The 72089-nt window shown below is 43.8% G+C and overlaps 1 long non-coding RNA gene across 1 annotated transcript; it reads left to right on the forward strand.

Moving 5' to 3' along the window:
• The first annotated feature begins 17536 nt into the window (after positions 1 to 17536).
• LOC144791132 (uncharacterized) lies at positions 17537 to 18555 on the forward strand. Its single transcript, XR_013602306.1, has 4 exons — positions 17537 to 17648; positions 18004 to 18173; positions 18273 to 18368; positions 18472 to 18555. It is a non-coding gene; the product is annotated as an uncharacterized LOC144791132 (long non-coding RNA).
• The last annotated feature ends 53534 nt before the right edge of the window (positions 18556 to 72089 follow it).

The raw sequence follows: 72089 nt of genomic DNA on the forward strand, positions 1-72089 counted from the left end.
TACATGAGCAATGCATAATGGGAAATGTAGTCAGCTAATGTAGGAACATTTGTCAGTGCACATTAATCTGCAAGGCACTTGAAAAAAGAATCAGAGTAATGAAAGTGACATGTGCAATGCTTTTATTTTAGTGACTGTAAGACATTTGCACTCAGTTCACAAATGCTTCTTTATACCTAGGGGCAACATCAGGCAGTGCAGGCAGTGGAGCATCAGCTGCACAAGCGACAGCTCCAGCGACGGCGCCGAGTGTGGTGGCAGGGCCAAGCACCATGGATGCCTCGCAGGAGGAGGGGGACAGCAGTGCCATGGTCAATGAGGACGACCCTGTACATGCCCTCGTTTTTCCCCACTCCCCCCAACTATCACAATCCCCCCCACTGGTGTTCTCAGCTGAGAACTCCCCCTCACGGTCCCAGCCAGCACCTGCCACATCACCAGCCAGGAGGAGTATTGTGGCCCCATTGACAATCATGGAGGGAGCTGCGGGTCAGGCACCAGCACCCACACCAGCGACACCTGTAGCACAGCAGCCCACCCAGCAGGCCAGCACCAATCGCCACCCACGCACTCCCAGCAGTGCATGTCCATCAGGAGAGGGCACAGTGTTCCAAGGCCTTGAGGGGAGCATGGTGCGAATCCAGCGCCTGCAGGCAAAATCCATCGTGGCATGCCACCGCCAATTGCGTGCACACAACCTGCAAATGGTAGAAATGGCAAAGGGCTTTGGTGAGTTGGTGGCAAGCAACAAGGAGGTGGCACAAACAAACAGAGACATTGCCACAGGAATGGGACGCATGACAACCGCCATCACACAGCTTTGTGCCAAGATGGAACATAATGAGCACACAAGGCGCAGGGATGCCCGTGTCCAAAACAGGGCAATTAACCGGCTTGTCGCCGCAACGTCCCTGCTATGTCGCCGAGGGGTAAATTTGGAAGAGAGCCTGACACAACACACTGCGGAGGTGACCAGGGGCATGGCCAGGATCACCAGTGCCATGGAGGCCCTCATCCTATCTAATACAGTGGTCAATCCTGCCCTAGACGTGGCCGAGGCTGGGGACAGCAGCAGCCGCAGCAGCCCGGCTAGCGCTGTGTCAGAGCCGCGCAGGAGCAGCAGGCGCTCCGCAGAGGCAGCAGGCCATGCTGAAGGGGGTGATCAGCATCCCAGTGGCACTGTGAAGCGCTTCAGAAAATGACTCTGCCAGTGTGGGTGAGGCAACCCGGGGCATTTCCAGTCCCCACATACAATTTCATATTTTCACTTGTTGCACATCAGTGCTTGAACGTTCTTCCAACATTAAAAAAAAATGTTTTCACATCCATAACCTGTGTGTTCATCTGTACTCACTCAGAAATAGTTGTCTGTTATTTCCTCCCATCTGTATCTGCCATCACTTGGTGTTGACACTCCAGCAGGTTGGGTTTGTGGCACAGCAATGTCGTCGTCATGGTCCTCGTAGTCTGACAACTCTACCTCAGTGCCCTTCTTGACCGCAAGGTTGTGCAACATTGCACAGACAGCAATCATCTTGCAGCAGGTGATGGGGGTATACTGCCTTGCACCTCCACTCTTGTGCAAGCATCTGAACCTGCTTTTCCAGATGCCAAAGGTCCGTTCTACCACATTCCTTGTGCTTTTGTGGGCCCGGTTATACCTCCTTTGGCTGGGTGTTGAGGGGTTGAGGTAGGGGGTGAGTATGAATGAGCGGAGAGCATATGCACTGTCGCCTAGAAGAAAAAAGGGGTAACGTTACTCACATGCATACATGTACTTCACACTGCTATTTTTGTTATGGGGGTCTGACAATGTGTCTCACCTAGGAGGTATCCTTCACCAAATTCCCCTGCCGTCAGCCGTGCATGGATGCCGCTGCTTTGGAAGATGTAGGAGTCGTGGGTACTCCCTGGGAATTTTGCAACCAGGTCTGTGATGACGCACTTAGCATTACAAATCACCTGCACATTTATGGTGTGCGTTGACTTCCGGTTACGGTATATGTATTCTGTGTCAGCAGGGGGGCAAATCGGAATGTGCGTGCCATCAATGCAGCCAATGATGTGGGGGAATCTTGCCATCTGGTAAAAGTCTGCTTTAGTTTGTACCAGTTCCGCATGGGTTGCAGGGAAGGAAATGTATTGGTCCATCCTCTGTATCATGGCGTCAAGGAATCTGTGGAAAAACCTTGACAGGCTGCTCTGGGTCACCACTCCTGCCACAGCAACTACACTTTGATAGCTGCCAGACGCAAGCAGGTGTAGGCTGCATAGCACCTGCACTTGTGTTGGGATTGCGTGTGCCCTTGGGGTGGGGTGGTCCAGCAGTAGTTGGAGGTCCCTGATGAGGTCAATGATGGTGTCTGGGGCCAACCTGTATCTCTGTAGGATCTCTGCTTCTGTGAGCATGCACAGGGTCACCCTCTGTCTGTAGACCTGCTCCTGTCTCAGCCATTCCCTCTCTCCTTCCTCCTGTAGCCGTAGCCGTCTTGCAATGACATAAAATGCCGCCATAGTGCAAGAAGAATTGCATTTTGGGTCCGTTTTTATAGGTTGCACCTGGTTACCACCTGATTCCAATCCATGGTAAATACAGACTCTTAAATACCGATTTTTAGGCAAATTCGGTATTTCAGAGCTTACCTACATCTCACTCTTCATTTTTCACACTTCTTATTTACAGAATCGGCATTTTACCGATTCGGTAACTTTACCGATTCGGTAGAATTACCAAATCGGTATATTTACCGATTCTGTATGTTGGCGAATCGGTAAAATTACCGATTCTGTGTTTTTTCCGAATCTGTATTTTAACGATTCAGTATAATTACCGATTCTGTATATTTACCGATTCTGTATGTTAGCGATTTGGCAAAATTACCGATTCTGTGTTTTTTCCGAATCAATATTTTAACGATCGATTTAATTACCGATTCGGTAATTTACCGATTATGACGGATTTCGGACTCCTACATTCCGATGGTTCGATTCCGCTCGGTAACGGCCGAAAATCGGTATTTTCGGCTGTTACCGACCGACCTACATCGGGCCCTAAGTCAGCTGGATTATGGCCTGAAAAATAAGCAAACTTCTGTGCAAATGCTTTTGAGCTACCCCTTGTTTGAGTAGGGCAGTGTTCTCAACTGGGTTCACTTACCTACTTCAAGTGGAGTACTTGAGTAAGCAGGAAGTGGTGACTATAATGGTGAAAACAGAACATTTCATTATAATTTGCTGTGCCATTATATATTTCAGTTCCATTAAAAACGGTTGAATGCTGCATATCATCTAGCATTTTAAGCACTGTATCAATGTCCCAATCATCAGATATAGTACTAGGAGTGATAATATCATGCAAAGAAATTTTAAATACATATGTAATTTGAATTTATTCAGTGGGTCCACATATGTCATAGGATACCTTATCCCAAACAATTCCATTGGGAACTGAAAAAGCAGAAATGTTCACCAGGGAAAGGTTTCTTCGCACTTTGTGTAATGAAGAATGTGGTATTAAAACCAAGTTCATCAGTTCAATAGCAGAGCCTACTGGGAGATAGTGTCCATTCAGAATTTTAAAAAAAACAGTCACAAAACTAATAAAAATGAAGAGAAAAAGTAACAAAATAATAATCCAAATGTATATAAAAAGTATATTTTTAATGTAAAATTCATGCAGTCGTTGAGGAGTAGTGGTGGTGGGTCAGATGAATCCGAACAGAAGCGATCGAAGTCAATGAAGTAGCCAGAAGCTGTTTTTTGCATTGTACATTGCAGAAGACACCATCTTTGTCTGTTTGCCAAATTGAAATCTGTGTTTCTGTGCATGATGTTTGTAAAGAGTTTGTTGATGTAACAGAAATAAGTGATACTTCAGTGTTAGCTGTCCCCTGTAGGGGGGGAAATCTTCATTGCTGATCAAAGCTTCCATAATGACTTCCTATTGGGTAGTGAGAGGAGGCAGGTAACTAGCTCGTAGCCCTCTCGGCCTACTGTGTAGAACCAGCCACAACATGTGGTTTGCCGAGATCGAATGACATAATCTCTTGTTTTTGCAAGAGTGGAAGGGTATGCTCAGATGTGAGTCCCTTGCTCACTGCACCATCAGGATTCAAGCAAGCCGGGCCGAAGACGGCTGTAATGCCAGAAACCGTTTTTTCCCGGAAGCTTGTTTCCTTTCCAGTAAAGAATTGGCTTGGTAGTTTGGTCTGCCCTGTTCCCATGATGCACTGGGCCAGGGTCAGACTAATTTGCATGTAGCCAGGTTCTGAGCTGGGATGGTGCAGTGAGCTAAAAAACGGTGATGGATCAAGCCCTGATCTTTTGACTGGGTAGGAGTGTTCTGCTTAATTCAGATACTCTGTCCATCACCACCCCCTTTATGAATCGTTTTGGCCACCACAAGAGTGGAAGGGTATGCTCAGATGTGAGTCCCTTGCTCACTGCACCATCAGGATTCAAGCAAGCCGGGCCGAAGACGGCTGTAATGCCAGAAACCGGTTTTTCCTGGAAGCTTGTTTCCTTTCCAGTAAAGAATTGGCTTGGTAGTTTGGTCTGCCCTGTTCCCATGATGCACTGGGCCAGGGTCAGACTAATTTGCATGTAGCCAGGTTCTGAGCTGGGATGGTGCAGTGAGCTAAAAAACGGTGATGGATCAAGCCCTGATCTTTTGACTGGGTAGGAGTGTTCTGCTTAATTCAGATACTCTGTCCATCACCACCCCCTTTATGAATCATTTTGGCCACCACAAGAGTGGAAGGGTATGCTCCGATGTGAGTCCTTTGCTCACTGCACCATCAGGATTCAAGCAAGCCGGGCCGAAGACGGCTGTAATGCCAGAAACCGGTTTTTCCCGGAAGCTTGTTTCCTTTCCAGTAAAGAATTGGCTTGGTAGTTTGGTCTGCCCTGTTCCCATGATGCACTGGGCCAGGGTCAGACTAATTTGCATGTAGCCAGGTTCTGAGCTGGGATGGTGCAGTGAGCTAAAAAACGGTGATGGATCAAGCCCTGATCTTTTGACTGGGTAGGAGTGTTCTGCTTAATTCAGATACTCTGTCCATCACCACCCCCTTTATGAATCGTTTTGGCCACCACAAGAGTGGAAGGGTATGCTCAGATGTGAGTCCCTTGCTCACTGCACCATCAGGATTCAAGCAAGCCGGGCCGAAGACGGCTGTAATGCCAGAAACCGGTTTTTCCCGGAAGCTTGTTTCCTTTCCAGTAAAGAATTGGCTTGGTAGTTTGGTCTGCCCTGTTCCCATGATGCACTGGGCCAGGGTCAGACTAATTTGCATGTAGCCAGGTTCTGAGCTGGGATGGTGCAGTGAGCTAAAAAACGGTGATGGATCAAGCCCTGATCTTTTGACTGGGTAGGAGTGTTCTGCTTAATTCAGATACTCTGTCCATCACCACCCCCTTTATGAATCGTTTTGGCCACCACAAGAGTGGAAGGGTATGCTCAGATGTAAGTCCCTTGCTCACTGCACCATCAGGATTCAAGCAAGCCGGGCCGAAGACGGCTGTAATGCCAGAAACCGGTTTTTCCCGGAAGCTTGTTTCCTTTCCAGTAAAGAATTGGCTTGGTAGTTTGGTCTGCCCTGTTCCCATGATGCACTGGGCCAGGGTCAGACTAATTTGCATGTAGCCAGGTTCTGAGCTGGGATGGTGCAGTGAGCTAAAAAACGGTGATGGATCAAGCCCTGATCTTTTGACTGGGTAGGAGTGTTCTGCTTAATTCAGATACTCTGTCCATCACCACCCCCTTTATGAATTGTTTTTGCAACCAGCAAGAAACGGTAGAGGTATGGCTCTTATACCTTCAATGACCAGATCAGGCACAGGTGCTCTGTAAGATGGCATGAATTTCTTCTTGTCCACAATCTTCTCCCAGGCTTGTTCATCAATCTTGGGAATCCACCCAGGAGTTACTGGTACTTCCTTTACTTCTGCGGTGGCAGTATGTTTTAGCTGGACATTACTCTTAGTTTCTTGAAAGTCCTTCAGCTCCTATAAAACAGCCAAATGTTCATTGATGTCAAATGATGTGTGAGCAACAACTGTACGGGTACTGTCAAGGTCGGGAACCCACATCTTAATCCCAAACAGGATCTCATAGGGAGTCCAACCACCGAGGGATTTTCTAGGCAAATTATTTAGGGCTCTCTGGACCCTGTACAGGTAAAGAGCCCAAGTGCAACCTGAACCTAATACTGTCGCTGTTAAAGAGTGCTTTAAGTCCCATTTCTTCCTTTCCACTGCTATATTTTCTTCAGGATAGTAGGAGGAGGAGTACCTCACAGTCACACCCAATGTTCCCATGGTGTCTCTGTATGCCCTGGAGGCAAACACCTCCGGACCACCTCCGGAAATTAAGCTAAAGCATATATCCTGATAAAGACCTGCAGATCTTTTATAAATGTTCAGGTGTTAGCTGATTTCTGGGGCCAAACCCATAGAAATCAAAAGAAGGAATCCACTGCTAACAAGATGTATTCATACGCTCCATCAGATTGTAAAGGACTACTGTGGTCCAGGTAAACACAATAAAGAGGCTTTTCTGAGATCAGTAGAAGTGTCTGTGATGAACGCTCTATGGTGGAAACCTTCATCAGCTGGCAGATGTTGCATTTGAGGACAATATTGTTGGTCTGTTTATATAAACCTGGCCACCAATAGTGTTTCTGTAATAATAAAATTGTAGCTGCCACCCCTCTGTGAGGAGATCAATCAATCAATCAATCAATCATGGCATTTGTATAGCGCGCTACTCACCCGGAAGGGTCTCAAGGCGGTTGGGGAAGGGGTCCGCTACTGCTCGAAAAGCCAGGTCTTGAGTAGCTTCCTGAAGGAGAGATGGTCCTGGGTTCGCCGAAGGTGGATGGGGAGGGAGTTCCATGTCTTGGCTGCCAGGAATGAGAAGGATCTTCCTCCGGCGGTGGCTCTGCGGATGCATGGAACGGCGACGAGGGCGAGGCTGGTCGACCGTAGCTGGCGGGTGGGCGTGTAGAAGGTCAGACGGTTGTTGAGGTACTTGGGGCCTTGGTCGTGGAGAGCCTTGTGTGCGCGGGTGAGGAGTCTGAACGTGATCCTCTTGCTGACGGGGAGCCAGTGTAGGTCTCTCAGGTGGCCGGAGATGTGGCTGTGCCGGGGGATGTCCAGGATGAGTTGTGCGGAGGCGTTCTGGATGCGTTGGAGTCTTTTCTGGAGTTTGGCTGTCATTCCGACGAGATGCTAGACCCTCATGTGCTGCTAGGATTAGACATAACCTAGGATCTGGATTAGGTATCGCTCGATTCCCTCACTCCAGGAATCTGAGCAAACTGAATGTTTTGGGCACTTAGCTAGTAGGAGTATTTTGTTTGAAAGCCTTATGTCAGTTGGGTGCTGTCATGCGCAGTGTTGACAGCCACCATGAAGTCTTTTATCCATCCTCATGCTAGAACGGGTAACTGCAGCGACTGCAGCAGTTTGCACTGTTGCTTTTGCAGCTTCATCAGCCATGGAATTCCAAACAATTTGTATTCCTACACACTGCACACAGTGTGTGTATGACATAAGTCTGTGTCAAGTACTCTCTGAGCTTTGCCACTTGTCCCCAAAGGAGACTGTGTTTTATGGTGTACCCTTTGGAATCTCTGAATCCATTCTGGCTCCAATAGTGTAAGTACTCATTGTAACACTTTAACACAATAATACAAATCAAACACAATAAGCGATCGATTCCGATTCGGGAAAAAAAACGTCTGTACGATTTGTATCCGGAGCCCTCTCCATACGAATCGTACCCGTCCGTCCAAGTCGCGTAGTACGATCCGTATTCCGTGAATCCGTCCGAATCGTCGCGATCCGTACGTATTGCAAGGCTGAAACAGTGAACCGTACACATGCTGTACGACTCGTACACATGCAGTACGACCCGACGAGTGCGATCCGGACCGGGGTATGAGGACGTGAGTCGTACGGTCCACGTCAGGTAAGGGCGAGTCGTACGGAAAAGCACACAAACACATACACACCGTACGGTCCGTACCCCCATGATCGCAGGGGTAAGCACCGTACCCCTGCGATCATGGGGTGTACGAGCCGTACCCCATGTACGATGGGTGTACGAGCCGTACCCCATGTACGATGGGTGTATGAGTCGTATATCCATCGTACATGGGTTAAGGCTCGTACACCCATCGTACACGGGGTACGGCTCGTACACCCATCGTACATGGGGTACGGCTCGTACACCCATCGTACATGGGGTACGGCTCGTACACTCCATGATCGCAGGGGTACGGTGTGTACCCCTGTGATCATGGGGGGTACGCACTGTACCGGGGGGGCGGTTGCGTGCCTGTTTCGGCACGAACTCTGCTTTTACGTTTGTTTTCAGCTCCCGTAGAAAAAGGGTCGTACGGTGCGTACCCGACACGTATCATACTTGCTGGGTCAAAAAACCAGCCGCGAACCATACAGATATCGCAAACAGCGGGTTCCGCGGGAGAATCGTACGGAGATTAGAGTCGTACGGTCTCTGTACGACTCGTACAGAGTACGGCTCCTGGTACGAATCGTACTTCGTCGTACGTACGGGGGACGTTGCAGGGTACGATTTGTACGGGAAAAACACTCCGAACGGCTATTCGGAGCGGTTTTTCCCAAATCGGAATCGGCCACTAAGTGTGTAGAATCCAGGATCCACATTCTAAAATGCCAGAATTAGAACTCGAAGTTCAGCCAACTGTGCTGTGCCATACCCTAAGGACTGCATGTTGGTTTTGTGAGGGCAGAATTCACCATCCTGCATTCTACCCTTAACACTGGCATGTGCTGAACTGTCAGTATAGATGATGTAATAATACTGATCTAGATGCTTGACTTAATTAGGCAGAGGATATTTATTTTCGTATAGCAGGTATGCTTGTGTTTGTAGTGTAGAGTCAACTCTTTAATTTACATCTGTTGCAGTGAGAGAGTTAGCCCACTGTATTCATCTTGGATGTAACGTTTTTGCATTTGTAACACTGGCCTTTGTGACAGCCTCTAAGGCAGGGACTGGAGTCCCAAAAATAATGTGTTTCCCCTGAGCCAAAGACCTTTCTCTCACTACAGCAGTTTGTACCGCTGTCAAAATGTTTTATGTCGGTACAAAACACATTTCGGCATTGGGGTATAAAAGTGATTTATATTCAATTGGTACAGTGTTTCCTTCGTTGAATGTGTCATAGGTGGACCCTGATGCACTCGCAATTATACAGATCACTAGGTTGATGATGTTTACATGTTTGTGCAAGTGTTTGGAAGCTAGCATGTCAGCTTGTACTTTATGTAGTATTTGTGTATATTCAGTTTTCCAATGTGTGCTTGAAATTTCTGGATGTAGCAAGTCCATGACCGATTTTACCCATTCTGCAAAGTGCAAAGTCTCGAAAGTATGGTCTGCCTAAATTCTGGAAACTCAATATTGATTGGAGTTTCTTAATGTCATGTGCCTGAGTTAGACCTGGTAGGAAACAGTGCCAACTTACATGTACACAATTCTTTCCAAAAGGTACCTTCCCTTTGTCACAATAACTTTTGACACACATTTGCATTTTCAACGCTTGAAATTTCTGGATGAAGCAAGTCATAGACCGATTTTACCCATTCTGCGAAGTACGAAGTCTCGAACGTATGGTCTGCCTAAATTCAGGAAACTCAATATTGATTGGAGTTTCTTTAGTGTCTAGTGCCCGAGTTAGGCCTGGTAGGAAATAGTACCAATTTACATATACACAGTGCTTTCCTAAACTTACCTTCCCTTTGTCACAATGACTTTTGACACACATTTGCATTTTCAACGCTTTTGGTTAAGTTTCTAAGAAACACCGACCTATCTGTCACAAAAGAACTTTGTGAGTACATTTTCATATTGCCTTGGCATTATGTACAAGGACTTCGCATGCGTGATACAAATGTGTTTATTATTACATCCACGGCCGGAGGCAAGGATGTCCTTTTCTATATATATCCTTTTGTTTCCACATACAATTAGAGAAGCTTCTGCTGACTTCGAGGGGCTACTGCATGCTGAAGCTTTCACCTAGCAGCTGCCTGATATCTCAGTGAGGGGTATCCAGTTTGTGACCAAGACAGAGTCCTACATTGTTACCCACCAGATAAAGGGGGTAGATCATCCAGAAAGGGCTTGATTGACAGACCATACATTCACACCCTAGACATGTAGGTTAGGGTTTGCATCATAGGAATATGTTAAATTGTTATAACTACTGTATATGTATGCATATATGTGCTGTCTCAATAAGATGGTGGAACTCTTTGTTTTATTGACTGTTTTGACACTCCTTATAACTTTTGTCTGCTTCTGTCTATTAATCACGGCATCACATATCTTCTATACAAGAATCACTATGGTCACATTAGTGTATTTGGTGGTTCCAGAAGCACAAACGTATCAAGTAAATAAAACACTAGGCTTCTGCCATCACTTGACAACTCACATCCTAGGAATAGGACATTGAGGAGGGCTATTTTTTTTTTTTTCATTGAACCAGTAGCCCATGTTGGCAAATCCCCACACTATGAGACATAGGACAATGCTGGTCATCATATTCTTGCAAAAGTTGTGTAGCTCAGGCTGAAAACAACCCTGGGCTGTTCATATACCCCTGGGGCAATTGGCAGAACTGCTTTCGAGAACCCAGTTGTTAGAACTGGGGGTCTCTAGTTGGCAGAGGTAGGTACCACTGTCCAAATAGGGACCCTTGCTTCTAGTCAGGGTAAGGAGGAAACACTCTTCAGATAACCTCTGCTCACTCCCTTGGTAGCTTGGCACAAGCAGTCAGGCTTATTCAAAAGCAATGTGTAAAGTATTTGTACCAACACTCACAGTAACACAGTGAAAACACCACAAACTGACTCCACAACAGTTTAGAAAAATAAAGGTATTTAATCTAAACTACACAAGACCAAAACAACAAAAATCCAACATACACAGTTCAAGAATATGGTTGCAAAAGAGTTCTTAAACAAAGCAAAGTTCTTCCTCTCTCCTTGGCAGCAAAGCAACAGCAGGTCAGTCCAGCAGAGCAACAGCAGGACAGTCTTCCTTCTTCAGTTTCAGCTTTCTCCTTGGCAGAGGTTCCTTCTTGATTCCAGGATAATGTAATTTTCTGTAGTCAGGGGTCCTGTACTTATACCCCTAAAAGTCTTTGATCCCTTTGTGCAGGAGGGCTCTGAGCCCGGTCTGAACCAGTTCTGGGTGTTCCTTGAGCACTTTGTTTTCCTGTTCTCTCCTTTCCTTTCAGGGAGAGGGGCAGGGTCGTCAACCGCCCAGCAGGAGGTGGAGCCAGCATTGTGGAAGGCCTGGCACACCCCTATTCAGGCCCAGGTGCTATCCCCTCCCACTACTCTAGATGCAGATGGAGCTATTCAGCCTAGGGCTGACTCAGCCAGCCTCCTGGGGGCTCCCCAGCCCCTGTCACTCTCAAACCAGACAGTCAATTCATAAACAGGCCAAGGCACACAGAAAGGTCAGACAATAGAACAGCAACACAGGATTTAAAAACAACCTTTCCTAAAAGATGTGTTATGAAATTCTGAGTTCAAGGATACCAGACATTTATGTCCTATCTTGCTCCTATGGAAAGATATGCTGGTAGCCACTGTAGCCACCATCCCTCATGATAGCCTATAGGGCAAGATAGCCTTAAAATAGTGAAAAACAAAAATGGCTGTAATTCACTACCAGAGCATGTCACCTGCAATAGTACCAGCTCTACCTTTCACATACACTGCACCCTGCCCAAGGGGGTACCTTGGGCCTTCCATAGGGCTGACCAATGTGTACAGAAAGGGAAGGGTTAGGCCAGACCAGTGGGGACACTGACCAGGAGGATATGGCAGTTCACAGACTGCACACAGGCACTGGGGTGGCAGGCCTGAGACACCATTTTAGGGCTACTCATGTGGGTGGCACAATCAGTGCTGCAGGCCCACTAGTAGCATCTGTTATCCCAGCCCTGGCACACTCAGTGTACTTTACTAGGGACTTCTTGGTGACACAAATGTGCCAATCATGGATAACCAATCATAATAACGATGTACACAGAGAGCATATGCACTTTAGCACTGATCAGCAGTGGTTAAGTGCCCAGAGTCCTATTGCCAACAACCACAGGTCAGGAAAAATAAGGGAGGAAGACGCAAAAAGTTTGTGGATAACCCTGCAAAAAGGGCCATTTCCAACACCAGTGCAGTAAATGTGGCCAAGTACCTGCCTGAAGGTGCTATGTTTTGGCAGAAAAATTCATTTGGAAAGTCTAAAGTGGTTTTGTATTTATATTCACCATGTTGTTCATGTGTGCCGAACTCTGCATGTTTTGTACAGTGAATGCACGTGTAGCTGTGTTCAAGTTACTGTAATTTAATACCAGATGATATGAATGGTCTGGTTACATAAAGGGAAACAAAGGATTATTCATAGGGGAGGTGCACCTGTTGATTACATCCTTAAATTCAAGTTGTGTGAGAATTTCTCTAACTTGCTTTTTAGCCTCATGTTTAAAACCCCTTCGACGCTCATGACGAGCTCAGCTCGTCATGGAGTTTCCATTGATTTCAATGGAAATTGTTAATAAATCTTTCCAGGGCCTTAGCATCCAAGTGGTTAATGGGGTATTGTCAATGAGGTTGTGGGGTTGAATTCACTGGCTAATACTATAAGGGGAACCATCACCCTACCCCACATGGTTGAGGTATAATGCATGAGAGAGTACTAAAGCTGACTCCCTGGCATATGAATGTTTAACTGCATCTGGGATGAGATCGGTAAAAGCCGGTTAAATGATAGTTTCTCCCTCTGGGCAGTCCAAGACAAATTTTGGTGGCCAATCCCTTTCAGCCAAGAGACTATTATAGCTAAATTACAAGTTTTCCAAAAGAGAACATTAATGGTTTGTGGTATATCCTCTCTATATGGAATTGCATTTCATATAATCGATGCTGGACATTCACTCTCGAATCCGATGTTTCAACCTGGATGTAAGCAAAAAGAACAATTAATGGACAGAATGCTGCAAAATGCCAAACATTCACCCCAGTACAGAGATCTGGGCCTAAATCCATCGTTTTTTTGCTCCCCATGCATTTCCAGTTCAGACACAGCCGTATGCAAATCAATCTTGACCCTGTTCCCCATGGGAACGGTCCAGCCCGAACTGCCAGGCCAGGTCCCCCGTAGACTGGAAACAAGCATCCTGGGACCAGTTTTGGGGCATCACCCCATATCAGCCAGGCTAGCTTGACTCCAGTGGAATGGAGACCACGGGTCCCACGTCTTGGCATACCCATCCCACTCAGTTGAAAAAAACAAGAAGAACAATTGAGGGACATAAAGCTGCACAATATAAAAACTCACCCCAGTACAGAGATCTGGGCCTACATACACTGTTTTCTTGGTCCCCATGCCTTTCCAGTTAAGACCCAGCCATCTGCAAATCAGTCTTGACCCTGTTCCCCATGGGAACGGTCCAGCCCGAATTGCAAGGACAGGTCCTCCCTGGACTGGAAACAAATATCCTGGGACCGGATTCGGGGCATTACCCCTCTTCTGCCAGGCTAGCTTGACTCCAGTGGAATGGAGAGCGCAGGACCCACGTCTGGGCTTACCCGTCCCAATCAGGGTGACAAAAGCAAAGAACAAATGATGGACAAAATGCTGCACAATGTCAAACATTCACTCCAGTACAGGGATCTGGGCCTAAATCCATTGTTTTTTGCTCCCCATGCCTTTTCAGTTTAGACCCAGACATATGAAAATCAGTCTTTACCCTGTTCCCTAGTGACAAATCCAGCCCAAACTGCCAGGCTTGTTCCTCCCTGGACTGGAAACAAGCATCCTGGGACTGGTTTTGGGGCATCATCCCTCATCAGCCAGGTTAGGTTGACGCCAGTGGAATGGAGAGCACGGGACCCATGTCTGGGCATACCCGTCCCACTTGGGGTGACAATAGCAAAAAGAACAATTGATGGACAAAATGCAGCACAATTTCAAACATTCACCCCGTTACAGAGATCTACACCTAAATCCATCTTTTTTTGCTCCCAATGCGCTTCCAGCTCAGACCCAGCCATATGTAAATCAGTCTTGACCCTGTTTCCCTTGGGAACAGTCCAGCCCGATCTGCCAGACCAGGTCCTCCCTGGACTGGAAACAAGCAAAGTGGGACCATTTTCATGGCATCACCACTCATCAGCCAGGCTAGCTTTAGTCCGGTGGAATGGAGAGCACGGGCACCATGTCGTGGCATACCGGTCCCACATCGGGGTGACAAAGCAAAAAGAACAATTGATGGAAAGAATGTTGCACAATGTAAAGAATTCACCCCAGTACAGAGATCTGGGCCTAAATACATTTTTTGTGCTCCCTATGCCTTTCTTGTTCAGACCCAGCCATATGCAAATCAGTTTATACCCTGTACCATATGGGAACAGTCCAGCCTGAACTGCCAGGCCAGGCCTCCCTGGACTGGAAACAAGCATCTTAGGACCAGTTTCAGGGCATCACCTCTCATTAGCCTGGCTAGCTTGACTCCAGTGGAATGGAGAGCATAGGACCCATGTCTGGGCATACCCGTCCCACTCAGGGTGACAAAAGCAATACGAACAATTGATGGACAGAATGCTGCAAAATGACAAACATTCACCCCATTACAGAGATCTGGGCCTAAATACATCTTTATTTTGCTCCCCATGCCTTTCCAGTTCAGACCCAGACATATGCAAATCAGTCTTGACCCTGTTCCCCATGGGAATGGTCCAGCCCAAACTGCCAGGCCAGGTCCTCCCTGGGACCGGTTTTGGGACATCACCCCTCATCAGCCACCATTACTGCTGGCGGATAATCCATCAGGCTCTGGTGAACTAGTGTGACTTCTGCGACACTGTCCAGCATGGTCACAGTCCACTCCCTGCTCAGATATTGTCCTCAATATCTGTTGCATGGTTTACTTTAATCTTTCTGCCCGGCCCTTTATGGGCTACCTAAGGTCCACAAGAGCATGGATGATCCTCCTATGTGCTCCATAGTTTCTGGAATAGATTCACTAACAGAGCCTTTGAGTAAGTATGTGGATCATTTTTTACGCCCACTAGTTGAACAACTACCGTCTTATATTAAAGATACGACGGACATGATATCGAAAGTGGAGGGAGTTAACTTTAATAAAAATTGTCAATGGTTATAGTGCCTAGATGTAGAATCTTTGTACACAAATATACCGCAGCAAGATACTGTGACAATGATGACGGAGATTCTAAGCGATGGGGAAGGTGATCTCTCTGCGCAGAATACATTCCTCATTGAATGCATTGAAATAATCCTTAAGAATAATCTGTTCCTCTTCAAGAAGGATTGGTTTTGCCAGACTAAGGGCACCAGTATGGGAGCCACATGTGCTCCCAGTCTGGCTTGCCTTTATGTAGGTAAATTCGAGGAACAACATATTTACAATGAATTAAGCCCCTTCTATGAGAACATACAGCGATGGTCTAGATTCATAGACGATGTGTTCTTCATTTGGGAGGGAGACGAAGAAGATCTAAACAGTTTCTTAATGTGGTTGAATTGTGGTGATCCGAACCTAAAGTTTACGGCCAGCAGAAGTCAAGTGGCAGTTGACTTTCTGGATATTAAGATCATGGCCAAAGAGGGTAAACTGTGTGTGGATTTATATGTTAAACCATCTGACAGAAACACACTTCTCCACCACACTAGTTATCACCCCAAATGTCAGAAGGATGGGGTCCCTTTTAGTCAGTTCCTGAGAATTAGACGGAACTGTAGTGACAGACGAAGTTTTGAGATCCATGCAGAAGCGTTGAGACAAAAACTGACACAACGTGGCTACCCCAAGAAACTAATTAAAGAGGCATATAAGAGGGCGAAATACTTCAATAGAGATAGCTTATTTGAACCCAAGAATAAAAGTAATCAGGTAGCGCAGGGGATTGTCATGGTGTCCAATTACAATGGAAGGAGTTTTAAACTCAAAAATCTGATCAATAAACATTGGTCGATATTAAAGAAATCTGGCAGCATACCCCTTAAAAAACCTACCTATGCATATAGGCGCAACAAAACGATTAGAAACCATCTGGTGCAAACATATAGAGAACCCAGACATGGCCTCCAAAAGAGCATAACAAATGGAAGCACAATAAATGGGAACCTACCCTGTTGAAACTGTACCCACTGTAAAAGTATCCTAAAATCTGAGAAAATAGAATTAAATGGAATCACACACTACATGAATGAGCATGTGAACTGCAGGACTGCAAATGTAGTTTACTTAATTATTTGTCCTTGCTCCAAGGGATACATAGGAGAAACAGGACGCGAAATGCGCCTGCGGCTAACCGAACATCGGTCAGCCCTAAAAAACCATAAAAAGATGCACCCCTTGTTGAACATTGGACAAATAGTGGTCATGGAGTAGAGGACTTAAAGTGCTTTATTATAGAAAGGATCAAACCATCATTCAGAGGTGGCGACATGGAAAAGAAACGTAAACAAAGAGAACAATTCTACATGTCAAAATTTAAAACTTACCACCAAGGTCTGAATAGCAGGGAAGAGTGGGAAAGAATGATCAGATAATGTGTAGTAAACTGTATAAGGAAATATTGCCTGTACACAATGACGTTTGTATGAAGACTTTTCATTCTGAGTAGATCTTCACGAATGAGTTCTGATAATAGTAACGGTCTGCTATTTTTTATGTGGGTTGGCATACTGTATAATGTACAAGATGTTTTTAAAGAAATATAAATATCATGGATAGTTTTTTGAGAACGATTATCTTCAGCTGACTGTCATTGATGCGTTGTAATAAAATAGGATCTACTGTATGTCATTCTCCTATGATCATTATCACCTATATATTGCACATGATTATTGAAGTTGAAAACCGTTGAAATTATGTATAACCGTTTAATTAAGAAGAACATTGTCAAACTATAGGATCCATTTATGAGGTTCAGGATGTGTTTAAACGTAGGGAATCCTTAAAGCAACTATTAATCACACTGTGTTATATATATAAAAAGAACGGTATACGTGTAATAATTGTCTTTTTATAGAACTATGAATTTGTTTGAAAAAGTCCGCCAACAGGTACAAAGCTGATTTAGACCGTAGGTGATAATGTTATTTTGTGTTAGAGCTAGATCGTACGTTTTTAACAAGTTCCAAATCTGATTGGAAAGATGCTGTTAAAATAATACTAGTAGAATCTATGATGCTAGTGATCAAACCATAAACGTTTACACTGCGTATATTCTGTTATATGTACTGACAAATTGAAATAATATTGCCAACAAACAGATATAGGACTATAAAAATGGCCGGAGCAGTAAAGAATGCATCAACATCCTGTGATGCGCACACACGTGTTCTTACCACGTGATGCGGAAGCGCCACAGTCCGAAACTACTAATATAATTAAAAACATGATAATTACTGCTAATCGGAGAACGAACCAGGCTAATTATTCAATCTAAAGATTATACGTGGGGTATATATAGGTGGAGTAAAGATCCCGCAGTCATGCCATTTAACAACCCGGGAGGAGGCTGACGCGGACGATCACTTGAAGCGCAAGGTAAGGAGGGATGCCAAAATGCTCGGGAGATGGGATTAGACTAGACGTCTGTGGGTTGGAGTTGAGTGCTGAGCTCAGATTATTAGAACTGAAGCTCTCAACATGAGAACGTTGTTTTAACTGTTAAAGCACCTAAATGAGAGAAACAAACATGAGAATAGAATGGTAAAAAAAGCCTGTATGTTTACTTAATCTCATCAAAGTAATAACCATTTAACTAACAATAAATAGAGTCATAGGTAAATATAACAGACCGGATGTTTTGTAGATACTTCATCTGGATGCTTAGCCTATTTATAAACAAAACGGAATGAAAGAGAATAGGAGTATTAATAAAACGTCTTTATGACTGTAGGTGCACTGTCAATTATATACATCGAGGATCCAGAGGTTGCACCACAAGGATAAGGGTGAAATAAAAAAAAACACCAATGAAGAATCGCTTTCCAACAGGAGCAATAATATGACAAATATGGCCCTGTATTAGAGAAACACTACGAGGTGACAAAATCGCTTCAATTTTAAGTAAGTTTACTAGCAACTAGTTGGGAAATGAACAGTTGTAGAGGGAACACTTATCAACAGATGGCCTATACTTATGAGCCTATTTATGTTATTTTATAGACACAGGAGGACGTCTTGCTGAACCCCTGAAAGAAGGACCAAAAGTTTATCACTGGTCAAGTTCCAAAAAATTAAAAAAAATATATACACTTAAAAGTAAGATCTTCTAGACCTTGTCAGTACACCAATATAGTTTAGATGGCAGTGTAGAAAATTCACATACATTTATCAATTATTAATTGTATGTATTTACTTTCAGATTTGATTGTTTTTGATTTTGATCTGTCCTCAGGAAGGTGTTCACAAAATCAGAACAAGACACCAAAACGCGTCGACAAAGGACTTCATTGTAACCGAAATTTGGTTTTTAATGATTTTATATTGTGTGTTTGTTAAATTCTAATAGTATTGGATACACTGTGAATATTGTAAAAAATGTTGTATGAAGAACTATGAACTTAGGCAATAAGCCTGTTTTTTAATAAAATCAAGATAATATATGCAATTTGGTGTGTGAATGCTATATACTTAGGGGTCATCTAAACTGTCTGACAAGGTCCTGAATATAGTCACATTGAAGAACACAGAAAGGAATTTTTTCTTTTTTACTGATGGTTTACTTCAATGCCAGCCACCTTCTTCTTTTTTAATTGAGGTTTGGGCTGTGTAGGTTTATCTTTCTCTTTTATTATGAAGTCAGAACAGCTCTGTGAGTCCTTCTTTGCTTTCACATACTCTTCTGATGTGCAATCTAATCATCCACCTCTATCAGAGTGATTTTTCGATGACTTCAGAGAGGAATGAGATAACCGTGTATCAGCATCCTGATATCTATTAGGCATTTTAATATTATGACGGTTATGCAAATTATAATGCTTTTAAGTGGCCTCCTGTTGAGGAGATCTGCCCCTCAATTTAGTCTTTTCTTTATGTTTCTTATTATCCCACTTCTTCTTAGAGAAAATCGGATGCCTGCTTCAAGTTATCCTTTTTCAGAATAACTCTTAATTTGTGGTTTACAAGGCCTGACTCCCAAATTAGCTGTACCTATTGTGCATAGAATTCCTCAATAATTGTTCGTAACTCGCACTCCTGATGTCTCAAATTCAAGTTTGGGAGTCATTGGTGTACCACCAACACTCCTGCTTTCCCTTTAATGTTACTTAACATTATGGTGGATACTGCAGCAAGTTGCCCATCAGGTTCAATCCAGGGAAGGGGCTGCCCTAGACTCATTTTGGATCTTTTTAAGCACTTCTGTTGAAACAGCCAATGAAGGTGTACTGTGTGTTCTGGTATATACTGCAGCAAATAGTGTACCCCCCCCCACCCCTGAAGTGGTGCAGTTCTCCACTGGCAGAACCATTCAAAATTGGCAGACATATGGTGAGAATTCTGTGTTTCTCCAGAGGTCCATATGGGGAAATATTGCTCCAACCTGGCTTTTTTGTGCAATCTAGAACAGAATTTCTTCAAATCTAAGAGGAATCGTATCCATGACTGCATTAATAGTTTGCGGATTAATTCCATATGTAGCCAATCGTGACTGTGCAGCTTGAGCAGCCCTTGCAGATTTTATTGTTACTGTTCTCATGAAAAACTCTTTTAAACATCTATATATTAAAACCAGATCTGTGTATAGCGTACATACCTCTGGATGTGTCAGATTGATTATCTGTTTCTCGATATGGTGTGTAACTGGTGAAGACTGGCCATGTTACTCCCTCATTTCTAAGGGGTACTACTTTGAAGGCCAAAGAGTCTGGCTTTCTGAGTTTGCATGTATTTGAATACCTTATTTAAAAAATTCCAAGAACTCCGGTCTTCTACCCCTTACCAAAAATACACATCTCAATCATGCACCCCAGGAAGTCCCATTGTGTCTGAGTGTGTCTCTGTGCTTGAGCCTTTATGTAAATCCATCAATGTCTTTATCAGAGAATTTGCGATGAACACTAAGGGTCATGTCTGACACAGCAGTGACTTGGTGAGACAGATTGAGGACATTGATTTGGATTCAACTGGTGTACTATTGGTGTGCTTGAACACTGAGTCTTTGTACATCAATATCCCTCAGGTATTAATGTAATAAGAGATATCTTGTATAGTAGATCTAGTTTGGTCATTTTCCTCACAGAATTTATAATTTAGCTCCTAACCATTTCTTTGACACAGAACACATTTGAGTTTGATGGCCAATACTATATACAAACTAAAGGAACTCCGATGGTGGCTTCTTATGCTCCAAACCGTGCAATACTGTTCTGAGATAGTTTTGGAAGAAATAATCCATTCTCTGACAATGTACGCCATTGGAGGCTTTACACTGATGAAATTTCTTTACTTGCTGACTTCCTTGAGTGGCTTAATATATGTTCACCGGATTTTAACTTTACATCTAGTGCTAGCCATGAATCCATCGATGTATTGGATTTAACGATTAGGGCCCATGAAGACAAGTTAGCAACTAAACTGTACACCAAAACCAACTGCCCATAGCGCTTTACTTCAATGCACAAGTCACCACTCAATGGGATTAAAAGATAGACTACCCTTTGACAAATTTCTTTGTGTTCGAAGAAACTTCAAGTTTAAAGAAAATTACTTCTGGTAGGCCAACATTCTAGCAAAAAAATTGGAAGTTAGGGGTTACCCATGCAGAATGATTAATCATTCCCTAATGAGGAACTGGTATAATCAACGTTCATTTTTACTTACCCACAGCCAATAAAACTATGGAACGGGTAGTGTGTGTTAGAACATTTTGCACACAAAGCAACGCTATTACAAAAATTGACAAAAACATTGGCCTCTAATTGAATCGACTGGCATCACCAATGATTTACCTTTGTTTTCATTTAAGAAGGGTTGTAACTTGAAGGACCACTTGTTGCGTGCTGCCATGCCAAAGACAAGTTCTTGTGATTTGGCTTCTCCTTGGGGCCTTGACAATATTATAGGCCGCCTTAACCCCTTCGGTGCTCAGGACGGCCCCCGGTTGTCATGCGTCACGGTGGGCATGTGCGGAGGATGGCTGGGGCCGGCCAAACCCCACCTGCTCATTAATTCACCCGCACAGCTGGAGAATTAGTGAGGCGCCAAAGGGGTTAAATGAGGCAACTGTGTGATGTGTGGCTCTACTGTAAATACAAAACTATTTGTTCATAGAAACATTATTCACAATGTAAGGGATCACATCAACAGTAATTCCCAGAATGTTGTCCATGCTGTCTGGTGTCCTTGTAACTCAATCTAGGTGGGCCAGAAAGTGCAAAAGGTTAAGTCACCATTGTACCAAAACAAAAATTGCTTATACTGTAAAACTTTGTCTGCACCTATTGGAACCCTTTTTTCGGAATTTAGCCATTCACCTAATTACATCAGGTGGCAGATCACTGAACAGATTGGAAAAAATGCCCCAAGGGGGTGATATCCACATGATTCTGAAAAAGGCTGAATGCCGCTGGATCCTCAAAAGTGACAGCATAAATACAGAACTGAGCACAATGGAGGAATGCAATTATGTAATATTAGGCTGAATGTTATCAGCATATTCCTGTAATAACTCTCTCTTTGATTGTTCTCCCCATTTTAGTTTGTTTCAATTTCTATTGCTGATTATAGCCATGTGTGATGTAGATAACCTGGAATGCAATGTGTGGTGTACTTTTACAATAATCCAAAAGGGACCAGTATGGTAATTGGTGCATTGTACACTATTGTGGGTAAATATATAACAAAAAAGAGCAATATATTTTCTATTATTCAGTTTTTCCTCATAAAGCGTTCATTGCCTTCTTGCATATCTTAAATTTGTAATATGTATTGGATATCTTTTTAACACTGCATCTATTTTTGAACACAGTGATAACATCACCTTTTGAGGGTATCTCATAGTGAGCATATCCCTTGACTTCTGGTTCCCCATGTGGAAATCATTGGTCAGGTCTTGCATGAATGTCGAGTGAGACATACCAGTAGGAACTACACACCTTTAATAGCTGTAATTAGCCCTTTGTAAGGATGTATAATTGGTGGCCTTATACCCCTTGGTGACACTGATTCAAACATTTTGATAGTGCGTTAGCAATTTGTCTTGTTTCTTAGGTATTGTGACATGCAGAACAAGGACCATACACCTTACTATCTAAATGGGAGGCTGTTATAGTACCCTGGTTGTTATTAACTTGGAAATTACGTGGATGCCCCCAGGTTTGTGCTATGTTTACCGCACTGAGGAGTAGCAATTGGCTTTAATTTTTGATTAGCACATGTACAAATTAAAAGTACATGTCCAACTCTTTAAATACACTGCCCTCTGGGCTGTTCCGGGGGCACAGTATGGGTGACTCATATGCATTAAAAGGGAAGGTTTGAGCCTGGCAAAGGGTTATTCTGCCAGGCCAAAATGTCAGTTTAAAACTACACAGCATGGCAGCAGTTCATTCAGCGCTGCAATCCAGCAGAATGGCAATCCTTGTAGCAGCATAGCAGCCCTTCTTCTTGGCAAAGTTTCCACAGGTCCCAAAGGGTATTTAAGTGGTGGTGTTTGAGGCCCAGTATTTATACACAGTTGTGACTTTGAAGTGGGGAGAAGCTTCTAGAGGCTTGCATTGGAAGCTCTCAAATGCCACGCCTACCTGGCACCAGACTAACTGCAGGGGGTATGCAGCCCTGTGTGTGGAAACATGACACAGCCTATTCAAGTATAAGTAAAGCTGGGCTCACTCCTACCACTCATCCTGCCAGTGTTGGCTCATCCAGTCACACCTCAGCTCCCCATTGTGTGTAACTGTCTAGGAGGAATACACAAAGCCCACCTTTCAGCTACGCCCTGTCATATGACCCAGAGACAGGCTGTGGACACCAAATGGCTAAGACAAGGAAATTCCAACTTTCTAAATGCGGCATTTTGAAAATTGCAATTTAAAATCCAACTTCACCAAAAGTTTGGATTTTAAATTGGGGTGGGTGCTAAATTCTGCTCTGTTGGTGGTGTTTGCAGAATTTTAGCCTTCCAGTGTTAGGCTTGTAATGTGGCAGAGTTAGTTATCACACACGGCTAGCCAATGGTAAGTTGGCACGTGTGATCGAGAATAGGCATCCATAGCACCATTGTTGAACAATAGGAGGGCAGCCAGCAAGATTTCTCAATGGGGGGTCACGGGCTGTCGTAACCGATCGGGTTGTGAAAGCTGCTTTTCAAGTAGAAAATGTACTCAAGTAGCAGCAACGAAGCAGCTTCCTCTGGTACACCATGTGGTGATTTTGCAGCGCAGAACAAGCTCCTGGTGCTTTAAATCAGCTTGAGTAGCATGAAGTGTCGATATCTGCTTGTTCGCGGTATCTCTTGAAGTTTTCATGTGAAACTTCGCAAGTTCTGCCCATCACTTATTTTAAATTGTGATTCCTGAGACCCCAAACATGAACTGGTACTCTATTCCCATTTGGAAATTACACTCATAAAATGTAATAAGGCAACTCCAGCATTATCCAAGGGAGAGTTAGGTCCTGCAATAGTGAGAAATGAATTTAAGAGTTTTTCACTACAAGGACATGTAAAACATAAAACTACATGTCCTAATTCTCAAATACATTGCACCCTATCTCATGGGCTCAGCAGGGCCTAACCCAGGTATGACTTACATGTATTATAAAGGAAGGTTTGGGCCTAGCAAGAGGTTTACTTTGCCAAGTCGAAATGGTACTGCACACACATACTCAGTAATAGCAGGCCTGAGGCATTCAAGAGCTACTTAATTGGGTGGCACACTTAGTGCTGCAAGCCTATTAGTAGCATTTAATTTACAGGCACTAAGTACATAGTATGTGGTATATAGTACCACCTTATCAGGGACTTATATGTAAATTAAATATGACAATTGGGGATAAGCCAATGTTACCATCTTTTAAGGAATAAAAACACAAACTTTAGCACTAGTTAGCAGTGGTAAAGTGCACAGAGTCCTACTCCAACAAAAATGGGGTCAAATAAATATTGAGGAGTGAGACAAAAAGTTTGGAGTAAGAGCACACTAAGGCTGACGTGTCTAAAAAGATCTATATAAATCCATTCAACATGACAACATGATGCATATTTAGTAGCCATAGTTAAAAGGAAAAGAGATAGTCAATCTGCACTGACAGCTGAGACAAAGCATGTGAACATGTGAAACAGATATCTAGCAACACCAGATTTAAACTGGGGCATTTAAATTATCTGCAAAGCACACACCTTTGTTCCAAAAAGACTGACCAAAATGCACAAGGAGTGTGCAGGTACCTGCACTAGGAGTGGAGAGGTTCAAGATGATATTATACTTATTATATGGATATGTGTTGAAATGCAGGGATGATGGGAAGAGGTAAGAGCAAGATTTCGAAGAGAATTAGGGAGACTGTTGACAATAGATGTGAGGCCACTGCTTAATGGGAGAGTACCCTACACCAAAATGAAATAGGAAAATCAAAGTCAAATTTGCCATGCTAGAGTTGCTGTTGCCTAGAGTAAGGATACATTCAGAGGAGAATTTCCAGGAGCGGTGTTAAAAAATTAAAAATGTATTCTGTAGTAAGTAGTTGGGTACTAGTGCTTTCAGTTCGGTAATATGAAGTGTCTGTCAGATTATGCCTGGGATTTTCGCATGCCCACACAGGCACACACACATACAAACACACACAAACAGAAACACACACATACACACACACACACACACACACACAGACACACTTTACAAAATGTTGATTAGCTTTCAAATATTGTTTTATGCACCTCTAACAATTCATACTGCTCGCTCTTTCCACTGCCCCTTAAGCCCTCAAAGTCCTCCCTCTCATATAATGTGTTTTTTACTAGATGACCCAGCATGATTGTTGGGAAATCTAAAGCTCACACCTCCCCAATCATACTGACTTATTTATTTATTTATTTATTTATAACACTAATAAAGCGCACTAATACCAACCGGTGTCCTTGCACTGAAGTGGTAACTCCCTGAGGTTGAGCTTACCGAACTAGAGGGTAAAGAGCCATGTTTTCAGATTTTTCCTGAATGCCAACAGGTTCGTACTTTGTTTAAGGGCTAAAGGAAGGGCATTCCAAGCCTTTGCTGCTCCCCTAACAAAGCTTCTGCCCCCCCCCCCAGCGCGCCTTCCTGATACGGGCTGTTTTAATCAACCCCATACTGGCCGACCTTAGTTGTCTCCCTGGTCTGACGTGGGGCAGGGATCTTGAGGAGAACCTGACTTGGTTGCCATTAATAGTTTAAAAACGTTGTCGGAGTTTACTGGCTCGAAAGCTGACAATTTGATCCCCGAGGAAACGGCACGAAGGGCCCTATGAGAACCCTCCAAGAGGCTCTGAGTCACCTGCGGTTCAAGTGTGGTAAAAATAGTTTGAACTTTGTTCCGGAAGAAATTGGCCAGGGATTCACAAAGTTCGATATTAGGCGGCACAGTCCCCGAATTAGGGGTGGTTAGACTGGCCACTGTGTCGAAAAGTTCTCTTGCTGAATTCTTGGCCTTCTCAATACGATCCGTGTAGTAAGCGCTTTTTTCCTTCTTAATACTATCTTTGTATGCCCTTAGACCTACTTTTAGTCTCTCTTTGTCCAGCTCGTTGTAATTCACTCGCCAGATCCGTTCTAACTTTTTACATACTGCTTTGGCTTCTCTAAGCTCGTCCGAAAACCATGGAGCAGATGGAGCCGACCTGGTGGGCCGGCATAACTTAGGAGGAGCTAGCTTGTGACAGGCTTGGTTGATCCAGTCCGTGTACTCAGTGGTTGCTTTATTCACATCTGCAGGCAAGGCTGTCCTAGAGGCCAATAGTAATTCCTCCAGGGCCATACCATCCAGATTTTTCCATGCCCTACACATCCTAGTTTATTTCCCATCGCACAGAGTCTTCTTTACCAGGGGGCTGCGGATAGTGAACAGCTCTGCCCCATGATCTGTCCAGGGCACGGGTTCTGCTTTAGTAAATACCAGATCAGGATTGTTCGAAAATATCCCATCTAGTGTATGCCCGGCTTGGTGAGTTGCCCCTGTGACCACCTGAGTCAATCCTGCCGCAAGCATCGCCTCCGCTAGGGCCAAGGTGTCCACGTCGGTGACACCTTCTAAGTAAAAACTAAAATCCCCCAGGACCGAAAAAGGAGTTGGCACAGAGGGCTTCCTCCAGAATGCTGCCCACTGTTTCGAGAAAGAGAGACTTCGTCCCAGGAGGTCTATACAGGAGGCAGCCCTTAAAGGATTGATGATTGGAGAGCTCCAGCTTAAACCCCAGGGCCTCACACGCCACTGAGGTCACAGGAAAAAATACTCCTTGGATGGAAGCGTGATAAATGATGGACAAACCTCCTCCCCTTTTCCCAGGCCTATCCAAGACAAAGTTAAGGTAATTAGGTGGAGTAGCCTTTAATAGATCAGCACCGGATGCTGCATCCGTCCAGGTCTCGGTGATGAAGGCGATTTGAACCTTTCTATCCAGAATCAGCTCAGCGCACTCAGTACTGTGCTTTACCAGTGGCTCAGGTATATAGATGACGTTTGGTGCATCTGGAACGGCACACCTGAGTCCCTTGAGGAGTTCCACCAGTGGCTGAACAACCGCAGTCCAGACATAAAATTCAGTCTGGCATACGACTGCAGATCCATGCCGTTCCTGGACGTGGAGATAAAATCTACACCAGAGGGCCTGAAGTCCACACTCTTTCAGAAGAAAACAGACAGGAATAATGCGTTACATTACGCGAGTTTCCACCCTAAAAGCCTGAAGAACAACCTCCCGTATGGCCAATACCTTCGGGTAAGACGGAATTGTTCGAGAACAGAAGACTTCACCACCCATGGGGAGGCCCTGACGAACAAGCTGAGGGCACGAGGCTATCCAGCAAAACTTCTAAAACAGTCCATGAAGAGAGCAAGATGGACCCCACGGGAACATCTCCTACAAAAAAGAGAAAAATCTACCGTTGAGCGAATGGTCTGCGTCTCTACCTTTGGTCCCCACACCAACCCGGTACAGAAAATAATTCGCAGTAACTGGCACTTGATTGAAGAAATTCTACCCCACATCGGCAAACCTCTGTTTGCTCTCAAAAAAAACAGAAGCATTGGCCAACAGATCTCGTCCACAAGAGGTGTCACAAAAAAAGAATCACAAGGTACCCTCTTCAACATGGGCCCGGTCATGGGTCACCGCAAATGTGGCACTTGCTCAGTGTGCAACCTGACGACAGAAGGAACCCTCTTCACGGACGGTCAAAAATTCTGGCGCCATAATAATTTCACGAACTGCAAGACCAAGTACGCAGTATATGCTATAATGTGCCCCTGTGGAAAGGTCTACATTGGCAAAACAACCCAGGAGGTGCGCCAACGCATCATCCAGCACAGATCTAGGATAAACAATAAAGTTTTAACTGCGCCCCTGGTATCCCACTTTCTGCGAAAAGAACACTCATCCAATGACCTGAAGTGGACTATCCTAGCAAACATCAAGAATACTCCGGGAGCTGGAGGGGACCCCGATGTCCGCCTTGCTCAGAAAGAGGCCTACCTCATCTTGAGATTCAACACTGCTATGGTGGGACTGAATGATCTTAATGAACTGAGTAATCTCTAGATAGCCTGCCTGCAGCCGTTGTCTGCTTTTGCTGCTTGTCGCTCATGTGTCTATAAATATCCTCACTCCTAAACGTATTGATGTACCCGTCACCCCCGCCTCCCCTATTATGATCATATAAGGGTCGGATTGCCATAAATACATGACTCCTTGGAGTGACAATTTAGTCCACACAACAATGCTCCAGCTGCCCTCTTTTAGAATCATGTCCTTCTTAGCTTCACAATTGCACTCGTGGGTGTCAGGGTTACAGCGGACCACATGTTTAACCAGACCATCACTAACGCCTTACGCGTTAAAACATTGGGACACGCCCTCTACTCACTTGCGTTACAGCGGACTACATGTCCCATCGGACCTTTGCTAATGCATTACGCGTTTAAAAGATCGGGACACGCCCCCAACTCACTCGCGTTGCCAGTTCCTTGCAGCTTGTGTGTCCGACGTGCAGACCGATTGAATCGTCAAAAATGTAAGTCCCGCTCTATCTCGGTGTTTCTAATAGAGAGCCAGTGAAAGCCTTCCCGGCCCTTTACTGATCACCGCTTCCCTTTGTCCCCACAGTTTCTGAACTGCAGCGGCGGCTGCCGCTCGAGTTCGTGCACAGTCACGAACGTCTACCCAACAAGGTAGGAGCCCCTTTTATCTTTGTGGCAGTGTTAGCTACATGTGCGAAACCAAACCAGGGCGCTTGGAGTTTGGTTACTAATACATAGTGCTGTTTATCTTCCCAGGCATAATCCTCGTAATCTTTGATTTTATGCACATCGGCACCCCATACACTTTTTAGTGTTGTACCCATCAAGGTACGTGTCTTCCTTCCCTTGATCATTTGGAGGCCCACGTGTTGTATATGGCAAAGTGACTAATTAGGGTTTATATCATCTTACCCACAGGGAATACCCACAGGGAGTATCCTGACATTCCAGTACAAGGTACTCATATGTTTATGTTTATGTACAGTGCTTCAGTTTCAGTGAGGTGGTAGTCAACATCGTATTGATACCAATCTTTTTAAATTCACAGCAACAACGACCCCCCAATCCTTGTCCTGAGGAGAACCCTCAACTTATTCAATGGGTTCGAAACGCGTCGGCGTCCTACTCCACCCAGATACTGCAAATACCAGGGCACAATAGGAACATAATTCGCACAAATTCTACACTTCCGCTTAGTTTTGTGTGTTCCTATTCCGTTGTACCACATGTCAAAATTAATACGTATCTAGTGGTGGTGGAAACAAGTAGGCTAGTATTTTATTTTTCTGTCCACTTGTTCATTTTGTATTCAGGATTGGTGCCTCAGCACAACGTTATATTTTGAGGCATAGCACAGTTGTTTTTTGTAATCACAATTGTTATATGTGTACATTGTAATTTTATGTATTGTTTTTGGTTTCAATGCATTTGTGTACTTCTGTGAATGTGGTGTGCATCCCTTGATGCCAAAAAAACGTTTCAAAAAAACTTTTTCATAAAAATACAAGTGATCAATCACAAATGGTTTGTCCGCCTAGCAATTAATTATACTAGGTGTGCATTTGTTTGTATTCATTCAGACTGTCCGGCACTTTCTTTTGTTTGGTTTACCAGTGATCTGGCATTAATCAATAGGCAGTTTGTAATTTGATCCCCTTGTCTTTCCTTAATAATGGAGGTAGGGGTGAAGGCCCTAGTTTTAGCACAGAGAATCGGTGGAAGGTCCGTTTTGCACAAAGGACAACATTGCGTGCATACCTGCATATCTTTATCTGGATTCACAGTAATGCAGCCGGAACCCTCGCCACTCCCCCTCAGGTTCCAGAGCTGCGCTCGGCTAAAAGTAAGCCCCAGAGGAGGATCTTGAGGAAACCGACCAGGGATAATGGCACTGGGCGCGGGTCCGACGCGGACGGGCGCAGACGGGCTTGCCTTTGGCGCGCCGCCGGCGCGCCCGCTGCGCGGATGGAGCCCTATGGCCATTTTATGGGGGCGGGAGGAGGGCAGGAGGCTGCGACAACTAGTACGCAGACCTTCCCCTCCCTCCAAGATGGCGGTTCCCGGTTCCCTGTGCCCCCTTCCGCGTCAGCGCCTAGTCGGCTGCGCGGGGGTGTCAGGAGATGGTGATCAGACCGTGAAAGTCACCGGAGCAACCAGCCAGCGTGTCACAATCCAAGAGGGTGGTAAGTGCAAATCAGATTAAAATTCGGCAGTGCAAGAATTTTATTAGGTCATTAGAACAAGCTACGCCCTTGGATACATTGTCCTCAACCAAGCTGTGGTATTCTTTTCTATGTCATTAGTAGAATTGTATTAGGTCATTAGAGAATGTTAGGGATTCTCGGTTGTTCATGAGTGGATATCCTGGAGATTGATTGTGCTTGCCTTTCTCTCTACAGTGTTTGTTAAGCTGTTCTCCATTTCCAATAAATCCTTACTTGGAACCAACCACCTCTCAAGACCTCTTACTACACATTATTTGGCGACGTCTGGGAACTGAATTTACAAGATTGGAGACAGCGTTCACTTGTTTATTCTATTGGAAACGGATTACAGAAGATTTCCATCTGTCAAATTCTCAACAGAAATCCTTTAGGTAACTGCATAAATTCTGCTTGGTAATGCTCTCACATTCTTTCGCGCGGACGGTTTAAGATTTCACAGGTACATTTTATTAATTACCTTAAGCAACGTTACCATATTTGGAGTTCTACTTGTTTTATGTCAGCATTGAATTGTTATTGGAATTCTTACTTATTGATGTCCCGTAATCGACCGCATTTATTGAGTGGTTGGAAACGTTTACAAGCGGCATCTTTTAAATATCAGCGTAAGTCTTTGTTTTCCTCCAAATTCCTCACGCGCAATACAGTTCTTCAACTCTGTTCCATTTCAGTCTTTCGCAAAGCAGTTTGGGATTGTTTAACTTTGACCCTACGTAACGTAAGAAGCGTGAGTTACATGCCGCCATCTTGAAAACCTTCGTCAGCTTAAATTCATCAGAACTGTTTTCAAAATTTTTTCTCAAAACATCACGATTGCTTCTAGTAGTTTTTAATATTTATTTAAGCTAATCTATTGTTTATCTCCCCAGTTCTAGGAACCATCCAACTATTTGTGCACTATTGTTACCTTACCATTTTGATTGCAAGGTATTATTTTGTTTATTTTCTCTTGTGTTTTTCTTACTTTACTTTTACAATGTCAAATATCGCTGCACCTCCACATTTTCTGCAAACTGCATGTGAACCAAATATTGAATGGGATTTGTGGTTCCCAATGTTTATCACTTATGTTGATGTACTATAAAAAGATGGTTGCTCAGCCAAAAAGGAACTTGCATTACCTAGGCATTGTTTAGGAGGTGCAGGCATAAAGGAATTTGACAATTTACCTCCCATTGAAGATGCTGGAGATATGGTTATTTTTGAAAAAGCCACTAAACAAATGAAAATTTGTTTTGGAAGGAAAATAAACACAGTAATGGAAAGGTTTAAATTTTGTTCACGTGCCAAAAAACAGAAGAATCTATAGAAGATTATGTTGATGAAGACTAAAAGTAAAACAAATCAAGAAAGACTTTGGTTAGGTACTTAATCCTCTCTTAGTGCTGTCATCAATATCGCAAAAGGTATTGAGCAATCTGAATTATTCGTATCGGAGATCAGAAACCAATGTTCGCACCAACAAAATACTGAACTGCAAGTTTTCATAGTCAAAAATCAAACAAACTCTAACACAAATACAAAAAAAAAAATCAAGAAGGATATTCAAAAAGAAATACCATTGCATGCTACAGATTTGGCAATTTCTACCATGTTGGCAACTATAAAGGGTGTCCCGCATGGGATAAAGTATGTATCAAATGTATAAAAAAGGGATATTTTGTTAATGTGTGTCGTTCCATCCAGAAAATTAATTACATTTCCCAAGAAGTGGAAGAAGTTCCCCAAGGTTTAAATTGCATATTGTCAGTGAATGAAACTGAACATAAAACATTTTGCTCATGCATTACTATGATTGATGACAAACCTGTCCAATTAATGATAGATTCATGTTCATGTTACACCATCATTGAAATGAAGTTATTTAATCATTTATGGGAAAAAAGGAATTTGTTACTTCCTGACATTCAACCTGGAGGGTATTCAGGACATAAAATTGACCTTGAAGGTTTCTTTAGGGCTAAAATGTAATTCAAGGACAGAGTAATTAAAGGAAAAGTGTATGTAGCCACGAAGGGCGTATCTATTCTTGGTTGGCAACATCAACACGAATTGGGGATTAAACTTGATCCCAATGCTTCTCCCTCAGTAAGTATTGTGGATACCAATAGTGACTCGTCACAAACAGTTTCCAAGTTGAATGTTTCTTCTTCAGAAATAGTTAAGAATAATGAAACTTCTTCAGAAATGGTTAAGAATAATGAGATGTTTGTTGACAACATAAAAAAAATATATCCGGATGTTTTTAGGAACACTTTGGGGAAATACTCCAATTTTAAACACAAGTTCATTCTCAAGATAAGGCGATTCCTGTTAGACATGAAGTCAGAAATGTTCCTTTAGCTTATAGAACTAAACTTAAAGAGATGTTAGATGATTTAGTGAAAAAACTGATTATTGAGCCTATCGAATCGTCTCCATGGGTTTCTACCATAGTTTTATCTCTTAAGAGCACAGGAGATCTTCGTTTGTGTATGGATCTCCACAGTTTAAACAAAGAAATTTGGATAGACAAACATCCTCTTCCCAACATTCATGAATTAATTTCCACTTCATCTGATGCCACTGTAATGGTGAAAATCGATTTAGCCATTGCCTATCATCAGGTGGAATTGCATAATGATTCTAAAAGTTCACTGCGCTTGTAACTCCGGAGGGCATGTTTCAATTTTTACGTATGCCATTTGGACTAGCAAACGCTGCTTCTTTTTTTCAATGTCTAATGAAAGATCTATTAAAAAACTGTAAAGGGCCATAGCATTTCAGGATGACATTTTGATTTTTGGGAACAATTCTGAAGAACATGATGATAATTTATTTTATGTTTTGAGTTATATTCAAATGAAAGGTTTAACATTGAAATTCTCAAAGTGTAAATTTAGACAAAGTAAAGTAGAGTATTTAGGTCATGAAACTTCTAAAGAAAGAATTAAACCTAAAATCAACCATGTACAGAGTATCACTAAGGCACCTATTCCTACTTCAAAAGAACAATTGTTGTCTTTTTTGGGGCTTACAGAGTTTTATGGAAAATATGTACAAGATTACAATTTTTCATCCATTACAATTGTCGTTAAAAAAGAATACTACATTTTTGTAGGGTAAGGATCAACAGGAGTCTTTTGATATCCTAAAAATAGGATTGTTGATGCTCCATTTCTAAAACCATATTCTGTGGGTAAAGAATGCTTAGTTTGTGTGGATGCAAGTAATGTTGGTCTGGGAGCTGTTTTAATGCAGAAAGATAAAGAAGGTGAATTTGTTGTATCATTTGCTTCTAGAACACTTCGTGATGTAGAGTTTAATTACTCCACCAAAGAAAAAGAAATACTTGTGTGTACTTGCGCAGCTCAGCATTTCCGAAAATGTTTGTGGGGAACACAATTTTCATTAAGAACCGACAATAAGCCTTTGGTTAGTATGTTGTCTGCTGGAGGAGGTAGGATGCTCACTGCCCGTTTAGCAAGACTTGCTGCCAAATTGCAAGAATATCGCTGCGAGGTAGTGTATGTTCCAGGACGTTTTAATGTCCATGCTGATTGTATGTCACAATTTCCTATCAGCAATGGTGTTGAATCTGTAAGTAGGGAAGAGTGTGATATAGCTTACACTATGGTTGATGTGAATTCGATTCTAGGAGAAGAAAAGTCCAATGCTATTTCAGAGGCCGAATGGGCACAAGCTATGGAGCAAGATGAAGTCTTAAAAGAGGTACAAGTGTTTTTGAACAAAGGTTGTCCTGAAAAAAGGAAACTGAGTGGTGAGTTAGCTTCATTTTTTAAAGTAAAAGATGAGCTTATGTTGAATCATGGTATGGTGTTAAGAGCTGACAAGATTGTACCTCCGAAGAATATTAGAGAATTTATGTGTAAATTAGCTCATGAAGGTCACATGGGTATGTCCACAACCATGAGAAGAATTAGAGAATTTTATTGGTGGCCTAGCACGGATTGTATGGTGGACAGATGGGTTAGAAATTGTTCCCTGTGTACTTTAAGTGATAAATCTGTGAAACCTCTCTCTGTTGATGTTACTCCTGTGGAGTTTGCTCAAGGCCCTTGGAGAAAATTGGGTATCGACATTATTGGTCAATTCAATTATCAATCTGTCAAAGAGATGTTTGCTTTAGTTTTAATCAATTATTTTTCAAAGTGGCCAGAATTAAAAATAGTGGATAAAGTTTCTTCTGTGAATGTGGTTGAATTTTTACATGAGGTATTCTGTAAGGAAGGATTACCAGAAGAAATTATCTCTGACAATGGTCCACAATTTATTAGCAAAGAGTTTGAATCATTCCTTTCTAGTGGTGGAATAGTGCACAAGAGAGTTTCGAATTATTTTCCACAAGCCAATGGTCAAGTGGAACGTTGAAATAGGGTAATTAAAGAATCTTGTAAATTGGCTATAAAGAGTGGATTGAAATGGAAGAAGGCTTTGCAAGCCACACTTTTAACGTATAGCATGTCTCCAAATTCTGTAACTGGATTGTCTCCATTTGAGATGTTACGTGGTAGAAAGCCTGGATCTAAACTCATGCCATGGTGGTTAAAAGAAAAGTTATCGGGTAAAAAAGTATCAAGAGAAAATGATTCAACATAATCCTAAAAGAAAATGTAATGTTTCAAAATTGAAGGTGGGTGATTTGGTGAGAGTGAAATTTGGGGGCCAAGCCAATAGGAAAGAGTCCAAATGGTCTAATCCTGTAAAAATTACAGAAATTTTCAGCAAAGCTGTGAGAGTAGAAGGTGGTAAAGTTTGGAATTTCAGACACATCTCAGTATGTAAATCTCATGTGGATGAAGCTATTCCAAACTGCTCCACATTTAGTTTTACTAAGAGTCATTAAGTCAAAGTCAATAAATCTGGGAAATTATATTCTGTTGATTCTTTTGAGAAATTGGAAGGATTTTCTGGTACTCATGAAGTTTTTGACAATTTGTGTCTTCAAGAAAATATTGAAAATAGCAATGTTGTTGATAATGTTGTACATGAAAATGCTAGCAATACCTTTCCTTCAAATATTGATCAAGACATTGATTTCGCAAGGAAAGGTTTACGTGTTAAACATACTCCTGTTAAGCTTAAAGATTTTGTTCGTTTTTTAATATATATATATTTTTTTTAAAAGGGGGAGGTGTGTGGTATTCTTTACTATGTCATTAGTAGAATTGTATTAGGTCATTAGAGAATGTTAGGGATTCTCGGTTGTTCATGAGTTGATATCCTGGAGATCGGTTGTGATTGCCTTTCTCTCTACAGTGTTTAAGCTGCTCTCCATTTCCAATAAATCCTTACTTGGAACCAACCACCTCTCAAGACCTCTTATTACACAAGCGAGTCACAAGTAATGCAATGTCTTGATTACATGCAAGAATGGGCACGCCCAGAAGACATACACATATGGAGGTGTAGAACAGATGGGAGAGTAGAGGAAAATGTGGTGGAATGAAGAAACTACTCCATGACCTGAATGATCCTCTGGTTACTAGAACACCTTGAATAATATATGTTTAGAGGTGTAAGGATAAGATTAGCAAACACATGTGCTAATTAAACAGTTGAAGATTGGGTTAGGCTACTGAATAATAGCTAACATTACCAACAAATGTACTGAGCTCCATGACGGCAGCAGCCCATGATTGAATACTTGATGTTGCTTTAGTGTTAGGAGGTGAAAGTGGAATTAAAATGGTCTGGCTGCAGATAGGCTGTGCAGGATAACTATGCTTTTACTGTGCGCTTGAAATGTATATATCAGCATTGACCACCTGCCAATGTCCGAGGAATCATTTCGGAAATACTGTGTGTATCTTTAGGTATACATATATTCTGTTACTTAACTGTTATCGATATAAATTCAGAAACCATGTATAAAAATGTCATAGTATGTTATCACGTTTTAACAGAATTGCTTAATTCACATATTGATACATTTAATCATAGCTGAAATAACAGCAAGGGGTCACTGACAGCTTCTCTTGACCCACAAGGAGCAATGAGTCAGTGTGATTCTCACAGGAAGGGAAGGAGAGGGATGGGAGAGGAAAAGGTGCATGTGGTAGGAAACATATCATTCTCTGTATATTTGCTATGACATACACAGGTACCAGAGTACTCGGCCACTTCAACACTGAGGATTGACTTAGGCTATAGTGGAAAGGTGCCAGGTCACTGGCATGCTCTTACTACAACTTGCCCACCCTATTTAGTTTCCCCTAATACAGCAATGGAGAATTTCAGAAGAAAATGCTTTTGCCAACATGACAGGAGTACTTTCACCAGAAATGTAATGGCTTGGATGCCGTGATGTCATGGAGGCCTGTTAAGTGATATTTTTGCTTCTCAGCCATAATCCCTGAAGTTAGGGTTGCTTCAAGGAATAAAAAATCACTAGCCATAATCCGCAGTGAGTTTTTTTTCCCTGTGTCTGGGTTCATAATTCATTAATCCAGTCCTGAACCCCTATGCCTTGCATGGTGGGTCAAGACAAAAAATATGTATTGAAAGGCCTTCTTTAAATAGGGATAGTCTCCTGATTGGTACCCCCAGCAACCCATGTGGAGAGGCCTTTGGATTTCCAATGGTAGAGCTAGTTGAGGTATGACCATTGGAAAGCTAGTAGTTCTCCCACAACTAAACGAGGCGGGGGAACCACACGTTTGGTGAGGTAAGAGTCCCAACTTATATGTAACGTGATTCCTGCTTTTCAAGGTGGAGCCTTTAATATGGATATATGAGGACAAATAGAACATTTTTTAAATCCTGATCTTCATTGTGCACTAATAAAGCCATTAAGACGACTTCTATGCAACTCCCAAATCACAGATGATAATTTGCTTGGAGCACTGATCAGTCAAGTACTAAGACACAAAATAGCTGCTAGAAACCAATTACATTCTCGTTTACATTATGGTCTTATCCTAAGTAATAAGGAATCATCAATGCTTTCACAGTAAGGAAGAAGGGGCCAAACTGCCCCCTAACAGAACCCAATTTGTGTAGTTAGCATGAATTCACGTGCCTTTCTCCCTGAGTGATCATCTGCATTGCGTAGAATGCAGCAATCATGGCAAGAGGGATCCTCTCTTTGATCTCCTTTGTGGGAGAAGATTCTTGGTGAATGGCAGAGTGCCACAAAAGTCTATCTGGCAGAGGAAAGTTGTACTCTCATCCTTGACGGTCGCCATGCCCACAGTGCAGACCTGTTATGGAGCTCTAAGGAAGCACCCATTAAAGAATGACATAGGCACCAAAGCAGAGAGTTGGTGTACCAATTCAGAGGAGAAGCACAGGCATGCCAAAAAAGACCAGACACAAACTTGGTGAGGGTGTTCAAAATATGGAAGCGTCGGAGAGAAGGCAGGTAACTACGGTTTTGGCCCAGACGGAAATGCACGTCCCCACAGCCTAAAGGGATATAGTGGACAAGAGAAGAAGCCATCTTCAAGGCGGAGCCAAGTCTATATGGAAAACGCATAGAAACACCCATTGAAAAATGGAAGGAAATACATATGAAATTAGTTAGTCCATATCAGCGACAAAAAGAATGTGCATCACAAGAGTGAATTAACTCAAAGAATATCAGATTACACCATGGTCAGCCCTGACGATAATCCCTAAATTCTCAAAGGGATTGGAAACGCGTAGGCATTTTCCCCCTTCGTCTACGAGGGAACCTCATCAAGTGGACTCTCATGAGGGTGCAGCAACACAAAACATACCCCAGAGAGAATGGAAAGAATATCTTATTCTAGTGAGCCAGTCTGTTTGTGTGCTCCATAAAATAGTAAAGTGTAAATCATTTTAGCACAGGTAGGCTGATTAATTGAAATACGGACTGGTGTAATTACAAAAAAGTTTCAAAAGGATAATGCATTAATATGGTTCATTGTATTGATATGTTTTTAACGGTTTAGTTATCACCTTTTGCACAAATTTATGTTTTTGTGACAAGAGAATTATGTTCTGAAAAATGAAATGAGTAACCTTGAATGCATCTAAAATGTATAACTGTTGCAGAAAGGTAAAATAGAGTACAATTGTTAAAGTATGATACAATAACTGAAGGTATTGTAATTAAAATCTGCTGAATAAATAAGCAGTATTGCGAATCGGAGGCCAGGTAATTGGCTTTTGTAAAACAAAAGTCTATCTGGCAGAGGAAAGTTGGACTCCCATCCTGGACGGTCGCCATGACCACAGTGCAGACCTGTTATGGTGCTCTAAGGAAGCACCCATTAAAGAATGACATAGGCACCAAAGCAGAGAATTGGTGTACCAATTCAGAGGAGAAGGTCAGGCATGCCAAAAAAGACCAGACACAAACTTGGTGAGGAGCCGGACAGAAAAGGCATAGCAACCATATTCTGTTCAAACAGGGAAAGGAACCAATAACAAACAAACATACTGGGCTACCACTAGAGTTGTACACAGGTAATACTCAGACCTTCCCATAGCAATATGAAATGTCAATGTCTCTGTGCAAAGTACTCTTACAGATAGTCACCCTGTAAACCTCACAGAAATGAGGCAGCAGATGTGATTATGTATCTGAACCACGGGGCACACATATGTATTGTGTTTACATGCTCAAAACGAGCCTCTATAGGCCCATCTGGAGGTTAAATGGAGATTCTGTTGAAAATAGCAAGGTAACACTGTCACATTTAAAGTCTTAGGACTACTTGTAACACGAGACAAAGAGTGGGACAGAAATGGACTCATGGAATCTAAGAGCCAATCCCTGTACAAACGAAATGCACCTATACACAGGTGAGGTCAAGATAGCACACTTACCAGATACAAAGAACCCATGAGGAGTAAGCAATGCGAGCCCCAGAAAGGAACCTAAGAACTGTGGCAAATAATATTGACAAGGTACTCAATGAAAAACTGGAGACTAAACAGAGCAGGATAAACACAAGGATACTAGACTCTGTAGCAAGCAAGAGACTGGAACTGCAAGGGAACTGGAGATTGCAACACAAAACACAGAGAAAGGGCACATAAATAAGGGACAAAATCTAGGAAACTGGGGAGAAAATGCAAGAGCTATGGCAGAAACAAAATAAATAAGAAAAGGGAAATAATGTAAGAAACAGGAGAAACTAAAAACAATTGGAAAGCAGGAAGCACAAGACCTGCATCTGACTGTAGACAAAATGCAGTCAAACAAGTAAGGCAAAAGTGATGCAGGGCTGAGAAAACTCTAAACAAGTGGCACAGGAATTTGACCCAGGCTCTGGCAGAACAAAGGCAGACATTGGTCAGGAAAACAGGCAACAAGAGCTCTGGTACACAGAGGTTCATACATCAATACACAAACCAGGAGTTTCTAGCAATGGCAACTTAAAGGATGTTCCATGCAGCAGCAAGGCCAAAGTGGGGTCCCTTGAAAAAATAGGAAGAAATGTTTGCAGATTTGGAAGACAGATTGAGTTCTAAAATTACATATCTCCTGGTGCCTACCTGAGGGGAAATTATTATTCATTGGAGCTATTCCTAAAGGAAATTATCCCTTCATTGTTTATAGATGCAGATTCTGTCCAGTGTTTATAATCAACAGACCACTTTGATTTAACAGCAGTGCCCAAGTGCCCCATTGACAATGATCATTATGTGAGTCCTGTGATAGAAAGCCTAGGTGCATCTCCTTACAGCTGTCAGGAAACGGAGAGACATTAACTAGAATTTCAGACGTGTAATTTGTTTCTGGACAACTGTGTGTAAAGATGAAGCTGAAGATGTAATATAAATTGTGAAAGCATAACCTACCCTATGCATTTCTTACCACGTTGATGGGAAAGGTGGGGAGCAATTGTTCAATAAATCTGAGGAAGCTCATCAACACGTTGAAACATTAAATCTCCAATGAGATAGGTACTTTCATAGTTTTAAGTGGGATGAACAAGTGGTAGGCAAAGGGGTATGGCCTATGTTATTACAGGTGTGGTTTAAACAAGGAAACTACATTTCTGTGATTTCTACAGTGTGCTACTCGACCAGTATTTTGGTTCCTCTCTGAGCTCTCTATCGTTGCATCAAGATTTAACACAACAACCTACAAACGCCTAAAATCTGCTAGGACTAACAGCTTTGTCAGTGGTTGTTAGCTGTATAGGATATATGAGTAACAATAACTATTTTATGGGAAATAATTAACATTGAACATGCTTCAATTCTGAAGTTGTGAGACTATGAATCAAACATTACTGAGGTCTTCAGTAGTGGTCATCAGAGTGACCTACCACTTCCGTAATGTTCACTCTATGTTAAAAGTGTACGCCCTTTCTCTCTCCACATCTCATCCATCTGCATATCTTACACCTCATCGCTTTCCTCTTCAGCACTCTTTTTCACCCCTTTCCTGCATGTGCTTCCTTAATCTCCTCCACTTCACTACACCGGAACACACAACACACCCACTCACCTGTAATCACTACATTTTTCTTAAACTTTCTCCTTCTCCATATTTTGACAACTACATACCTCCTTCACACACATTTTCATAGAATGACATTTGCAATTGGAATATGTGACCATTGTTCTGTGTGCTCTGCTTAGAGGCCAAGGATTGGATGAGCATGTATTATGAACACCTCTGTGACCCACTAACAGGCACTGTGGGAAATTCTCACTGCCTTAAGCCACAACTCTGGAGCTCTCTATTGTTGCAGTTATAAGCACCTTGAGTTGACTTAGTTTAGAGCATGCCCTACGCAAGAATAATATGCTACGGGATAAAATACAGAAACACCCAATCCTGGAAACACTTAACAGTGCTAGGGAATGCATGATATGGTAAAATGTGGAGTGCAAACAGGAACTAAATCAACGAGGTGGTTTATCAGTGTGTTTGCCAGGAAAGTCAATTACATGAATATAGGGCCCGATAGGGACCCGTTTTAATGACCGTTTTTAATTACTACTGGGTCTGAAATCCGTAGGGACCCGGCTCACTTATAGCCCTTGGCCAACTAATGAGATATGTTGCTCTTTAAACATAAATCCTTTCAGTGCGATTATATTAATTAGAATGTCTTTGATCACAAAGCGTGTGTAAAGAACTGTTATGAATTACGTGCTTCTACCACAGCAAAATCAATTAACAATGTGCATGAAAATATGTATTATCTACTAACAGCTTTTCGGTCTAGGGGGAGGGAGGTCGTTCTTTAGTTTGTTTGTTGTATACACTGCCTTAAACAATAAAGAGATACAGAAAAAGAACTCTCACACTAGACATCTATCTTAATTTGCAGAGTGCTTTAGTAGAACAGAACTGCAAATCCATAGAACTCTGGTAATGTTCGTCGATGCTCATCTGTTCTTATTGGCAGTGCGAACTAATGTTCATCCCAGTTCTGTCAATTCACAGAGTTTTCCCAAAGCATCTCTTGTGTCTCAAAAAACTCTTTCAATTACTTTGAGTCAAACTATTCCGGTAGGGACTTGGCACAAGTCCCCTCTTCTGCTTGCATGAGTCTGGGGAATAAAATGTCTGCTGTAGAGATGAACTTAAACTGCAGACACACAGCTCCCAAAGGAGGAGGAGCTAACTCCGTTTGACATCTTTCTGAAACAGATACAATGAGGTCAATTGTTAGTACGGAGGTTGGAAGGAATACCTGACTTTAAAAAGTTATAGCACTTAAAATATGCTATATGAATGTGATCTATCTCATCTGCATAAATCGCATGCTTTCATAAGTAAGATACTAAAATTAAACCAATCATTAGTGTTGTATCAACACAAGTTAAGAGATTGTTGTAATATGAAATGAGTGCTTGTATTTCTAGAACCGTATCATCTGCAAATTACAAGTTGCAACAGAATGAGTTACCTTGGGATGTTATGCATCTGCTTTAGCAACCTGGGTGTAGTAATCATGTTACAGGTTCCAAAACCAGCAAGATAGCCTTTCTGGCTAAATCACCGTCAGCATATAACTTGCAGGGTGCACTTTCCTGTGGCAGTAATTTACTGGTAACCTGCAAGTCACACGTTCAATCCCCATCATAAAGTGTCGTGGTTTACAAAGACATGAAATTATGCATATGGAAAAACCTGTATTTAGTTCTTATGTTTCAGTGTGGAATGCATCCTTGTGTCTATTTTTGTAGATGTAAGGACGCATTTCACGCAAACAATGCCCATAGCACTGCAGCCTCTTTTTTCTAATCTAGCAGAAAAACTTACTTTCTAGCTTTCTGGAGGATAATAAGCTTCTGCATAGAATGCAATCAGGCTTCTGTCCCTCTTATAGCACTGAGTCAGCCTAGCTGCTTGCTTCTGAGTCTGCGAGGTGGATTGTGGATGGGGGCAACACTACCACTACGACTATTCTTATGCTTGACCTCAGTGCGTCGTTCAATGCTGTATCCCACAATATTCTGGTCATGTGGCTCTGGAACAGTTGGCAAACCACTGCACTGGTTGAAATAACTTCTGCAGGGATGCACTTTTCAGTCGATGACCCGTTCTCTGGAGCAGGAAGTGCCACTGGACTCCTCATTGAGTCCAACCCTTTGTAATGTTTATATCAGCCCTTTGGCTGAAGAGATTGAGCTGTATGGTTTTCCTATTATTTCATACGCTGATGACACACAACTCGTCATCACCATATCCCAGAATAGAGAGCGCATGGCCTCTTCTCTAAGAGCCTGTCTGTCTGATATTGCCACTTGGATGGACCTTGACTACTTGAAGCTGAATGCAGGGAAGACAAAGGTTGAGTGAGGCATTGGGCATGAATCTCAACATCTGACCAAACGCTTGGTATCCTAGGTTATTTGGTCCTCTACCACCTCCCAAACCCAAGGTTAATAACCTGGGCATCTGGTTTGATGGTTTGATGGGAAACATGAAAAGAGATAATCCTCTTAACCAAACAATATATTATGAATGCCCAATAATTACACTATGTCTATTGCATATTTTGAACACCACCCACAATTCGTCAAATTATTAATTGTGAAATACCATATTTAATTCCTGCAGTCAAATAGTATTTTATTTAAAAAGTTTTTTACAAGTTTAAAAATTAGAAGGCATATGAAATCACACTTATAATCGAAACAACACTTTAAAATACAATTCATACAATACAGCTCAAATTGCAAATACCGTTATGATCAGCATAGCAGAGACAACAACACATGTAAGACAAAACACCTTGTCATGTACTATTACACATCATGTGGAACTATAACTTTAAAACATAGCTAGTGATACATTGATCTACTAAGCATCTACAAGTCTATGTTGATCCTTAGATTGTGCCTGTAGATGCGTTAACACGTTTCGATGGTTTACACTTATATTCCCATCTTTATAAAGACAAAAATGATTACGTTCTCTCAAATGTCATTTCTGGTTTTGCTTCCCTTAATCACTTATATTTTCATTGTAGGTGATAAGAATCGTCCTCGTGATTTTGTTTTAGTTTTTTTTTTTTAAATCGGTTTTGTATGTGGTCTGTAGATCCAACGTTTGTCTTATTAGAACACTGCGCTCCCCTTGGGTCTTAATCCTGGTGTTTTAGTGGCCCCGTGTTCTGCTTTAAAAATGGTTTGAACTACGGTGGACCTCCGAGGCTTTCAATCCTCTTCTTTCACACGCAGCCTTATGTTGCGCAGTGTTCTACCGGGGATTCGAGTGTCGTCCTTTGCAATATGAATGATGATATATGATGAGAAACATTCCATTGACGACCAGATTAATGTCTAGCAGGAAAGTGTTTCGGGATGTTGAGATCTTTGAAACAAATTATCTATCTCCTTTCTGATTCTGCCCAAAAAACAGTAGTCCAGATTCTGGTTATATCCAGATTAGACTACTGCGACGGTCTCTACCTGGGTGTTACCCAATCGCGATTGGATTGGCTTTTACAGGTCTAGAATGCAGCACTTTTAGACATTGCTTGGACTTCCTAGATGAGCCTCTATCAGCGCTGCATTGGAGAAATCGCATTGGCTGCTGGTGACATAGGCCCAGATTCATCAAACAAAAATCCGCTTCTCAGAATCTTCCCCTTTGCGAGTGGTATTTTTGCATTTGGGATGCATCATCCCAAATGCAAAAATCGCAATTTTAGAAATCACTAAATTGCGATTAATTGCATTTAAGGAATCTCAAATTGAGATTCCTTAAATGCAATGCATGAAAGTTTTTAAAATAGCGAAATCGCTAATAGGGCACGCAAATTACCATGAAGTACAACTTCATGGTAATTTGCAAAAACTTTGAAAAATGCACTAAAGTGCATTTTTCGAAGTTTCATGTTGCGCACACACACGCCCTAAGGGCATGTGTGTGTGCAACATATGTGCACATATCAATTTCAGGGGTGCAACAGGGTCTCCTTTGGACACCCTGCACCCTTGAAATCGCAATCTCGATTTGCGAATCGCAAATTGAGATTGTCTTCCCATTCATTCCTATGGGCCTCCCCTCTGGGGAGGTATTCCTTAATTGAGACTCGCAATTTGCGAGTCGCAATTAAGGAATTCTAAGAAATCGCTATTTTTTAAGTGATTTCTTGATGCATTCCATTATGCAATTCCTTAATAGCGAATCGTTATTTTTCGCTATTAAGGAATAGCAAATTGGGTTGTTGATGCATCTGGGGGATAGAGAATTACTTTTAAGGCTCTCTGCTATTGCTGCAAGGCACATTCCTGTCAAGGTCCTGCTTATCTACAGTCTATGGTGACTCTCTAGGTTTAAGTTAGAACTTTCAGGTCGACTGCTTCAAAACAGGTCCCTGTTCCTAGTTTTAAAAAGACAAGCATTGGTGGTTGTGCTTTTAGTCAGTTGAAACCACAAATTTGGAACTTGTTACCTTTGGAACTTCGGCTACCCATTTCAGAAAAGATTTTCAGAAAAATCTACTTAAACTTTGCCTCATATGTGAGCAACTTTTTATTATGTATTCAGTATCCTAGCGCAGGGACGCTTCTAAAGATGTAGCCATGCATTCTACAAGGTATTATTAGTAATAATAATATAACGTTTTTTAATCCAGATATGTTTTATTATGAACAAAATATATGAATATGTACAGAATATTCACAAATCTTTAGTGGTTTAGTAGAGGCATTTTTGCTTCATTAAATGAATTTCACAACTTGCTTTTAAGGGTAGTCATAACTGCTTTTAATTTTTTTTAAGTGCCATTACTGTATTTGTTGTTATCAAAACATAAACTGTATTGTAAAATGTCTTACTGTCCTGGGATTTGTTGTTATAAAATATTGTGAGCATTCGTATTAATGTAACAAAATTAACCTACTTACTTATTTACAGTAGTATTTTGGTGTTCCTCATACCCATCAAAGCAAATAAATGTGTGTGCATCTTCAAAGAGGTGATCACAATATGTACTATTATGCCATATGGATAGTGGTTGGCAGTACAGAAGTACTTTTAACATAAACATCTTTCCCTCTCAGGGCACAAGTATTCTCACAACTCCTCCAAGGGAGGAAATTACTGGGCCCCTTTACATGCTGTTTATGACCATCTTTCATTGAGCTTGCTATAACCGGCCCAATGTGCTTGAAATTCACCATATTCCACTCATTTTCCTTGAAACCAGAGATCCATATTTCACAACCAATATTACCTAATGTAATAACGAGTCATAAAATACAAATTTGCCTAAATATCCTTTATCAAGCTTATTTTCAGACCTATCCTTAAAAGGTGAGACCAGCAAATAGTGTATAATTTACTGTAACTGATAAAATATGACTTAGTTGAGTCGGAATGTATTGCACGTGATAAATTCCACTCAGTGGGGATTTTGGGAAATAACATGCATATTTTTGTGCTTACTGCACCAAACTCAGCATGTTTCATTGAATACTGGGCATTGTTTCCCACTAACTATCTGCAGGTTTGACCTGAAGAGTTTTATCACACAAACCACAACAATAACCTCATGTATTCCAATTAAACAAGTTGATCATAATGGAGCCCATATTGCATCAGAATAGGGACTGGCTTCCCAACAAGTAATTTTGACTTGCAGCCAGATTCATCAATGTCCCGATTTGCGAGTCCTTAATAGCGATTATTAAGGAATCGCTATTAATGACTCGCAAAACAGGATTCATGTAGAAATCACAATATTATTTGCGATTTCTACAGCTTCCTTATTTGCAATTAGCAAATTGCTAATCGCAAATAAGGAATGACTCCCCATTCATTCCTATGGGCCTAAAGGCCCATAGGAATGAATGGGGAGTCATTCCTTATTTGCGATTAGCAATTTGCTAATCGCAAATAAGGATGCGATTTCAAGGGTGCCAGGGGTGTCCAAAGGACACCCTGTAGCACCCCTGAAATGTAAATGTAGACTAATGTTGCGCACACACATGTCCAAAGGACATGTGTGTGTGTAACATACAACTTAGAAAAAGGCACTAAAGTGCATTTTTCTAAGTTTTCGCTATTTACCACGAAGTCAGACTTCGCGGTAAATAGCGGCCAAAAATAGCGATTTCGCAATTCAAAAATGGTTCATGAATTGCATTTAAGGAATCTCAAATAGAGATTCCTTATATGAAATTCCTCGCAATTTAGTGATTTCCCAATTTGCGATTTTTGCATTTGGGGTGATGAATCCCAAATGCAAAAATTGCGCTCGCAAAGGGCCAGATTCTCAGAATCTGGCCCTTTGCGAGCCGATTTTACAATGATGAATCTGGAGGTTGGTCCCTTAATATCTTTGAAGATTGATTGAGACTTACTGTTGGAGAAGGTAGGTTACACAAAGATTGGGTCTTATTGTGTCCCCAGCATTTGACTTATGATTAAAAAGAAAAAAGCAGACACATGCCCTCATACCCTTGCATAGGGTTAGTGGCAACACTGTTCTCTGTGGCCATTCAACACTGGCACCCCTGAAGGGCTTCCAGCATGCCACAGCAAGTCCCACCCAGAGCCTGAATAAATATCATCACATCACACCCATTTTGATGAAACTCCATTGGCTTCACTTGACGGCCCACACCATCTTCAAGCACAGCTGTTTCATTTACAAAGCCGTCACCACCAAAACCCTGGCTGATCTTGCTTTCAATGTCATTGTCTCTGGTGGCTCTAGGTATACCTACAGCCAGGTCACCTTTAGACTGCAGACTAAGAAGTGTAAAAATTTAAATACAAGGTAGCAGGTATTTTCCATTTGTTGACCCACAATCTGGAACAACATCCCTGTATCCAACAGGACCACCACAATGGTTCTCCAATTAAGGAAAGGTTTGAAGATTCACCTCTTTAAAGAACACTGCATCACCAAGGATTTAGCCTCCACAACCCATCATCATCTCATATCACTTGTTGACTCTCTGATTGCTTATGACCCTGAGAAGCATTCCACTGCCTTTTGGCTACGTTTGCACAATATAAATAATAACACACACACACACTAGCATCTACTTAAATGGACACAGAAATGCAAACTGAAACAATGAGGCTGGGTGACCTTTCCCCGAAGCTCAGAGCACTTCACAGTCAACTTGGAAAATAGAGGGAGTATGCTGTGGTTAGTCAGTGATCGCAATTAATCATAGGTTAAAGAAGTCGTCCAGGAAATGATGTCACAATAGATCTCAAAACCCAAGCAAACATCCTAAAACAAATAAAGGTTCGGAAATACATATTGCAGGTCATTGTTAGTGACGCAGGGCAGGTTAAGACATCTAGCATTCTCTGTACACTGGACGACCCCTACACAGCAAAACTGCATTTCATGTTTCAATTAACAAAGCCCATTTGCTGGGGGTGGCTATACATTAACCGGATTGAAACCGCATACAGTGCATCAAGCTACACGTAGAAGACAGCGTTGAGGGTCTCGTCGACCTTTCGCCATCTCAATTGGACGTGGCTGTTACAGAAATGGTGTAGGCAGACGTTTTCCACTTAACAGCGACCGGGGGATGGTTGTGGCATAACGGCCAGAGTTGCTGTCTGAGTTTGAAACTGGGGAGTCAGGGTGCACAATGCACATCCTGTAATTATGAACAAATAGCATAACCGCCCCTTGCTATAAAAAAAACAACAACAAAGTCTAACCTTCTGTAACGTAACCTGGTCCTCACGTAGAGCTCTAACGCCATTCGAGCCTGCTCGAGCTATATAAAACTGTAGAATAATAAGAAATTGCAACTGCAGGCAACTCCTTTTTTTTAATCTTGTCCTTTTGCGCCCTCAGGTGGTTCAACACAGCTGAAGTGATTCTACATTTCAAACTAATCATGTTGCTTATGAGCAGGCACTAAATGTACAAAATACATTCTTATAACAAATGTTTGTTGTATGTATATAAAACTCATTAAAAAAAACATCATCTAATATGTAAATATTCGACTAAGTCATCGAATCCACAGAATGACATTATATTATGTAAAGCACACTTGGAGAAAATAAATGGATATGTATTTCCCAGGCATTATCTGTATGAATAGATATACAGAAGTATATATCAGCAGTGTTCTTTTGTCAAAAAAATAATGTTAAGTCAGCTCAAACTTTCCGGGGCAGCTATATTATAGCAGTGAGTGTTCTAGTGTTATGTCCTGTTGAGCATCTTTTGGTTGGTGTCTGACTGGAAATAGAGTATCTGCAGTGGCGCCTCTAGCGCATAGGCGCAGGCGTGTCGCCCCACTGAGCAATTCAAAACGGAAAATAAAATTATAATAATGCAACGTTATTGTCATTTTATTTAAGTGTACTGGCTCAGTTGTTTGGGGGGAGGGCTGTTTAGAGCTGGGGGAGCTGTGGTAGGCACCTTCAAAGCGCATGACATTTTGGCAAGCCCTCTTGGGCCGGCCAAACAGTCATGCACACTTTGCACGTTCTCCACCCAGGCTGCACTACAGCCTGCCTGGAGAACATGCACAGCCTCCCAGCCCCAGTCTGAGCGCTAAACCACGGAGCTCAGACCAATCACAATGCTGCTGCAAGGCAGTGTTGTGATTGGTCCGGGAAGTCTAGGAGGCTGGGTCTTTCCTGGTTCCTGCTCCTTGGGAGAAGAGGACGGAGGAGAGGCGGCAGCCAGCCTGCCGTATCCAGGTAAGCAACCCCCACCCCGTTTGGTAGCATCCACTACTGAGTATGTGCCCTGTCAAGCTGCACAAACATATATTGCTTTAAAAGAAAGACGATGGGCTGGGTCTGGCATGCCTCAACTGTTCTGAGGAAAGAGTATTGCATCTCACACCTTACTATGAGGGGTTTGCAAGGCAGTGGCGTAATATAGGCGCCAAGTTTTTAACAAAGGAGGGAGGGAGAGGTAAAGTGGATTCGATCTCCCCAGACAATTTACATAAACAAAGTGGAATCCACTCTCGTGGTGGTAGTGGTCCCTACAGTGGTGGGGAGCACACAGTGTTGTGTAGAATACCCCTCACACACCAACAGGCCCCTTGGTGTCATGCTTCATCATCGGGGTCTTCGCACCCCTCTGCGGGATGCGGCGTGCTGCGACTAACGACTGCGTAGGAGCACTTGAAGTGAACTATGTGTTGGTGGGTGTGTTTTTTTTTTATGTGAGTAGTGAAGTGGTGAGAGGTGAAAATTGTTAAAAAATACCTGGCTCGTAGGGTAAAAATAAAATGTATTAAGCCCTCGGCTGGTATTGTTAAAAGGGTGCAGGGTGAGGTTGTTGCTGTATTTTAATGTACATCAACCTCAGAAAGTGCGTCGACATGACATGTTTCGGAGTTTGAAAACTCCTTCTTCAGGACGAGGGAGTGCACAAACTTCCTCACCTTACTCACATGTAGTGTAAATGTTAAAGTGCTAGTTACAAAATAAATCTACAAAAAACTAGGTGTAATGTTCCTAATTATGTATTTATGATTCAGAAGTCTGTTGCGCCCAATTGGCGAAAATGGAACACGACCTGCGAAAATAAAGCGCATAGTAAATAATACATCAGGATACAGATGTCTGTTCAAGAAAATTGGGTAATCTGTGACCCTGTAAGAAAAAAGGACAAAGACACACATGTAGACAAACTACACACACATTTGCAAATGGTAAAGTCATAAGTTTCACCTAAGTTGTTGTATAAACAGAGGAAGGTTGGTTAGTTCAGTGCTTACTTATTTGATAAGGCAGGGTGACCTCATGAGCCCTGCGTGGTATTGGGGCTAGTCTTCCGGTTCAATGCGGCTACCAAGACCCACACCCACCAACACATAGTTCACTTCAAGTGCTCCTACGCAGTCGTTAGTCGCAGCACGCTGCATCCCGCAGAGGGGTGCGAAGACCCCGATGATGGAGCATGACACCAAGGGGCCTGTTGGTGTATGAGGGGTATTCTACACAACACTGTGTGCTCCCCACCACTGTAGGGACGGAATCCACCACAAGAGTGGATTCCACTTTGTTTAATATAAGCGCCCGCAGCCCCCACAGTGCGGGAGGCTCCAAGCTCCAGGTAGCACTCTCAGCCCAGTACCCTGGTCTGTGAGCTCCTGACTGACTCCAGAGGGGGGGCTCCTCCATGTATTTTGCAGGGGGCCCCCTTAAGGTTTGATGTCACTGCAGCAAGGGCACATCTGCAGGCTGCTCTAGCCTAGATTTACTTTGATTTTGCATCCGGGTTGCATCGCTTTGACTTTGCAGTGTGATCGGCCCTTACACATTTTAAAACAAAACTTTAAATCTAAGAACAGAATGTGCCTAAAAAAGATACAACTCGAGTTGAAACACATGAGCCCACTGTCCAGCTATATAATTATCAAAATTAAAAAAAGAAACTACAAGTTCAGACTCCATATTTTTAAAACCAGACACCTTGTGCCTATTACACAGTGTTAATAGTGGGTACATTTTGGGATAGGAGTCCAGTCCACTACTAATATAGCGACATCATAACATTTACTGCACTTAGTATAGGTGACACATAAAAAGAACACTATGCACATCTCCTGCATGTACCTATAATTTTCTGTACAATTTCTACAGCAGCAATACCAAACCACTGTTTTGGGATGCTACTGCTAGCCCAATCCACTATAATGTAGAACAGCACCTGTTCTGTAGGAATGTCACACACTCGTGCCACTTTCAAGCCCCTCCTCCAATTCTTAGCACTGTGATTCTGCTTTCTGATAATCAAGGCTCACTTTTTGTGCCAGAACCTCTTCTTAACCACTTAGAGCATATAGGATGTGCTGCTCAGAGACTTACCTGTGTCAGTTCTGCCAACAATCATCCCCACAGTGTCGAGGTACATTGTAAAGGCATGACTAATGCATTTTATTGTGGTGATATGGACCCCAGCATTAAAATGCATTAGTCTAACCATTGACGCATTGTACTTGGCAGGGTTCAGAGGCGATACTTCTTTTTTTATATCCTCATTACTTCCTTTTTCCATGTGTGCTGTACTCTAAGGCTTTCTTTTTGTGAGTAAGTTGTCCTATCCTTTACAAAAACAATCCTACATGTAACACGGGTATGTTTGCACTAGGGTGCAAAGTTGCCAGCATTTATGCTAGGCAGGACACAGTGTGCCAGAACAAGCGTGGAGCAGAAATTCTGCATTTATTCGTAAATATGGGGCATTTCTGCACTTTTCCTTTCATGCAATGCAGTAGAGTGAGTTCCCTTGCTTCACCGTGTTGCGTGAAATAATACTAAATAGTCCCCTTAGTGTGTGGCATTGTCGTTTCTTTCCTGATCCTGTTTGATGTGATCCCCTCCCTCAAAGTACTCTCAGGTCTTACCCTCCATCAATAGTACATACACCAAAATGATCACTCTTTTTAAACTGCTCTACTGACTTCAGAACAAGTTCTATAAAATCCCAGAGGAGATGTTTCCCAAAATAAATAGAGAGTTGCTTGATTGCGGAACAAGGGACTCCCCAGAATAGCATTAAAGATGCTACCGCGTAACCCTAACAATGGTGGGATTGCTCTCTCGGATGTGAGGACCTACTATTGATAAAGAAAAAGGACAGGATATTCGCCCCCCTGGACCACTTGACATATAGGTTAGTGCGAGCTCATTTAATGCTCGCACTAACCCATCTGCACTATATGTATGGGGGAGGGATCAGCCGGCAACACAGGTGACGCTGGAGGTTTGGATGAAAGCAAACTGATATGCGAGTTAAGACAACAAAGTGACCAGGGAAACGCTTTAGGGGAACAGGGAATGATGCGAAACTAGGGAAACTGAGACATTTTGAAGGCTGTGACACCAAATGAATTGCCAAGAATGGGGATCTTTTGGAGGACGGAGACCTTTAGATGGACTACCAGCTCCACCAGAATCAGTATCTAAAATATGCACAGTTACTCCGTGCATGGCTGGCCGAGAGGCTAGGGGACATAGGCATACCAGAATATGCCCCACTTAAAGGTAGCACATGGGCAAGCTCGAAAAAAGGGCAGTTTCCCTCCCATATAAAACTATTAACAACAACATGCCTGACACATTGTGAGGCTGCGAGAAAGGTGAATGGAACACGCAGCGCAGGAGAGATGGACACACAGACAGGGTGATGGATCTGATGCATTCAGAGGGGTAGCCATATAGTCCAGATTATGGCTGATACAGATTACACTGCACCAGGTCTATTATGACCACAGCTGGCCTCATAGGATGGAGAGACCACCGTATCATCTGGGAGTCGACATCCAGATTGAGCCTAAGTATGTATTCCTTTGTATTCCAACTGAGGTGGATGTTGCATGGGCCAAGCTTGGGTTTGGAGGTGGCAAAGAGAGATGTAGTCAAACACTGGAGAGTGCCGGAAGTCCTGGCTTTTCCAGAGTTGAAGATTGGAATTGACATGTACAGTTTAATGGAGAATGTGGCAAGTTAAGAGTAGGGGGTTCCCCCATTAATATTTAAGTACGTGGGTACTGGAAAAATATTACAACTTGGGCTCTAAAGACAGCGAGGTAAGGCCTCCGAAATGACTAAGTCAACGTTCTGCACATAATGTGCCATATCTATGAAAAAGTGGTGCAGTGCAGCAAGTCACGTTGCTGCGCTGCACTGCATCGATGGGAAAGTGCAGGAATGCACCCTATTTAAGGAAATATGTGACATTCTTTCTCCTGCACTTGTGTATAATGCCCGGTTACTCACCGGTAATATTCATTACTCTGAGTCCTGGTCTTCCCGTCCCATTTCTTATCAGTGAGCAGATAGTCTGCTCCCCAGAACCCTATACCTAGCAGAACTTTTTAGCACTTCCCCCAATGTGGCGCCACCAATCAGGCGAGCATATAGGGAGAGTGCGTCAATTAACTTCCTCGGAATACCAAAGAAACCCAGAAAACAAAGAGACAATTACCCCACAAAAATAACCTAGGGAGGGAGGGAAGGGCTCAGGAATGGGACGGGAAGACCAGGACTCAGAGTAATGAATATTACCGGTGAGTAACCGGGCATTACCTCCTCGTCCAGTCTTCCCGTCCCATTCCTTATCAGGGAGCCCAAACCCAAGCACATGGTGATTGCAAGAAAAAAGACCAGAAATTGAAGCAAAACAGGTCAATTTATTCAAATCAAAGCAGTACAACTTAAACATTATGTACAGCAGACAAAACATGAGAGCTAAAGACAGCTGAGCCCGCCATCCCCAACTGAAGATGGTAATGAGAAACAAACGTATGGGGAGATGCCCAAGTGGCAGCATTACAAATGTCACACAAGGAGGCACCCTTGAACATGGCACATGAGGAGGATACACCCCGGGTAGAATGACCCTGCACTGAAGAAGGGAGAGGACAGTGAGCGCATTCATAAGCGGACACCACAGCACATTTTACCCAGCGGAACAAGGTGGATAAGGAAGGACAAAGCCCCTTCCCCGAGGTCCCGTAGGTAACAAACAAAGAATCAACCTTACGAAAGGCACTGGAGTGATCCAAATAGATGCGGAGAGCCCGCAACACCTCCAAAGTATGCAGAACCACGTCCTCTGGGGAGGATGGGTCCGGAAAAAAGACAGGGAGGACGATATCCTCCTGACAGTGGAAAGCAGACAAAACTTTGGGCAGAAAGAACTGACAAGGATGAAGAATCACTTTGTCCAAGCAGAAATGCAAAAAAGAGGGAGAGGCCATCAAGACACCAATCTCACCAACGCGCCGACCAGAAGAAACGGCCACCAAAAAAACAACCTTAGCAGTAAAGAACTTAAGGTTCACCGAAAGCAAAGGTTCAAAGGGGGGCCCAGTCAAGGCCTGCAGAACAAGGGGAAGATCCCAGGCTGGGACAGGAGAGCGAGAAACAGGACGCTGAATCCAAAAACTCCGCAGAAGGCGGGCCCCCAAAGGGGAGACAGAAGATACATCAGATTGCCAAAAAGCAAGCCTACTGCGCACGGAGCGTCGAAACAGCGAGCCCTAGGACAAACCCATTGCGCAAGAAGTGCAGCACCTGTGCAGCCACACAGGAGGAGGACAACAAACCCTTCCCAAGGCACCAGGAGGAGAAGTTATTCCAATGACGGTCGTAAGACTTCAAGGTGGAAGGACGTCTAGACAACTGGATACTCTGTGCCACTTTGTCAGAACAACCATGGACCAACAAATTCAACCTCTCAAGTGCCAGACCCCCAGCCAGAGGCGGCGCAGAGAGGACACCCAGAGAAGAGGAGTCCACAGAGGGGACAGCCACAGAGGAAACTGCCAATGGGGGCAAACCAATTGGGTAAACAGAAGGGGAAACCAAGGCCGCCGGGGCCACTACGGCACCCTCAGAAGAATCTCCGCCCGATACAACCGAAGTTTCCAGAGGACCCGGGGGATCAAATCAAAAGGCGGGAAGGCAAACAGAAGACCCAGGGACCATGGAACAGCAAAGGCGTCGATCGCCCAGGCAAGCCGAGAAGGAACCAGGCTGCAAAAATGGGGAAGAAGGGCCGACTCCTCCGAGGCTAACAGTTCCAGCCAGGGAAGACCGAACCGGAGGACAATCTGACGGAACAGAAGAAGGGACAGACACATCGCCCCAAAGGAAGGGAACATCCTGCTTAGAGAGTACGCAGACCCATTCTCCATCCCCAGAAGATACGCTGCCATCAGAGATAACAGATTGCACTCGGTCCAAAGACCAATCGTTCTGGAGAGGAGATACAGAGACCAGCACATAACCCCTTGGCGATTGACATAAGCCCAAACAACCTGGTTGTCGGTCTGCACCAAGACAGCACAATCCAGAAAAAGAGGAGCAAACCACAGGAGAGCCAACCAAACTGCCCTCAACTCCTTCCAGTTCGACGGCCGGCGAGACTCGAACAGTGACCACTGACCCTGAGCCTTGGAAGGACCCATGACCACCCCCCAACCATTGGCACTGGCATCCATCGAAAAAACAACCACAGCCGGAGGTGGAAGAAGGTTGAAGACCCGGGAAAGAGACTGAGGGGACAACCACCACTGGAGGGCAGCCCGAATCCCCGGGGTGACAGGAATAAGAGCTTCGTAGTCCAGAGAGGCAGGATCCCAGTGGAACAGAACGTGATGCAGGAGGGGATACAAATGCAGCCAGGCTCAAGGGAGGAGATGCAGAGTGAAAGCCATCTCCCCCTGACTCCTCAACCAGAGCCGGGCAGACACCTGGGATTGGGACAGAACCCAAGAAAGGTGACGGTACACAGTCAACTGACGCTCCTTGGAAAGGAACACCATCCCCAGATCTATGCGGAACAGAGGCCCCAGGAACTTCAGAGACTGGGTGGGCAACAAGAAGGACTTCCTGTGGTTGATGAGGAACCCAAAGGACCTGAGAAGATGACACACCTGTTCCACATCTGACAGAGCCTGAGAAAAAGAAGGAGAAATAATCGACCAATTGTCAAGATAGGGAAAAACCTGAAGACCTCTGGAATGGAGAATACCCACCAGAGGGGTCGAGAGCTTCGTGAAAACCCTTGCCGCTGATGAAAGGCCAAAAGGAAGCACCCGGAACTGGAAGTGCCGAGAACCAACAGCAAATTGGAGATACTTCTGATCCACAGAATGGATAGGGACCTGCAGGTAAGCATCCATCAGGTCCACGGACACCAGGAAGTTCCCGAGAAGCACCAGATGCAGGATGGACAATAAAGCCACCATCTTGAACATACGTCAGAGGATGAAGCGATTGACCCTCTTGAGACTCAAGAAAGGGCGAAGATCCACATATTCTTTTGGAAAGGAAGAGGATCGAATAATAGCGCTCTCTCACTCCAGAGGATGAACCTCCACGATAGGCGCTTTCTCCAACAAGAGGCGCACACCATCCAGCAAAGCCTCCCGTCATAGAGGATGACGGGATGGGGGGGTCACCAGGAAGACTGGGGGGGCCGAAGTGAACTCAATCCGATAACCCTCGGACACAGTCTGCACCGCCCAGGCATCCGGAACCGTCAACCACTGGGACAGGAAAAATTGAATGCGACCCCCAACTGGAAAAGGCAGACAGTCATTGGGCAGAGGAAGGAGCAGGGGCAGCACCACCGGCAGGGGCACGGGACTTGGCTCCTCCAGGGCCCCCCCGGCCACGACCCCTGCCACGAAAGGGCTGCAAGGCACCCCAAGCAGCCGGCCCAAAGGTAAGGCTGTAGCCAAAACCACATCCCCGAGAAGGAGGGCGGACAGGAGCCACAAGCTTGCAGTACTTCGCCGACTGCTTGATCATGTCCTCCAGCCTAGGCCTGAACACCATTGGACCCCACAAAGGGCAACTTAAGCAGGACCGCCTTCTGTGAAGACTCAGCTTTCCAGGAACGCATCCAGATATGTCGCCTCCCAGCAATCGAAGCACCGGAAGCAGCCGCAGCGGCACTCAAATTGTCAAAGGAAATATCGGACGAATAGCGCACCTGCAACTCCATGAGGGCCAAGAGAGAGGAGGCATCCTCCCCATCCTGCAAAAGAAAAGCCAGGGACTGGAAATCCTTCAGCAGGGACTGGATCATGTAATTGGAATAATCCATCGCCCTGACAGAAAAGTTGGATGCAGCGTAGGAACGCTTTACCGCCCCTTCAATACGCTTATTCACAGCATCGGAAAGAAGGGCGTCATAAGACAGAACCAAACCCTGCGAGGAAAGACCAGCCATCAATTTGTCCACAGTGATGGCCTGCGAAAATTCAGCAGCAAACCCCTCCAAAGTATAATGCCTGGACAAAAAGCCAGGGAAGGCGGACTTATCAACCTCCTTCCATTCATGATCCAGCACCTTGCGCACAGCACCATGCATGGGGAGGGATTCTGGAGGCGGCTGGTGATATTGGGTAACAAAGTCATCCTCCAGGACCTCAGAAACAGGAGGCGCGAAGCCCAAATTATTATGCACATGGGAGAACAAATCAGAGTGCTCCACACCCTGAACAAAACTGCCATGCACACATTCCTCCCCCTCAGTCAACTCATCGACAGGACCGTTAGGTGAATCAACAGACCCTAGAGGCACCTTGGCAGGAGGGCCAGCCCTGCCGCCTTCTGAGCCCAGAAAGCAGTAGAGATAGCCTCATTAATAATGAGGCGCAGGGCATCCAAAGTTGGAACAGCAGAACCCGAGGCACGCTGGTCCATGGCAGTGAGGAAGCAAAAAGCAACACAAGGCACTCCAACAACCAGCCAAAGGTCAGGGACCAACAGAAAAAGCTCCCTTTTAAATGGAAAGAAGTCCAGAGGCCCCCAACCTCTCGCGCAACCAACAGAGAGGGTGAAAGTTGAAAGGGAGAGCCCCGGCCGCAGGAAATCCCGTAAGGAGGCGGGGAACCCAAGAGGACACTCCGCGCCGTAAGGAACAACCGCAGACCCATGCCCGCTAAAGAAGGTGCCACGGGAAAGTCAAATGGTGAGTGGCCACTACAGCACACTCGCATGCTTACATGTGAGGAAAAAGCACAGGCGGCCACTAGAGCGAGCCGCGCAAACCGCACAATCCAACACAGAGCCAAAAGCACAGAAGAAGGCAGCAGCTACAGCAGGCCACTGAAAAAAACATAAAATGAAAAGAACGATACACTTACCGGACCCATGTTCCGGTGCACCATCCCTGGAAGTACTGCTAGGCAAAGAGACTGCAAAGGCAGAAAAAAACAAACAGGAAGTTAAGTGAGGCACTTCCCCCTATATGCTCGTCTGATTGGTGGCGGCATATTGGGGGAAGTGCTAAAAAGTTCTACTAGGTATAGGGTTCTGGGGAGCAGACTAGCTGCTCACTTATAAGGGATGGGACGGGAAGATTGGACGAGGAGGTAATGAGCTGCATATCACCAATGCAGCCACCCTTGTACAGTGGTGCAAGGATGGCTATGTTGCATGCAGGATAGTATTTGTGCATGTATCTTGACAATTTCTATATATCTATATATCTTCAAGGTACCTAGATGTGGAGTTAAGAATAGTAAATGTATACTTACCTATTTGGACTTACCTTTTAGATATTTTGGTTCTCGATATTTTTTACATGACATTCTGTCCACACAATGAATAATTATGTCAGTGACATTCTATCAGACACCTGATCTTCCTACGTCAGATTAAACACACCCCAGATCCCGATGACATCACCAACTAGCTGTTCACCAACCATCTACCTTTATCAGCAGGATCAGGTAAAAAGCATTCTGCTCTCAGTTCCAAATCTTGTTTCATCACAAAAAAACACATATAAGTTCCAAACTGTGCCCTGTAGGCAAAAGATACAGGTGATCCCTGTCTGAACCTCTCCGATGCTTTCAAAACTCACAACCATTCTACCCTCATTCAAGTCCTCATTCACAATCAGTGTTCACCAGTCCTCCTCCTGCATATGTAACCAACACCAGTTCATCCAGATGGGTACCTCTAAATCTCCGAAGAACCCTTTCGGAGTATTCCGGGCTCCATCCTGTCCCCTGCCTTTTTGAAAATCTACAACACCCTTGGAAGCCTTACTACTGATAGCAACATGAAAATTCACAAATACATAGATGATACAGAAATTTACTTGAAAGCCTACTTTGCCCTCGAAATTCCATAATACAACCACTGCCTCCACCACAGTCAGAACAGAATATCCAGCGCTTACCTTAAATTCAAACCCATCATGACCAAATTCCTCCTAAGAAACAATAAACCACAAGTTGCAGAAACTTGGTTCAATGCCATGTCCTTGAATGGCTTAAATCCCTAACTATCACCAATAGAAAAAAACACTCAAATACACCCACTACGTTGACCTCTTTTTTAAGGAGTCCACCGTCACAAATGCCAAGACAACATTGCATCAGTTCTGCTTCTTGAAAATAAAATTAAAAGCAATTTTGGGACTGCTGTCGGTGTGTTCATACCCTTGCACCTAGATGAAGGCAAAATCTTCCTTCGTGGTCTTTTAGACACCACAGCTGCCACCCGATAACCATTCTTCTAGCCCGGGCCTCATCATGAACAAGAAGACATTCAACTCCATTACTCCTACCCTGATGGAATGCCACTCATTCCCCTAGCAGACAATATTATCTTCAGTACCAGCTGCCATAATCTATAAGGCTATCTGAAACAACACCTAAGACTATCTAATGGACAAGCAAACCTTCTCTGGTGGAGTCTGACACACCCACAGTAAAAGCAAGCATTGGCATAGCCGATATGTCTCGGTTTTGGGACCTTATAAGAATTTAGTTATGCAGCAAAATATCCTTGGTGCAACAACATCAACTGTTGCATGGCTAAACACTTATAAGGTACAAGGTTTAGCCATGCAACAGCTGATGTTGTTGCAGAAAGGATATTGTGCTGCAAAACTACCGGAGTTTGCCTGGTGGACTGGAGCCCTATAGGGGTCCGTTCTGAAAATCCAGGACCACTCCTGGCGCATCTATAACTTGTCCAGCTCCATTAGGTTAATGGCAGCAGTTGTGGGGATGCTTCAAGAGAGCATGAGCGGGTTTGAGAGAGAAGTTAGAGAGAACACCATTAGGGAGAGAGAGGATGGATGGATAGACAGATTGCATGAGGAGATGAAGGGAGAGGGGCTAGTTTGAGCATTTTTCCAAGGCTGCTTTTGGTTTACCAGTCCAGCCCTAGCTGGGACCAAGAAAATACAAAGAAAGATGTTGTTTCCACTCAATACTAAATCAACTAATGGCTTAAAAATGGCAGACCTCAGCAACCATGCATGGAACCTGCAAGACAACTACATCAGAAAAAGAATGGGAATAGTTCTTAAATGTTACTACCCCGGACTTTAAGTCGGCCGGGTCCTGCCAGTGCTCAGCACCGGCAGTTTTAACATGCAGGTGCTGAGACAGGTCCTTACCAGGCTCTCCATTGGTGTCCTCATTCTCAGGGTGGAGAAATAAAATGTAACTCTAAAGCAGTGCCACCCTTCACTGCCTTTGATGCAACTTCAAAAGACTCCTTATAGTTCTTTCAGTCTCATCATGTCAGAAATAAAGCCTTTTCAATATTATATACAACAAAGCTGTAGTTGTTGTTTATTTATCTTATGCAACTGACAACCACTGACAGAGCCAATAGTCCTAGCTTGTAGGTGTAATGTTACTTGTATTATGTGTCTGGATGCAGTGGAAAGGCAGCAAAATGCTGGCCCGGGGCATACAATGCTAAGCACAGAATTTTAGTTTACATGTTTTAAACCACGACCATTGCATTTGGCCACTCCCTTTTGAGGTAACCCCCCCCTCCAAACCCACTGAAAGGCCATTAGCTACCATAAAATCCAAGAAGGCAGAATACGGCAACAGTGTGAAAACTAGACACCCAAACTGTTTAAGGAATGTTGCTTCTGGTACGTGAACATTCACATGCAAACATATCGCGCCAGGATACTCAAGAGTAATTGTGCACGTTACAAATCTCATATAACATAACATAACATATACGTGCTCAAACAGTGACCAGGTCTTGAGATAGGAGTCAAAACTGCTTTGAAGTTAAATGAGGGTATATCTGATACAGAAAGGAAAATGTTAAGGTTTTTTTAAATTATTTTTTTAATTAAACAAATGTAGCGGCGTTCCTGTTAAAAAAAAAAAAAGACTGTGTGCACCATTACGGTATTTCTAACAAAAACACTGTTCTTTGTCAAGCAGAACAGGACTGCTTTACTGTACACCTTTAATATCTGAACACCGTTCTGTCAAGTTACTCCCATGGCAAAAGGCCTCTATGAAGATCTTAGTGAAATGTACATTAATTAGTTTCTTAAATACAAGGATTTGATGACCTTGATTCAGCAGCGAGACGTGCCTCATTTGCTCAATATCTGTGATTAAGTACCACCAACTAAGCAACCATTTTCCTAGTCACACAGGAACCCCACGACCAAAATCATAGAAGAGGCCACAGGCTAAGTGTCCTTGTAACGTCAAATAACTATAAGGCGATAAAAAAAGACATACCAGTCCCAAATATTGTTACCTCAACTTTCATTCATAGCCCTGCCGATACAAGATATATCAGCCTTGCAGAGAACTGCAACTATGCTTGCACTATTTTTTTTCTCCCTTTGGGCCCCTGCTTTGAGCCCATAAAGGAGACTCCTCCATCACTACTTGGTCTGGTCTAACAAGCAGCAACCCTCCAAGCCAACTGAAGTAGATTAGGCTGAGGGACGTAAGGGGAAAAGGAGGGCTTTGGAAGTGAGGAAGATTCGAGAGAAAGAATCCAACCATGACAACCTGAGGTACTGTTCGTTCTAGGTCTGAGTAGAGGATTTGGAAAATAATACATCAACCCTGAAATTCAATATCTAAGGTTTTGTTGCAGAAGAAACATTCTAAACTGCCCTGCTCCCAATATAAAAGAAGCAGAAGCAATGCAATGAGAGCCCGTCTGGTGTAGACGTATGTGTTGTGTTAAAGTGTACAAAGATGCACAAGTGGTTGCATTGCTAATGCCAGAGATGGAAGGATCTCTTAATTCTGAGCAAGATGCAGCCATTGTTATGTTCGAATATCCATGATCCAGAGAAAAAAAGAAGCTCTTCCCATGCAATAATATGTTGACTTTACCAAATGAATTCTCAGACTACGGGTTGCAATTGAAGGCTTGCACAGGGTAGAAACCTCTCTTAAGAGTCACACACAGAGGTACAGGACTAAAATCCAGCCACCCACTGAAGATAGTCCACAAATCTAAAAAATACATCCCGTGGTGCAGTGCACAAGCTTCCCCAGAACTAGGATTACGCATTAAAAAAACAGGAGTTTATGTTTAAAAGGAATACCCACCTGTAGTGAGCCACCTTATCAGGAATCACGGCCAAATAGCAGCTGTACACGATGACAGCGGTGCACGTCATGCGCGCGCTTGTGCGAGTGATATTAAGTTGGCCGCCGGGAAAGTAGCACTTTTCAATGCAGCCACTAAATTTCTCGGCCAGACCAGCGCATGCGCTGGATCAGGCTGAGACCTAAAAGACACTGCCAGAAAGGATATAAAGAAATGTAAGATAGAAAGAAACAAGGGCTAGATGTAGGTAATCAGATTTTACCGATTTTTAAATACCGGTATTTAAAAATCGGTAATTGAGATGTAGATGAAAAATCGTTATTTTTTACCGAATCGGTAAAAATCGGTATCTGAGTTTCGGAAAATACCGAATTGGTATGTACCGAATCGGTATTTACCGATCGGTATGTCCAATGCATTCCTATGGGCCAAAAGGCCCATAGGAATGCATTGGAAATACCGATCGGTAAATACCGATCGGTAAATAACGATTCGGTAAATACCGATTCGGTATTTCCCGAATCGGACAGCAAACAAAAGTGAAACTTAACACAACAGCCAATCAGGTGCAACCACCCTCCCCCTTCCTGCCAGGAAGTGGCTACACAGGCAGCTGCAACTAATTAGAAGGTTCTGGAAAGGCAGTTGGAGCAGAGAGACTGGGAGCAGCAGCAGCAGCAGACAGAGCTTGTGATTTTTTTTAAACTTTAACATGGAAAGCAGCAGGGACACTGAGCAGGCTGAAAGGAAAAGAAAGCTTAAATTCAGTAGTACTGAGCTACAGGTCCTTGTTGAGGAGGTGGTAAAGGTACACCACAGACTTTTTGGAAAGCAGTCCCTCACTGTACCAGAATCAACAAAAAGGAAAATATGGCTGGAAATCTTAGATAAAGTTAATGCAGTGGGAGTGACCACCAGAGTCACTGAAGATTTAAAGAAGAGGTTCTATGACCTAAGGAGCCTCACAAAGAAAAAATTGGCTGACCGCCACAAACAGTCACAGAAAACAGGTGGAGGAAAGAACACTGCACCCCCCCTCACCGACCTGGAGGAGCTGGTAGCCACAACCCTGGAGGCTGAAAGTGTCCATGGACTGGAAGAAGTGGACAGCTCGGCGCAATCTGCAAAAAAAAAAGGTAAGATGCATGCACAGCAATCCCCCTCCCACCCCCATCCATCCCTCACCCCTTGCAGCTAAGTTACCCCAGTCCCATGGTGTCTGTGCAAAACTGTAGCAATGCATCATGGTACACAAAGTCAGTTATTGAAAGACCATGTCACACAGCACTGTACCCAATAAGTTATTTAAATGAATGCAGACAAAATGAAGGGCAGGCAGCATGTACAAAGTGCAATGTCATATGTTTAATTGTAGTGGCTGTTACACACTTGCACCTAGCTGATATGTGCTCATATGTCCACAGGTCACGCATCCAGAAGGCAGTCCGAGGAGGCAGAAGGCACGGCACCCCAGAGGGATGACAGTCAGGAGCCAGGGCCCAGTGCATCCCAGGACACAGGTGTTCCGAGTGGGCAGCCACCCTCCCAAGAAACTGACATCAGTGAAGAAATGCAGGGCTCCCCAATTCCTTCACAGTCACCACTATTGGTCTCATCACCAGAAATGCCTGCATCCCTTGTAGTAGTAACACCTGTTGCACACCCTAGCAGGAGGCATGTCGTTTCCCCACTGCTGGAAATGGAGACAGGTGATGATGAAATGGTGAGTGAAGACTCACAGAACTTGTCTCAAGCTGACATCACTGCCACACTGCAGCCCAGCACAGAGCCTGTACCAAGTACCACTAGAAGGCGCACAGTACAAGGAAGGGGTGTAGGCGCACGTGGGGAGGGGTCCAGTGTCTTCCAAGGCCTGGAGGGATCCATGGTCAGGATTCAGAGGATGCAGGGCAAGGGCATCATGGCCTGTCAAAGACAAATGAGAAACCTGAACATTAACATGCAGGAAATTGGCAAGGGCATAAAAGAGCTGGTGGAAGTGAACAAGAGCATGGCAACAGGCATACAGCAACTGTGCACTAAACTTGACTCTGAAATTACTGCAAGGCGCAGGGACAAGCAGCGCGCAGAGAGAACAGAGAAATCCATACACCGCCTGGCAACAGCCACATCCCTGCTATGCAGGCGTAGCATCAATAGTCAGGAAGTCCTGACTCATAATAGCAACCAGTTGACAAGGGGCATAGCTGGAATGACAGGTGCGTTGGAGGCCCTACTCAATGCACAAAGTGCACAAAGTTCTGCTATTGACGTGCCGGACACTGAAGCTAGCACCAGTAGGAGCAGCACAGCTAGCCCCCATGGCGTAGAGCCAAGGAGGAGCAGCCGACACAGGGTGAGGCTACAGGCCAAACGCCCAGTGAACAGGCTGAGCCACAGACACCTGCCAGTGCAAAGCGTGGCCGAAAATGAACAGTTGTAACTATGGCCTACTGCCATTGGATATTTGATTCACAGTTAATAAAGTTTTATTTGCACATTTGTGCCATTTCAACCTGCCTAGTGACAATGTACAACTACGGTGGGTGGATTCAACACCTGTCTGAATGTGTTTGCTCACTGTGAGCATTGCTGTCAAATGCTTACTGTTGCACTTTTGTTCTTTAACATATCTTTAAAAAATCTAATTAAACAGAAGCTTGTGCTTTCACTATAGCTCAGTGTCTTCACTTACTCAGAAATAGTTGCGTGTTATTTCATCACGTCTGTATCTGCCATCACTTGGTGTTGACACTCCAGCAGGTTGTCTTTCAGGCACAGCAATGTCGTCGTCATGATCCTCATAGTCAGTTAACTCCACCTCGGTCCCCTTCTTAACAGCCAGATTGTGCAACATAGCACAGGCAGCAATGATCTTACAGCAGGTGATGGGGGTATACTGCCTTGCACCTCCGCTCTTGTGCAAGCATCTAAACCTGCTTTTCCAGATACCAAATGTTCTCTCAGCAACATTGCGTGTGCTCTTGTGTGCCCGGTTGTCTCTCCTTTGGCTGGGTGTTGAGGGGTTGAGGTAGGGGGTGAGTATGAATGAGCGGAGGGCAAATGCACTGTCTCCTAAAATGAAAAGGGAATAATTTACTCACATGCATACATGTACTGCTTATTGCAATAGGTGTAATAGGTGTTGCACACTGTCTCTTACCTAGGAGGTAGCCTTCACCAAATTCCCCTGCAGTCAGGCGTGCATAGATGCCACTGTTTTGAAATATATATGAGTCGTGGGTACTTCCCGGGAATTTTGCGACAAGGTCTGTGATGACGTTCTTTGCATTGCAAATCACCTGCACGTTGATGGTGTGGCTTGACTTCCTATTGCGGTAAATGTATTCTGTGGCAGCAGGGGGACAAATGGGGATGTGCGTGCCATCAATGCATCCGATGATATGGGGAAATCTTGCCATCTGGTAGAAGTCAGATTTGGTTTGAACCAGTTCAGCATGGGTGGATGGAAAAGAAATGTAATGGTCCATCCTATGCAACATGGCGTCAAGGAAATTGTGAAAAAACCTTGAGAGGCTGCTCTGGCTCACCCCTCCCCCCGCAGCAACCACGCTCTGGTAGCTCCCTGACGTCAGCAGGTGGATGCTGCACAGCACCTGTACATGTGTTGGAATTGCATGTGCCCTTGGGGTGGGATGCTCCAACATTGGTTTTAGGTCCCTGATGAGCTCCATGATGGTGTCTGGAGCCAACCTGTACCTTTGCAGTATCTCTTCCTCTGTGAGCATGAACAGGGTCACCCTCTGCCTGTAACCCTGCTCCTGTCTCAGCCATTCCCTCTCTCCTTCCTCCTGTAGCCGTAGCCGTCTTGCAATTACATAAAATGCCGCCATTTTGTAAACAGAATTGCATTTTGGGTCCATTTTTATAGGCTGCACCTGGTTACCACCTGATTTGAATCCATGGTAAATACCGACTCTTAAATACCGATTTTGGTGCAAATTCGGTATTTCAGAGCCTCCCTACATCTCAAACTTAAATTTTAACTATTCTTAATTACCGTTTCGGTATTTTACAGATCGGTAAGTTTACCGATCGGTAGGTTTACCGGTCGGTAAGTTTACCGATCGGTAAGTTTACCGATCGGTAATTTCTCAAATTCGGTATTTTACCGATCGGTAATTTTACCGATTCGGTAAATTTACCGATTCGGCCTATTTTCAATCACCTACAAACCGATCGCTCAATACCGGTCGGTAACGGCCGAAAATCGGTATTTTCGGCCGTTACCGACCGGTAACAGCCTACCTACATCTGGCCCCAAATCCTCTCCACCTACACCCATGATCTGGCACAGAATCCCTTCATCATCAGAACCTCCCATAACCAATTCAGCAAAAAAGCTGAAGGCACACCTCTTCAAAAAATGCTACATCTTGCACACAGAAAAACTAGTTTCTCCTTTACTGATGTCAGTAGTCCCCCTCAATACTGCCTCTGTAAATGACCATGGATCATAATCTTGGAAACTGCCCTTTACAACAACCTTTTTCCCTTGGTTAGGTTTGTGCTCCACAAATACCCAAACACATGCACAGAGAGATCTATGCAATGCACAGTCTAGTTGTCTAGTGCAGTGGTGTCCAACATATATCCAAGAGACTTAGAATGAAGACCATGATTTCAGGAGAACTCTGAACTATGTAAATAAATTCATTTCCCTATAAATGTAAGTGTATTTTCTAAGGATATCATAAAAAGCTAGCATTGACCCAGACCTCCTAGACCAGTATCGGGCATCAGTCTAGTGAAATTTGAGAACTACAGTAGCAATGTATTGCATTCATTCTTGATTGATGAATCCCTTAACATTAATTTCTAATTGAAGCTCATAAAATGTAACACCTCTGAATATTGTATTTTATTGAACTATATTGCACATTTATATAGCTCTTACTACCCATTTGTGAGGTACTGAAGTGCTTACCCACCTGGATGGCGCACTACAACATGTAGGTGTGTGGTATGAAGGATTTTGTCTTTGCTTTGATCCTATGTGAGAAGTGTTTCCATGTCACGCATGATGACTACCGAGTAGTGTTAGGGGATGCAAGACCTAACATTGAGTTGACAGATAAGGAGTGAGAGACAAGCGCATAATTTATGTTTTTCACTAAACTGGCATATTTGAGCAGCTCTCCAATTTCCTTATAGTAATTCTAATTTCAATAGTCCACTGAACTAGTTATTGCACGGAATTGTCCATTCTGAGATATCTGGTTTAAGAGTTCAAGTTTATTGTCGAAAGCAAGCATAGGTTGTAGGGAGGAATGGATCATATTTTCAGGTTAGTCAGAGAAATCCGAGTAGAAAACATGCCTGTATAGTGTTCCTGCAGTGAAATAATTAACTTAACACAAATTAATAATATGCACTTAAAGAAATCAATAATGTATTTATCTATTCAAGATGGAGGCTGTTTCTCCTACTTGTCTCCTGACTAGCGCAATTGGCATGTGCCATCTTAGTTTAGCTAATGTATGCGGCTCCTTGTCTAATCCTGTATTTCTTTGTTATGCTAGTGGCTGGCCTTTTCCATTGGAGATGCCAGAAGACAATGGTGTTCTGCCATAGAGAATGCTGCAGTATTTGGAAATGCTACTTGAAACTACCACAGTGGTGCAGATGTAGAGGAAGGCCAGCTGTCGGTGTGGTGCTCTGAGGTCCCCAGGTCTAGCATGGGGCAATGACTGCTCAATACCCCGTGTGCGATTAGTAGCATTGTCTAGGAGCCTGAGTCCCACCATGCTGCATTCGTATGGCAATATACAGGAGGAAAGGCTACAGCTCCCAATACTATTTTCAATTTTTCAAAGACATCACATGCATGAGCAATTTCTTGGACACAACGCGTGTTCTTCATGGGGTTGTGTTGGCGTGGCTACCCAGAACCTGGCCGTGGGTCAATTACACTCCTGTCATGTGTCCTCAATCAGATGTGCTAAACCACACCATCCTCAGAGAAAATTGGCTATTTTGGAGAGCTACATGTCCAGAAAATAGCTGCATTATTTAAAGTTTTTCTCGCAAATCTTTATTCAATGTTTCATTGGACAAATGCATATAATATCCATATTAGCTTGAACAACTACAAACGTCCACATTCACGAGATTATGAAGAAATACAAATCCAGTTATGACAATAATAGTGTGGAGGGTCCATGGAACCAACAAAAGCAAAAGGTTTCCTTTTCCACAATTTTATCAAGGATAATTATCCTTCACAGGCCATTCGAGCCCTACCCACTTCTAATTAACCCCTTCGATGCTGATGACGGAGCGGTTCCGTCATCAGCATCGGTTGGGCTGTGCTGATGACGGAGCCGCTCCGTCATCAGTACAGCCCTCGGGGGAGCGCTGTCGCTCCCCCCCTGGGGCTCCGATCGTGTTTGTTTTTTGGGGGGTGGCAGCGGAAGACTTCGCGCTGCTCCCCCCCCCTGCGCACTTCCTGGTGACATCAGCGCGCTGTCGCGCACGCCGACGTCATCAGGAAGTGCTGGACGCGCTGGAAGCCATTTCTTTCCAGCGCGTCCAGCTACAAGGTAGGTTTTTGGTCTCCGGTGGGGCGGGGGGGCATTTCTCGGTGCCTTGAGGTATCGGGGGGGAGGAAACACTGTTTCCTCTCCCCTGATGTCCCAATCCAGGGCATTCCTGGTTCAGGATCGCGCACAGCATCGCGATCCTGCACCAGTAATGCCCCCACTAGACACCAGGGATGTTTTTGTCTGAAAAGGAAGCGACCCCTTGGGCAAGGGTCGCTTCCAGGGGCTAAATTGTTTAAAGTCAGACTTTTCTGCCCCCCCTGGGTCGACATCGCTTGTTTTAGCGAGCGATCTCGACCCAGGGGGGGCAGAAAAGCCCACTAGACACCAGGGATGTTTATTTTCATAAAAGGAAGCGACCCCTTGGGTAAGGGTCGCTTCCTAGGGCCATCATTTTTGTAATTCAGACTTTTCTGCCCCCCTGGGTCGAGATCGCTCGTTTTAGCGAGCGATCTCGACCCAGGAGGGGCAGAAGAGCCCACTAGACACCACGGATGTTTTTTTTCATAAAAGGAAGCGACCCCTTGGGCAAGGGTCGCTTCCTAGGGCCATAATTTTGTAAATCAGACTTTTCTGCCCCCCCTGGGTCGAGATCGCTCGTTTTTGAGAGCGATCTCGAATCAGGGGGGGGGGCAGAAAAGCCCACTAGACACCAGGGATTATTTTTTTTGATAAATGGGTCGCTTCCTGGGGCATTTTTTATTCGTTTAGACTTTTCTGCCCCCCCTGGGGCAGATCAACCGTTTTTTTCGGGAATCTGGACCCAGGGGGGGGGGGGCAGGAAAGCCCACTAGACACCAGGGATTGTGTTTTTATTCATAAAGAAAGCGACACCTTGGGCAAGGGTCGCTTTCAGGGCCATCAAAATGTAGTGTAGACTTTTCTGCCCCCCCTGGGGGCAGATCGCCCATGTTAGCGCGTGATCTGGACCCAGGGGGGGCAGAAAAGCCCACTAGACACCAGGGAAGGGTCGCTTCCTAGTGGCCCATAATTTTTTTTAGACTTGTCTGCCCCCCCTGGGGGCAGATCAGCCGTTTTTTGGGACACATCTGGACCCAGGGGGGGTAGAAAAGCCCACTAGACACCAGGGATTTTAGTATATTTATAAAGGAAGCGACCCCTTGGGCAAGGGTCGCTTCCAGGGGGCATTATAAATATTGTAGACTATTCTGCCCCCCCCCCCCCCTGGGGGCGGAGTGGCTGGTTTTTTTACAGTTTCTGGTCCCAGGGGGGGGATAGAAAAGCCCACTATACTCCAGGTTTTTGTTTTTTATAGGGAGCGACCCCTTGGCCAAGGGTTGCTTCCTTGGGCCCATTTGTTTTCTGTATGTTCTGCCGTGTCTTTATTTGGCCTCTCTGCCCTCCATAGGGTTGCTTCCAGGGGGCCCACGTTTATAATGATTTATAATCTTCCCCCCTTGGGGACAGACACCCCATTTGTGACATATCCTGTGACATAGCCTGTTGTAATGTGTGTTGTTTGTGTTTCTTCTAATGTGTATTTTTTTTTCTCTTTAGATTGTTGCAGTGTGCGGTTCTGTTACTGGTGGTTCTGTTGTTCTGCTGTTTCTGTAGTTGCATGTGTTTGGTAAGAGACCTTTTTTTTGTTCAATTGTAATGTAATTGTTTATTTTGCAAAGTGTGTAGTAATACGAGTATGTTTTGTTTCTGTTTGTTGTGATTGTAAAACATGTTTTGCATTTGTTTTTGATGTGTCCTTCTGTAGATGTAAGGTTTTTTTTCTTCTTTCTAGTGGGATATCGTTGCCTATTTGCTGTGTCTTTGCAGAGTAGGTGCTGGTGAGTGTAGTTGTGTCTTGTAAGTGAATTGTATATTTTTTCTAAATATAGTTTTTTGTGAAAAAGTCTTACATTTTGTATCTTACTTTGCGCAGTGTTGGGGTTGTTGAGTTGTTTGTGCAGACTCCTTTATTTGTAAGGATAATGGCTAGCCGCCGGATTACTGCTCAGCAAGTTGTTGGAATGCTTTTTGATTCTTCTTCTGACCATGGTCCAGAGTCTGACTCTGATTCTGAGCCAGAGGTGGGAGGTGAAGATTCAGGTAGTGAGTTTTCTCTACACATGGCTTCATCTGATGATGAAGACACTTTGAGTGCTGATGAAGCTACTTTTGGTGTGGATGATGTGCCTGTGGTTGGGGAGGACATTGCTGTGGTTACGGTTTGGGAGGACATTGTTGTGCCTGTGGTTGTGGAGGACATTGATGTGCCAATAGTGCGGCAAGAGACATCTGGGCTGCAGCCTGGGGCTGCTAGACTTCCAGTTGGAGTAGTGAGACAAGAGGCAGCTGGGCGGCGGCCTGCGGCTGCAAGACTTGACGATGAAAGTTCTGACCTCTGGGTTGCACCAGGCATGGTGCAGCCGGCATTGCCTGAATTTACTGGTGTTCCAGGGTGTAGGGTGAACACTGAAAACTTTTTGCCTATTGATTTTTTCAAGTTGTTTATGGATGATGTGTTTTTGGCAGAGATTGTAGAGCAGACTAATTTGTATGCTGAAATTTTTTTGAGGGTGAACAGTGCCAGCCTTAAGCCCCACGCTAGAGCTACCCGGTGGACTCCCACAAATTTGGAGGAGATGAAAAAGTTTTTGGGTTTAACTTTTTTGATGGGCTTGCTTAGGAAACCATCAATGGCTTCATATTGGTCTACTAGTCCCTTGATGGCACTAGCTATATTTCCGGCAGTCATGAGTCGTGATAGGTATTTGCTTCTGCTGCGGATGATGCATTTTGTTGACAATAGTCTTGCTTTGCCACGAGATCACCCTGATTGTGACCGTCTTTTCAAGAGACGGCCTGTCATTGATCATTTGGTTGATCGATTTTCTGAGATCTTTTATCCTGGGAAAGAAATTGCAGTGGATGAGTCTTTGCTGTTGTTCAAGGGCCGCTTGGTATTTTGGCAATACATTCCTAGTAAGAGGGCATGCTATGGAATCAAACTGTATATGCTGTGTGACAGTGAGACTGGATATGTCTCTAATTTCAGGGTGTACACTGGTAAGGAATCCAGGATTAACCCCCCTGGTTGTCCGTCGACTTTTGGAGTGACTGAGAAAATTGTGTGGGAACTTGGTCGTGGATTGTTTAACAAAGGCCATCATTTGTATGTCGATAACTTCTACACTGGTGTGCGGTTGTTCAGGGAATTGGCCAAAGTGGACACTGTTGCTTGTGGCACAATCCGCTCAAACCGTAAAGGTTTCCCAAAAGAACTTGTTTGTCGAAAGCTTGCTCGGGG

The sequence above is a fragment of the Lissotriton helveticus genome, chromosome 11, assembly GCF_964261635.1.
Source record: "Lissotriton helveticus chromosome 11, aLisHel1.1, whole genome shotgun sequence".
Classification (NCBI taxonomy): domain Eukaryota; kingdom Metazoa; phylum Chordata; class Amphibia; order Caudata; family Salamandridae; genus Lissotriton; species Lissotriton helveticus.